General features: G+C 44.6%; 1 protein-coding gene and 2 long non-coding RNA genes across 5 annotated transcripts in view; 1 reads left to right on the top strand and 2 right to left on the bottom strand.

The window, feature by feature from the left end:
• The window catches only part of HECTD2 (HECT domain E3 ubiquitin protein ligase 2), a 59,426-nt gene extending 47,726 nt beyond the window's left edge, over positions 1-11,700 (top strand). The window contains exons 18-23 of the mRNA XM_014587510.2: positions 1,023-1,097; positions 2,144-2,231; positions 2,318-2,424; positions 4,184-4,299; positions 5,346-5,489; positions 9,506-11,700. Of these exons, the coding sequence (XP_014442996.1) occupies positions 1,023-1,097; positions 2,144-2,231; positions 2,318-2,424; positions 4,184-4,299; positions 5,346-5,489; positions 9,506-9,626 (651 nt within the window). The 3' untranslated portion in view covers positions 9,627-11,700. The remainder of the gene's footprint in view (positions 1-1,022; positions 1,098-2,143; positions 2,232-2,317; positions 2,425-4,183; positions 4,300-5,345; positions 5,490-9,505) is intronic.
• Positions 11,701-37,221: 25,521 nt separating this feature from the next.
• On the bottom strand, positions 37,222-44,235 carry LOC102490859 (uncharacterized). Of its 2 annotated transcripts, XR_334443.3 has the most exons (4): positions 44,001-44,235; positions 43,712-43,858; positions 39,138-39,242; positions 37,222-37,555 (listed from the first exon to the last, which is right to left on the bottom strand). It is a non-coding gene; the product is annotated as an uncharacterized LOC102490859 (long non-coding RNA). The 2 variants fall into 2 exon arrangements; XR_003549279.1 differs by lacking the exon at positions 39,138-39,242.
• Positions 44,236-44,868: 633 nt separating this feature from the next.
• Positions 44,869-51,992, bottom strand: LOC102491134 (uncharacterized). 2 transcript variants are annotated; one of them, XR_334444.3, is made up of 4 exons: positions 51,758-51,992; positions 51,333-51,479; positions 46,759-46,863; positions 44,869-45,176 (listed from the first exon to the last, which is right to left on the bottom strand). It is a non-coding gene; the product is annotated as an uncharacterized LOC102491134 (long non-coding RNA). The 2 variants fall into 2 exon arrangements; XR_003549280.1 differs by lacking the exon at positions 46,759-46,863.
• Positions 51,993-53,310: the final 1,318 nt, after the last annotated feature.

Consider the following 53,310-nt stretch of genomic DNA (forward strand, 5'->3'; position numbering starts at 1 on the left):
CCCTACACCTTTATAACTTATCTTTCTTCTAGATCTTGTTTTGTTTTGTTGTTTCTAGCCTTTTCCTTCCTTACAGAGAGAGACACATCATCCTCATTGCAACATTCCCAAGCTCTCAGAGCACAGTAGTTCAGACTTTGCAGTCAAGGGAGACAGCGATTTGCGTTCAGGCTCCACCACTTGCTAACTCTGTGAGATTAGATAAACTATTCAGCCTTTCTGACCTCTAGTTTTTGTAGGTGGACATGGATTGCTTTTATTAATAATCAAAATCAGTGGCAATCATCAAATCTATGGCAGCAGCCTAGATTTGAATGAAAATTTCTGATTTTAATGGAATGGAATATATAAGATTATTCTAACCTTGCTGCTGTTTATTTTTTCTGTAATAATTTAAAATAAATTAAAATGTTTAGTTTTTTCATCAGACCTGAAAATTTGGGGGGAATATTGGGTTGATTTTTCTATTTTTTAATTATCGCTGATAACGAGTTATAAAGTGAGAAAACATTTCTCCCAGTGTTCTCAGCAGTTTGTTGGGGGGCGGGGAGGTGGATACTGTAACTAAAATGTAGAAACTACTTAACACGTATGAACTGTGTGTTCTGTGTTTAACTGATGAAACTATTTGTGGTTTTTGTCAGAATATAAATTGAAAGTGAGAAGTACTACAAATTTATAAATTGCAGTATAGCCGATAGCAGTGAATTATGGTGAAAAGTACATTAAAGATACACTTAGCTCACTGCTTAAGAATAGACCTCAGAGTCATGTCTCTGTGGTTTGAACTGTAAGTTTTTCTCTTCCATTACCCCTGATGAATTTTTCCAAGCCTTTGGATTGTAGAAATCACTAACAAACATTTTGTGCCCTGGAAAATGTGCCCCAAATACTATCTTTATTTCAAAATCTGAATGAGTTTATCTACTCTTTGTCTCAATTGTAAGAGTATACTACATCCACTTCACTATTTTAGGTAATTTTTTTTAAAAAGAGACATATAAAGAAATTTCTTTTTACAGGAGTTGGCCCATGGATTAAGTGAACTCTTATCATATGAAGGCAATGTTGAAGAAGATTTCTATTCAACATTCCAGGTACTATGAAGGGCAAATAGCTGTCTGTCAACCATGTATTTTACATATGAAAAGGGCCATTTGTTCATAAACATCACTGTTTAAAAAAGTGAATGAGGCTGAGTGAACATGTGGGATCCCATGTCTTACACGGGATCTTAACCTGAGAAAGTAGAGATGGCGACACAGACGCATGTAGGTGAGAGCAATTAAAGAAACCAAGGGCAGGGGCTGCGAGGCAACCACCTGCGCCCACAGCTTGGTTTCTCAGCGCTTTCCAGTTTCTAAAACTAAGCCTCTCCTATAGCTTCCACACACGAAGTTAGGAGTAGAACTAATGGATAAGACCAAAACTTTCTCATTCCCATACCCTTTATAATCATTTCGCGATAGAAATCAGTGATCCACGTACCTCCAGAGGCCTGAGCCTTAGCTAGATGACTGCACACGTTGTATGAACCTCCTTAAAGTATTTAACAGGTGGGGTTAAAGCTCTGCTCATTTACCCCGTGTCTTAGAGTCTCTCTGTGTTGCTAACAGATACACCTGAGACTGGGTGATTTATAAAGTAAAGAGCTGTTTGTTTGCAAAACCAATTCTGATAGCTGGGGAGGGCAGAGGTATGACAGAACGGTGGAAGGCAGGACCTCTAACAGAGCAGAGGTGGTTGGTGTCCAGGCGGTTTCTTCTTGTGGTGGGCTCATTTCCTCTGCTATTAAACCCACCAGAACCCAGTCACAAGGGCCTCCCCAGTGACCTCATCACACCTAACCACCCCACCCTAGGACACCATGAAAGGATTACAGTTTCACTGCAGCTTTTACAACACAGTCGAGTTCCAACATATGTTGATGAATTTGGGGAGGAGGCTTCCAAACTGCAGTCTTCCATCATGCTTTCATGATTCTTCATTTTGAACATGCGTATCACAGGAGCCTAGCTTTTCTGTAGTTTATTCTAGTTTAAATGGGAGAGGGAAAAATCTTAGATTTTACAAATCTCTTCATTGAAGCCTGTTTTTATATCAGCCATCCCAATAAATATACTGTGATGACATCTCCTATCAGGTTTTTCAAGAAGAATTTGGAATAATTAAGTCCTATAATTTAAAGCCAGGTGGTGATAAAGTTCCAGTTAACAATCAAAATAGAAAAGGTAAGTTAGATGCCGTATTTGAACTAAAATGAATTAATATTTACCATTTACTTTTACTATTTAACAGATGTTAAATTGCTTTCCAGAATATGTACAACTTTATACTGACTTCCTTCTCAACAAGTCCATCTATAAGCAGTTTGCTGCATTTTATTATGGATTTCACAGTGTGTGCGCTTCAAATGCCCTAATGGTGAGTGAAACTTCAGATTAAGCCTTCATTTAGGTTTTGTAATGCTGTATTGACAAATAATTTATTAAATATTTTACTGAATAAATTTTAAAATAGAAAATGTTTTCTACTTTTTAAAAATAGAGCTAGGGACCAGCAGTTGGTGTAATGGACTCCCATGTAGTCAATCATGGTTTGAGTCCCAGACCTGGTGGCTTAAACTCATACTGGGCACAAGTGGGTACCCAAGATCCTGAGAAGAGAATAGAGGAGAGGGGATTGTGGTGTGGCCATCCCCCTGGGGGGTGATTTCTTGCTGTCTGTCTGTCCCTGTCTTTCTGGCAAGTGCACGCGCCCTATAGAAAAAATATCTCCAAAAATTTAAAAAATTGAAAATAGAGCTAGAGGGAATTGGACAGGGGTGCAGTGATAAAACACCACTCTGTGAGGATGCACCACAGGGGAAGGTGGACTCCCAGTGCACACATGCTCGTGTTCCAAAGCTTTCTGGGCTGAGAGTGGATCACAGCTAAGGACCCTGTTAGGGATCCCTCTCTGTCTATCTCTCTCTCTCTTTCTCTCTCTCTCTCATGGAGGAAATAAATTTTTTTCAAAATTTTTTGATAAAAAAATAGAGCTAGGGAACCAGCAGTTAGCGTAATGGCTATGTCACTGGACTCCCACATAGTCAACCGCGGTTCGTGTCCCGGACCTGGTGGCTTAAAACTCACGCCGGGCGCATGTGCGTGCATGCCCAAGATCCCGAGAGGAGAATGGAGGAGAAGGGATTGCGGCGTGACCATCCCCCCCGGGGGTGATTTCTCGCTTTCTGTCTCTATGTCTCTCTCTGTCTGTCTGGCGAGCACACGCACCCTATAGCGAAAACCTCTCAAAAAATATATATATAAAAAGAAAATAGAGCTAGAAATAAAAATAATTCTTCCATTTCAGCTGGAGCAGGCAAAAAGCAGCTCATTTTTTCTCCCCTTATGCTGTGTATTATATATGTTTCTTAAGGCTTTAAAAACTTTCCCCAAGTAGAGTGGGTGAAGAGATGCACTTAAGACTGTGGGACAAGAAACAGAACAGTTAACACAGCTCCAGGACAAAGGCCACCACTGCTCACTGAGTAGAGGAACCTAGTGAGAACGGCTGCCTGCTGTGTCAAGGGTCCTTCGGCAACTTCGAGTCGCCTTTTACCCGTTTCCTCTCCAGAGTCTTGGAGACTATTAGACTGGGCTTGGTTTGACTTGTCGTAGCCACGTGAATATGGTCACCTGCTATTCAGAATACCGTGTCAGAAGTGTCCTTCAGTACCCTTCCCCTCAGCACCAAGGGTACACTCCATTATGCCACTTGTGTGTCCCTCAGTGTTACTAGGAGGGGCTGGAGTAAGGTCTTCTATTTGAATTATTTTTCACACGAGGGAAGAGTGGACTTTACAGGTTCCTTGGGGGAAGATATGAGAAGTAATGATTTTTGTGATTTCAGTCAATGAAAATAATTACAAGTTCATTTTAAATAATTTTTGTTTAAGTTTATTTATATATGTCTCTGAAGAGAGAAAGAGGGGCACCCCCAGCAAGGTCTCCTTGCCATGTTCTGTCCCCCCCGGGCTCAGTCACTATGGATCACAGGCATGTGTGCACAGTTGATAGCCTGAACCTGGGGCTTCCCCATGTGGGTCCAGTGTCGCAGAGGGTTGCATTTTTGCTGTGCTACCATCTGGCCCTGGAATCATCAGTTTTAATTACCATCTTTGGTAAATAATTATTGGCAGCTGCTTCGTCCAGATGAGGTTGAAATTCTGGTGTGCGGCAGTCCTGAACTAGATATGCATGCCCTGCAGAGAAACACTCAGTACGATGGCTACGCAAAAACAGACCTGACTATAAGGTAACTTCCGGCTCTGATGATGGGGCTGTGGGAGAGCAAGCAGCAGAGGTGGTGCATTGACTCACGTAACTTAGTGACCTTCGAAGCAGTGAAGGTAGCCGAGCTGTTAGAGTCCCACGTTTTTATTTTATCTCCAGAGAGTAATGAAAGAATGTTAAACATGAAATTATGTAGTAATCTCCTTGGGAGAAAATTATATAAATAAGTTTCTTCAAAAGTATAGCGATCTTGGGACCAGCAGTTAGCGTAATGGCTATGTCGCTGGACTCCCATCGTGGTTCACGTCCTGGATCCAGTGGCTTAAAACTCACGCCAGGCGCGTGTGCGTGTGTGCCCAAGATCCCGAGAGGAGAATGGAAGAGAAGGTATTGCGGCGTGGCCATCCCCCCTGGGGGGTGATTTCTCACTTTCTGTCTCTCTGTCTCTTTCTGTCTGGTGAGTGCACGCGCCCTATAGCAAAAAAAAACTCTCAAAAAAAAAAAGTTTAGCGATCTTGAAAAAATAAGAGTCATAGAATTTCAGGGATGCTTGAAGTAACATTTTAATGACACTGTGTTAATAAGACATACATGCTTCTGTACTATCCATTCTTGAACTACTTATATAATTTTATAAAGTTAATTATTTATAGAGACGGACCTATAGCTAGTGGTTAAGGGAGCCAGATTCCACCTGACCAGCTGCTGTTTGAGTCATGGTCAAAAAGCATGCTGACTGCATGTGCCCATGGGACCCAAATCTAGATAGGCTGGAGAAATGGGGGAGAAGGGATTGCGGCGGCATGACCACGGCCCTGCAGAGGGTGCTTTCTCCCGCTCCTTCCCTTCTCTCCGATTCTCTCTGGTGAGCACACACACCCTGGCAATTAAAACAAATGTTATCTTATGGTAGCGTGTAATTCATGTATTGAAGTTCGATATTCCTTAATTTTACGTTAGGGGTATTATGTAAAGAAAATCTTTAAATCCTTAGAAAAATATAACTTCATTATCATCTGCAGGATTTTTTCCAGACAGTCTGTTTAAAACTCCTTTGGTATTCTCTAGATACTTTTGGGATGTCGTGCTTGGATTCCCTCTCGATCTTCAAAAGAAGTTGCTGCATTTCACGACAGGAAGTGACAGAGTACCTGTAGGAGGGATGGCTGATTTGAACTTTAAAATCTCAAAGAATGAAACTTCAACTAATTGGTAAATTTCTGGATTGTAATTTTATTTTATTCTATGTGTTTATTCCCAGTAATAATAATATGTTTGAATTCAGGGGATTCATTCCATCTAAAGTCAGGCTCATGGCAGTGTTAATGAGTTAATATCGACCACTTACTCTTTTCCCCAAATACCTTGTCATTTCTAAAGCTAATTTGAGAGGCACGAGCGTGCTTTGGTCCTGTCCATTCTTCCTGTCATTAGAGAGCCAGAACCGGTCCATTGCCTTCCCACTGCTGCTACCCTGGCACAGTCACCCTCCCCTCACCCGTGGCTTGTTTAAACAGCCTCCATGGTGGACCGCCCGCTTGAGTTCTTCCTTTTCTGATCTGATCCTGTTAAATCCATTTCCTCAACACCGCTTTGGGCATATTCCCTCGTGGCTCAGCTTTCTTGCCCTCCACAGTTTAAATTCTGTAGTCCGGACCCTGTCAGATAAAGCTGCCTACCATCTTCACCCACGGTTAGCCTGTCAGCTTGCATTTCTTCTCTTTCTTTAATCCTCAGTCACATTTGTTGTGAAAATGTTGTCCCCGTTACATGTGGCACGTGCTTGCTACCTTTCTTTTCTTTTCTTTTTCTTTCCTTTACATTCACTCACTATACAGCAATACAGTATACAAAATGGGATCTTCCATCCAGAATACACTGTATATTGGCTCAGTCAAGGATATTACCAGACATGTTATCATCAACAAATCATTTCCCATTTCTTGTTTTTTAAATTTTTTTATTTTTAGGTAATTAATTTACATTTGTTCACTGAAAATCATCACAGCATACAAAATGTGATTTCCCATCCAGAATATACTGCATAATGGCTTAATCATACATGTTATCATCAATAATTTTTCATTTCTAGTTATATACATACATATTTATATATACATACATACATATATACACTAAAAGGTAACATCTAGCTGATGCTATATAGCTTGATACTGTCATTAAAAAGATATTTTTAATACATTTTTTAATTTCAAGAAAAGCAGTTTTAGCTTTAATAAATCATAATCAAAGAAATGCTAAGAGAGTTTTTCTTAAAACTTAAAGCCAGGAAACAGGTTAGCATTCTGTTCAAATAGTAGGTACGTGAACCTATCGGTAGCTCAAGACAAGACAAAAATTCTTAAATCTGGAAAACAAAGCATAGATGAAAATCAGCAATGTTTTAGTCAAAAAGTCATAAGATTCTATTTCACTAGTTCAGCCTCATGTACTTAATCTACCTCCTGTTGTGTTCTTAAAGACCCAGTTAACATCAGCTTCCCTATAAAGCCAAAAGTCAGCCTGCCACCCTCAGCTCCTCAGATGCCTTACAGAAGCCATGCACTACTCACAACTTAGTCCTTCCGTCCTCCACGCGGAGGTGCGTTGTGCCTTGTACCTCCGTGTGACCACACACAGTGCTGCCAACAACTCTTTCTTGAATGAATATTTAAGTTAACATGAATATAACATTTAGAACATAAAACAAATAGTTATGTGTATGCATTATAAAACTAAGACATTGCTTTTTTGCTATAGGGCGCGTGTGCTCGCCAGGCAGACAGAGACAGAAAGACAGAAAGCGAAAAATCACCCCCCAGAGGGGATGGCCACGCCACAATCCCTTCTCCATTCTCCTCTCGGGATCTTGGGCACGCACGCACACGCGCCCATCGTGAGTTTAAGCCGCTGGGTCCAGGACCCGAATCACGGTCGATTACATGGGAGTCCAGCGACATAGCCATTACGCTAACTGCTGGTCCCAAAACTAAGACATTGCTTAACAAGATTTACAATTAAAGACCTAAAATGAAAAAAAAAAAAAATCAAGGAAATCCTTTTGAGATTACATATTTATTTGTGTAACAGAAATTATTTTCTTAGAACTTATTATATTAAAAATTCTGTCATTTTAAAAATGGAAATCAGAATAATCTATTTTATAGCAATAATGGTATTGCATCTAAACTCTTTCAATTGTTATTTCAAGGATTATTCTGTGAGGTCACATGGCTTAGTCATGAATATAGAACAACTCTGAGGTTCCCAGTGAGATTTTTCACATATATTAAATATAGCCAACCAGCAGAGGACACTGTCATTTCAAACTGACACAGTAAGGTGTGCCTCAAAAGACAAGGACAACATTCCAGCTGAAAAGGTTGTCTCCACTCCTCTCAGGCCCACCATCGAAGATCCACTCGATTGTTAAATAATAAGATTAAATGTGACCAGCAGATAACATAATGGTTACATCACTGGACTCCAACATAGTGGACTGTGATTCAAATCCCACACCCGGCAGCTTAAAACTCATACTGGGCACATGTACGTGCGTGCCTGAAATCCCGAGAGGAGAATGGAGTTCGAGAAGCGATAGCCGCATGGCCATCCCTATGAGTGGGGGAGGGGGTTCTGTCTCTCTGGCAAGCATATGCACCCTATAGCAAAATTCTCTTTTAAAAAAAAAAGGAAAAGAAAGTTAAATGTTTACGTTATAACAAAATCAGAGTCTTTTTAAAGATTATTTACTTATTTAATGAGAGAGAGGCCCCTTCAACAGGATCTCCCAGGCACACATGCATGCCTGCCCTGTGCACATTGACCTGGGAACTGAACCCAATCCTGCATATGGCTTCCAGCATTTCCGACGTTGCACTTTTGCTGCGCCACCACAGCCGGGCCGACAGTACTGGTTTTGAAGTCATAGTAATCTGAGTTTGAGTATCAGTGTGTATCTTTACTAATTTGCCTCGAACAGATTACTGAACCTGTATATACCCAGGTCTCTTTTCTCTCACCAGAAAAATGAGAATAATAACTTTTTAGGTTGTTTTTAGCCTTAAATGAAACAAGTATAAAACACTTAGTTATTAGCACAGTGCTTCTCACAGACCAGGCACTCAGTAAATGCTAACAGATAATGTTAAGTCTTTTAAGACAGGGGGCTCTTAAACCTTAGTTTCTAGTTGTTTTAGTCCACTGTTAAGTTGCTGACAAAAGTACATTAGCTGAAGCTGCTTCAGCTCACAGTTGGGAGGGCCAAGGTCCAGGAGCCACATTTGTTGGGGGTCTTTCAGGATCCTGACCACATCAGAAAGGGGAGAGCCAAGTCCCTGAGACTCTGGTCTTCCCTTTCCTTATAAGCCTGCCGGAACTCAGTCATGTGGACCCCAGCCTTACCACTTCATCACTCCAAATGGCCCCACCTTTTGACACCATGAAGGTGTCCAACACCTTTTACAACCTAATCTCAGCACATGCGCTGGGGGGCACACAGATCAGAGCACTGATGATACGAACTTCTTCTAAAACGTCCTCCTTTTCTCTAGTATGGTCCCCGTTTTCACTGATAGCTTTTCTTACAGGGATTCCGATGCAGTGAAGTTGATCAAGACTGAAGGGAAAGGTCAGAGATAGCTGGAGAAATTCTGAGTCAGGATCCAGGCATTGGGGGAGCTAATGAGAAGGATTCAGAGGGTGGGGGCTCCATATGGTGGGGAGCTCCCTAAAAGTGTGGGCATCTAATGTCCCGCAAATGCTCCATTTTCACTGTTACAACTGGAATGTAGTAATGTTATATTATCTCCTGCTCTACTAGGTACTCTGTATGGGACCTTTTCTAATCTTGTAATTAGATGCTTTACCTAATCTTGTTGATGGGGAAACAGATTTGGAGATATTAAGCAATTTGGACGAGGTCTCACAGCTAGTAATTGGAGGAAGCAGTATTTGAATTTAGATGTTTCTGTCTCTAAAATGCTTCTCAAAGTTTCATGAGAGTGGGGACATGGTCTTGTCTGGAAACAACTCTGGCATCTGGGAGCCTGATACGCAGTGAGTCCTTAGTAAATCTCTATCCATGGAAGCAGTGAATAAATGAGTATCCCTTAGTAGAGGGAGACTGATTCGAATGTGTGGATCCTGGTATTTTCTAAAGTTGCTTAGCAATCACTTTGTGTACATTTGAAGACTTAATAACTTTTTTTTTTTTTAATTTTCCCTAGGTTACCTGTGGCCCATACCTGTTTCAATCAACTTTGCCTTCCCCCTTACAAGAGCAAAAAGGACCTGAAACAGAAATTGATCATTGGAATTTCAAATGCAGAAGGTTTTGGACTCGAGTAACCTAGAAGACTTGAAATCTAATATTCTATATGTAGCATTCACTTCCCTCTTATTGTGCCTTTAACCTTTTCATGTTTCTGTCTCAAAACACTATCAGAAAGTTCACCAACTCTAAAATACCCAGTTTTGGTTTTTTGTTTTGTTTTGTTTTGTTTTTTAAATCAGATACTAAGAAGACTTAGTGAAGGCATGATTTTCTAAAAAACACAAATTGCTAGAATGAGGAAAAGTCCACATGACAAACACAGGTGTGGGTCTGTTCCCTCTTTTTACAGCACTTTATCATTCTCCATAAGAAGTTTGTCCCAGGCGGTCCACTGGGAAAGCAGAGTGCAGTGAAGGATGCACTGATAGCATCGTTGAACCCAGTGGCCGATGGTGTGCGCACGGTAGCAGAGCCACCCGCTACCCTCCCTTTAACAGAGAGCATGCAGCCATACTTTCATACCGAGGTAAACAACAGTATAATCGCAAATGCCGTTTACAGGGTTTTTTGATATACTGGCTCTGGTTCTATAAGATTCTTTTCAACTGTTGCTGAAAAGCCTGTAAATAACTATATAACAGCCTGAGAATAATTGGATTTTGATAGTGCCATTTATTGCTAAAGATTTATTTTTACAAAGTAAATTCAGGGTTTTAGATGTGTGTACAGCTTTTACAAATCAATAAAGATGATTGTACAAGAGTATTTTCAGACTAATTGGATTCAAGGTTCTATTCTTTTAAATATTATTGTTAGTCTGCATGCACATTGACAGTAAACTAGCTATTTGAGTACTCTGTAATATTCATGTAATGATTTTCTTCTTAAGGATCAAAGTATTAGAAAAGAAATCAGAACTAATCATTGATGAAGTAAGTCAATTAAAAGCACAAAAGAACTTCTTTTATATATATTTTTGATTGATGTAGAAGACATGTCTACATTTTTTTGATCGCCAATTGTACTGAAACACTAATTTTTGGAACAGGTAGGGTAAAGTATTTGACAAAAGTGGGTATAATCGTAACATTTGTGTCAAAATGATGTAACTTGGTGTAAAAATAAAGTTCAGCATTTTGGCCAAAATGTTTGTTTCTCACTGGATTCTGCATTTAATCATTTAAGCTGCCCCCCCCCTTTTTTGGTTTCTGTTAGCATAGCATGTAAAAAAGCAACTGCATTTTAAGTCAGACAGTAAATTTCTTTTTATTTACAATACATGAAGCAGTTTTATTAGCATGTTACAAATATTTCAACAGCTTTCCTTCAGAACACTCTGAAGTTGTATTTGCAATAATAATGAAACCAGCACTTAGTACCAGCATATGGTTCATATGCAAATAATACTTTCCCGATTTTTTCTGAGTTAGGCTATTTTCTTGTTGCTTATGCTTCCTGCACCCAACCAGCAGAATTCTCCACGGGTGGAGGAGCCAGTCCGCTGTTCCCCTACAACTCCCAAGCCGACCCACGTATCTTTGAGGAAGAGGAGTTGCTCCATTTATTCTTCTCTGAGACAGAAGTGACTGCTTATCCATTTGGGGATATTATTTAAAGGGTATTTCTTCTTCAAAATTGCGAGAAGCCTAAGCAAGGTGAAAGACATATTGGTTTGGTTTGGGTTGGTTCGGTTTGGTTTGGTTTGGCTTGGCTTGGTTTGGTTTGGTTTGGTTGGGCTTGGTTTGGTTTGGTTTTGCTCTGCTATTTTTAATACGTATGCAAATAAAACTGCTTCTCTCTTACGCTGCTTGAACTAGAAAGTAAGATGTTTAATGTAGGTTACTACTAACTAATAAGCACAAAAGAATCATGTATAAGAAACCAGATGTAAGTGTTTTAAATAATACGTACACAAAGTTTTTATTTGGTAGAGATGACTCATGGAAATTGTGCTGGCTTGGTCTGCATGTTTAGTGATGTGCTCGTATGTCGATAGCTATGTCACTTTTAAGCAAGAAGTACACAAGCAAGCCAGATTTTCAAATGACAAAGTCCATCAATAACTGGAAGATTTTTGTGTCTGTTGTTTTTAAATTAAAATTTATAACCGTTTGTCACTGACTTGCACTTTGCCTTTATTTATTTATGCTCTGTTTGTGGTTTACAGTGTAATAATACCTCATTTAAAAAATAAAAACCACTACTGTTACATTTGTTAATAAAACAGTTAGAAAATTCATGTAGTTAATTTTTTATATATAATCTGTTAATGACTTCTTGATTTTTGTATCTGCCACAGTAAATTAAAGCATTGCACAGTATTTATCAGTATTTATAAAATGTCCTGTCCTTTTTAATCTTTGTTTAATCATATTTTTTGTCTATGTGATCAAAAGTTTCTAAGAGGTCCTTTTTTTTGTACAGACCTGTATTGTATTAATTTCTGGATGATATTTTAAATATTAAAATTATACAGTCAGTCAGGCTTCAGTTCGTTTTTTTGAACACTAGGTGATTAATTCAAACCACAGGTTTGAAACGTCTTCTAAATCCAGACTATTCTTTGCATTACAGTCTCTTAAACTGGTACTTAGGAAAATTGCTAACATATAGCTTCAAAAGGTGTGTGGTGTTGACACTATGTGTAACCAACCTATTAGCACATTTTAAGTCTGAGACAGTGTGTAGCCAATACATGGATGACCACACAGATACTCCACCACGAAGAGTGTGTCACGCCAGTAGGGTACACCCGGGAACGAGCTAACATGGCATGTCGTGGGCCTAGATGATTGACGATTTCAGCTCTTAGGTATTCCTCCCTGAAACCATTCATTTGGCCTTGTTTCCCCCTTGCCCACATTTTCTGTGCTTAGGAAAGGGAGAAAGGAGGATATGCCACAGTAGGGGAGAATGGGATAGGTGATTGTGAGAGAAGGTACCCACCTGGCTGGCAGAAGGACCAGGGTGGGTTTGCACAGGGGAAGGTACAGGGCTGCTCCACCCAGGCAGCGACGGTCCTTTGGTCAGGTGTGGGCTTTGGAGCCAGACTGCCTGGATTTACCCTTGACTAGCCGTGTTTCCTTGGGCACGCCAACTTACCCATTCCTTCACTTTAAAATGGAAACAATTTGTAATGTGGAAATAAAAAACCTACCTACCTACCTCACAGGGTTGCGGGGAGGATTAAGGGAGTTACTGTGTAATGCACACACAGCCTGGCATGTGATAAACCACATAGGGCGATGCACCACAGAACGTGGTGCTAATGGGACACCAGCTTCTCGCCTGCGTCTGAAGCCTAGCACTGCTTTGGACTCCGGTTTCAACCACAGATTACAAAGTGTTTTTGAAACATTGAGTCTTTGTTAGGAGAATCTTAGTCTATAAACAATGCTTTAGGATTTATCCTTAGAGATTTCCTACTAGACTTTTATAGATTTTCAGCAAGATATAATCCTAAAATTCAAAAATAAATGAGCCGTGTACTTTTAATAAACTATTTCAAGTATGGAGAAGAATTTCATAGATTACTATACCGAAATACCATTTTCTCCACACTGAGATTAACCAATCTTGCCAGGTTAAAAAAAAAAAAAATCGCAGGTGAAATCGAAGTTCTTCACGTGTCGTGTGCCTGTCTCCAGTCCCTCTTCGTTCCCCCCTTAACCTGTAGTTTGCATGAATCCTTGCCACACTGTCTTTATGAAAGTATTACACAGGTATCTATCAATAGTTGCATACATAATATACATACCTCTTCCACAACTTTTTTCACCCAATATTGTCTCCTCTAAATTTTCTCTTAGTGATACATCTAGATAATAATTCATCCGTTTTTAATGCAGAAGAGAATCTTATTCAATAAATATGTGTAAGTAAGTTAACAGTTTGCTAATCTATCCCCTACACGCTAACCAGACTCGTGAGCACCGTGCCTTGTGGAGCCTGCAGGTACATGTCTCCTGCAGTGGGCCCCCGTGTAGAATTGCCGAATCCCAGGGTGCAGGCCACCTGCTCTCCAGAGCGCTGACCGCAGCATCAGTTTCTGCCCGCACTCTCCACGTCGTTTCTCCACACTCCTCCCAGCACCTGGTTTTAGCAGAGCTTTTTTTAATCTGACCAGTGTGCTCTCATTCGCATTTCCCTAATTGTTAGTGACATTGCACACCTTTTTGTATGTTTACAGGCCATTGAGTTTTCTGTAAATAGCCAGGTTAATATTCTTTGCCTAACTTTTTAGTTTTTTTTTCTTATTGGTTTTTAGGAGTTATTTCTTCTGGATATTGATCCTTTGTTAAAAGGAGCTCCATCCCTTTGATTTGAATCACAGATCTGCCAATGACTAGTACCTTTGGACAAATTACTTCACATTTCTTATGTGTATAACATGTACACACATACATGTGCATTTTCATATCTGTATGTAATGAACAGTTGCTTTGCTAATGATGTGGATACCTTTTGAGAAGTATGTCATTAACAATTTGGCACTGTGCTGACATCAAGAATGTACTTACAGGGACCAGCAGTTAGCGTAATGGCTATGTCGCTGGACTCCCATGTAGTCGACCGCAGTTCGCGTCCCAGACCCAGTGGCTTAAACTCACGCCGGGCGCATGTGCATGTGTGCCCAAGATCCCGAGAGGAAAATGGAGAAGGGATTGTGGCATGACCATCCCCCCTGGGGGGTGATTTCTTGCTTTCTCTCTTTCTCTCTCTCTCTGTCTTTCTGGCAAGCCAGTGGGCCCCCGTGTAGAATTGCCGAATCCCAGGGTGCAGGCCACCTGCTCTCCAGAGCGCTGACCGCAGCATCAGTTTCTGCCCGCACTCTCCACGTCGTTTCTCCACACTCCTCCCAGCACCTGGTTTTAGCAGAGCTTTTTTTAATCTGACCAGTGTGCTCTCATTCGCATTTCCCTAATTGTTAGTGACATTGCACACCTTTTTGTATGTTTACAGGCCATTGAGTTTTCTGTAAATAGCCAGGTTAATATTCTTTGCCTAACTTTTTAGTTTTTTTTTCTTATTGGTTTTTAGGAGTTATTTCTTCTGGATATTGATCCTTTGTTAAAAGGAGCTCCATCCCTTTGATTTGAATCACAGATCTGCCAATGACTAGTACCTTTGGACAAATTACTTCACATTTCTTATGTGTATAACATGTACACACATACATGTGCATTTTCATATCTGTATGTAATGAACAGTTGCTTTGCTAATGATGTGGATACCTTTTGAGAAGTATGTCATTAACAATTTGGCACTGTGCTGACATCAAGAATGTACTTACAGGGACCAGCAGTTAGCGTAATGGCTATGTCGCTGGACTCCCATGTAGTCGACCGCAGTTCGCGTCCCAGACCCAGTGGCTTAAACTCACGCCGGGCGCATGTGCATGTGTGCCCAAGATCCCGAGAGGAAAATGGAGAAGGGATTGTGGCATGACCATCCCCCCTGGGGGGTGATTTCTTGCTTTCTCTCTTTCTCTCTCTCTCTGTCTTTCTGGCAAGCGCACGCACCCTATAGCGATAAACCTCTCCAAGAAAAAAAAAAAGTACTTATACAAAGCTGGATGGTGTAGCTACTACACACCTAAGCTGTGTGGTGTAGCCTGTATGTTTCTTATGGGACACCGCCATACATGTGGTCTGTGCTGGCCAGGACTTCACTGTGTGGCATATGACCATATACATAAGTTTGATAAGTACGTATCAGATCTATACACGTTTTACAAATAAAATACATAAACGTATACATACACACAGCTTACATTATGCCAACCCATAAGTCTTCCATAAGAATTTGGTATTATTACTATGCTATTATTACTGCTCATGTGTTGCAAATATGATCTGGTATCTAGCCTGATTTTTTAACTTTATCTTATATACATTTTAAAAATGTTTAATGTCATTCATTAAATCAAACATTGTTATTTCATATAGATCAGCGGTCCCTAACTTTCCAGCACCAGGAAGTGGCCTCACAGAAGACACTCCCTCAGCAGGTAGAGGGGCGAGGAGTATTGTCCTGGTGTGATCCACGTGCACCACATCCGTGTGCACCCTGTTTACACCACTGTCACGCTGCAGTGTACAATGAAACAGTCACTCAGTAGGGTTCACACTCCCATGAGAATCCACAATCACCGCTGAGCTGACAGGAAGCAGAGCCCAGGCTGCAATGCCAGCTATGGGGAGCAGCTGCAAACACAGAGGTGACCTCGCCCGCTCGCCCGCCACCCACCCTGTGAGTGCAGCCCAGCCACCAGCACTGGTCTGCAGCCTGAGGTTGAGACCCCTGATGATGTGATAGAAAAATAGACAACCGTATAGTTACAGTCGCTTTGCACATCTTTTCCTCTCTGGCTGGCCCTCCACCTGCCTCTGAGGTCAATTTTCTTCCTCCCAAGGTATAGCTAGAAGCTCTTTCAATGAGGATTTTTTGGTCATCAGTTCTTTTTATCAGATATTTGAAAATGACACTGTCATCTTTAGTCATGAAAGATTCATTAAGCATGTCAAGGTTGGTGATTATTTTCTTTTAGCATTTTGAATACATCAGTACATTGTCTTTGATCTCACCTTTGACATAAAGTTAGCTGTCAACCTGTTTTCCCCCTCTGGCTACTTCTAAGGTATCTCTTTTCTGGAGAAACAGTAGAACATCGAAACCAAAGTGTCTGTTTTTCATCCCATTTGGGATTCATTACGATTATTAAATCAGTGTATTTGTATCTTTTATTCTTCGGCCATTTCCCCCCTAAAAATTACTTTTCCCTGTTCTCTCTAATCTGTTAAAAAATTTTTTGACCATCTCATTCAACCATTTCATCTCTCTGCCTACTCTGTTATTTAACCAACCGAGCCCAAATAGGCCTTTCAATCGTGCTTCACTTAGTCACCAGAGACAGGTGGCTCCCAGGAGGATGTGTCACTGGGCAAGGCGGCTTAGGCTCCACAGCTGAAGGTGACCCTGATGGGGCTGCCAGCCAGACTGTCCGCTGACGGTGCTTCCTGCAGCTGGGCCGCACGCCCTGTCTGGAAGGTGGCCTGGAGGCCTTCCAGCATGGCCACCATACACGGCCACGCCCAGCTGTTCAGGAGTCTGGCAAGTGTGGCCCAGCTGTGTGCCAAAGGAGGGGAGCAGCAGGGTATGGTGACAGCTAGCAGTCAGGCAAGATCTCAGGTCAACATCTCCAAACTGGCTTTTCAAAGGAGCCCTGTATGTGGAAGTCCAGTGTGATCTAGAGATAGTTGCCCTCCAATGAGCCACACAGGTTCACGCCACCTGCTGGAACCCTGAGGGGAGCGGGGCTGCTGAGCCCCAGGGCCTGACCCACCAATAATGTCTGAAAGTGCTTAGATGGGAGAAGCCTGGTCAAGGTGGCTCCTGCCTCCAGTTTTCCATTGCAGAACGGACGCTTCTTCGAGATCAACAGCCCCAAGCAGAGCCCCACCCATCGGTGCTTACAGTGACTTAAGTCAGAGAGATGAAACAGCCATTGCATCGTCCATCAGGGTTGACCTCCGAGGTACCGAGAGCCTATGGCCATTTTTCTGGTCCAAGAGAGAAATCTGGAGTCCTAGAAGTGAACCTCTACTTTGTATCGAGTGACCTCCTTTTCTCTTTGAGGTTCCAGTGGGCAAAGAGAAGTCGGGACATTCTCTGCACGTCATAGCCGAGGATGCAGCTGCCAAGCCCTACGCCTTTGACCCCTCACGGGAGAGCATTGGGAAATTCAAACCAAACAAGCCCTGAGCACCTGGAGAGGCTGCCTGGGTTATCTGTGGTCATCTGGAATCACAGGGGACCAGAATTGGGGTACCAACCCCCAAGACCCTCTGGGGATCCTGAGCAGAGAAGCCAGCAGGCTACCAGCCAAGGGGACCAAGGGACTGGCAGTTTGCAAAGGAGGATCTCCCTCTGCCGGCAAATCTGTGCCGAGCCTTTCTTCTCTTGACTCTCTTCAGGGATGCCCAGAACCAAACGTGGAAGAGAACAGATGCCCACCGAGGGTGCTGATGGGCTCTGTGGCAAGTTCCCTTGAAGGATCCAAAGAACCATCACAGATTCGGAGAGAAATCCCACCTCTGCCCTGCGCAGGCCCTAGACGCAGCTGAGATATTGGACAAATGACCTCTCGGAGCCTCTATGATTCAGAACCAACTTTAAATGGGATGAGAGTATCGAGTCTACCTGCCTCTCTGACTGCCTTGGAAAACCTTGAGTCCATGACCTCCAGAGTCCCTGCACATTCTCCTGGAGGTCGACTGGCTTTCCCTGTCACTTTCCTTTTTAATTTTGAAAACCTTGAATCATTTCTGGGTTATCAAGCTGATTCCTACTCACCCACAGGATCCTATTATTAACCTGAGTACTAGGTTAGCTCCTGGTCATCTGGAACCACAGATATGTCATAGTTTGTGTCTGGTCCAGCTTTTGCCAAGGAAGAGTACAGTGACTTCTCAGCATGCAAGCCCAGTGGAGGAAAGTGTATTAGCTTCCTACGGCTGCTATAACAAGTTACCATGAACTTAGAGGCTTAAACAACACAGACTTACTATCCTCGAGTTCTGGGGATCAGAAGTACAAAATGGGTCTACTGGGCTAACATCATCCTGGAGGAGAAAACACGAAGAATCTGCCCAAAATGTTTTCAGGGGACAGGCCCAAAAACACATACCTGCGTTCAGAAGGCCTGCATTCCTTCTGGAGGCTCTAGAGAATCTGTTTCCTTTCCTTTTACAGCTTCTGGAGGCTTCCCACACATTGGCTTGGCTCCTTCCTCTGTCTTTAAAGCCAGCAGTGTAGCATCTGCCCCCCTGCCTCGTCCTTCCACTTTGAGGGCCTCCATGATGGCATCGAGCCCACCCAGATAACCCAGGATAATTTCCCCATTTAAAAAGCCTTAATCCAGGGGCCAGCAAGTGGCACAGTGGTTACATCGCTGGACCCCCACATGGCTGACCGTGGTTCAAGTCCCAAACCCAGTGGCTTGAGATTCACTCTGGGTGCATGTGTGTGCATGCCCAAGATCCTGAGAGGAGAATGGAGAGAAGGGGTTGTTGTACGGCCTTCCTCCATATGGGGATGATTTCTCACTTTCTGTTTGTCTGTCTCTCCAGGGAGTGCATGCACCGTATAGCAAAAATCTCAAAAAAAATTTTTTTAAAAAGCCTTATTTCAATCACATCTGCAAAGTCCCATTTGCAACATAAGGTGACATATTCTCAGGTTCCAGAGACCAGGATATGGCATATTTGGGAGCCACTCATCTACCCAGCACTAGATATTTTCCATTGTCCATACAGTCCAACTGAAGACAAGATGGACGGAGTAATGGTCAGAACGGCATGCTGTGTCTATTCAGTTATGTCGCTAGACCCCCACGTAGTCGACCACAGTTTGAATCCTGGACGTGGAGGCTTCAGACTCACACCAGGCATGTGTGCATGTGTGTCCAACGTCCCGCCTTTTTCTTTTAGCTCACCACTTTGCTGATCAGCTTTCACCCACTGAGTGTCTAGGCAAGTCTAAATGAAAAGTTGCTAAATCTGAATATTATTTGGGTCCTCATATTCCTCAACTGCCACTGAAATAGGGGAGAATATATATATATATATAAATATGTACGTATGTGTGTATATATATACATATATATATATACACACAATAAATAAGAAATGGAAAATTATTGTAATGGAAGTGAAAGTAACAAGCTTTATCTACATTGTGACTTCCTCCCTTTTCTAGATCCCTCAATGTCTTTGGAAGACCTGTTCCCATTAGAAGGAATGACGCAGTCGGACGCGCACTAACATGGAAGTGTGCCTGAAGTACATGGTGATACGTAAAAAGCAACCTTTAGCGCAGAGTTTTCATGTGATCCCACTTGCACAAAATAACAGTTCATGTGTTGGTTTCTACAGAGCCAATCCCCACAAGAATGTAAACCAAACCATCAACCGTACTGCCCTGGGGGCTGGGGTGGCAGGGACAAGCAGCAGTAGGTTTTTGCCTCCCTCATCACGATTCTGTGATGCTACATCATAATCTTCTCTAGTAACCAGGAGGAAAGTTACACTAGTGGTTGTTTGTGGCTAAAGGTTAAGGAGCTCTTTTGTAACACAGCTTTTTCTGGAAAATATTTTCAACGAAAATTTCAGGGTTCTTTCAGTCAATGTGAGCCTTAGGCCTCACCCTCAAGTGCATCGTGTTACCTGTTTCCAATTCCTCCTCAGGAATCTGTAGACATGCTGCCCGCCATTGCAATCACAGAGAATGTAGGTCAGATAATTAGTAACCAGTGTTTATTTGCTCTGGAAAACACTCAGTGCACTTGGAGAAAATAGGCCAGTTCCCATTCCTAAGGGAAGAATCCCAGAGCTTTGGAGAGGAGAGGGGCCCTGGTGGCCTCTGAAAGCAAGGCCCGCCTCATTATGCCTGACGGCCCAGAGGTAGGTCACCGGCTGGCATGCAGCAGAGCTGGGGTTCAAGCCAGGTCTGTGAGATCCCCGAAGCCATGCACTGGCCACTTGACTTCCCCATGGTCAGCTACAAAACATGGTCCTTCCTGGGCATCCAACCGGGCTTCTGGAAGTTTCCAGGGCCCAGATGTACATAATGGCCCACTCATGGCCTACTGCACCTTGGGCTGGGACACTGACCACAGGGAGTGTTTGGAAACATTTGCTACCCAAACAGGTGGCTCTGAGATGTACATGTCGAGGGAGCAAAAGCTTGAGGGGGCTGGGCTGTTCTGACAAAGCCAAGCACTGGGAGGACACTGCGGTTTTGACAATTTCTTAGGTAGCCCTTGGCTCCTTAAATGTGAAGCTCTACAGGTGGACCTTTTTTATTTTTTGCTAAAGGGTGCACGTGCTTACCAGAGACGAGAGAGAGGGAAAGTAAGAAAGCTCCCCCTCCACTCCCACCTGCAGGCGGGTAGCTACACCACAATCCCTTCTCCTCCATCCTCTTCACAGGACTTTTTGGGATACACTCTGGTGTGTTTCTTAAGCCTCCAGGTCCGGGACTTGAACCAGGCAGTTGACCATGTGGGATCCAGCTGCCTTAAGCATCACACCAAGACTGGCCCAGAGTGGGCCATGCTTTTCACTGGACTGATATGTGATATGTGAATATGATATGTGATATGTGAATGTGATATGACTTAGGGACCCCAGAATGGTTCTGGCCAATGCGAACAGCAATGTAGGCCGGTGAGGACAGCTTCCAGAAACTACGGGGGGTGGTGTTTACCTCTAGGCTGGGCCAGACCTCAGACACTTTCAGGAGAGAATAGTCACGCCTTTGGGGACTTTGTAAGTAAAATCACAAACGAATAAGATAATCTTACAGTGAATAAGGTGACGAAAGTTCTGGGTGCCTCTCAGGAGAATAACTACTTTTAGAGCAACAGACTTTTTTTTTTTTTCAGAGAGAGATTTTTGCTATAGGGCACATACACTCGCCAGAGAGACAGAAAGTGAAAAATCACCTTTCACCCCCAGGGGGGTATGGCCATGCCGCAATCCCTTCTCTTTCATTCCCCTTGGGATTTGGGGCACACATGTACACGTGTCTGGCGTGAGTTTTAAGCTCCTGGGTCCAGGACTCAAACCACAGTCGACTACGCTGGAGTCCAGCGACGTAAGCATTACGCTATCTGCTGGTCCCAGTAGCATCAGATTTTTAATTTTATCATCCAGGGTGTACTAGAAAGCACAAAAAGGCAGGCAGTCGCCTGGGTCCCTGACCTCCTTGGCAGTCTTACCTCTCTCCTCCTCCCCCAGGAGTGGAATGATGCATCGCAGCACCCTCTTCTCTTCCCAGGGCTTCAAGAGCCCACCATCTAGGGCAGGGGACACAGGGAAGAGCTCAGCTAGGCCAGGCCCTGGGTAGGAGCAGAGAGACGTATGAGAAGAGAGGAGGGAGGTGAGAGTAACTGCTCACCAGGCTCACCTAGGTCCCCCACCTGATGGAACTGCCCTCCAATGAGGCATCTGCACGAGGGCTGTGTGCCCACCTTTGCATTCGTTTTTCTAGTCTGAGCTTTTGACAGCACCGCTGAAAACTTGCGGTAGAGAACTAGGAGCACATTCCTTGGGATCTTGTGCACCTGCGTACAGCTGCAGAGGGGAAGGGGTGAGCTCAGGCCTCACCTCGGTAGCGTGGTTTCCACAAGCAGGAGGAGAGAGTCTTGCCAAGAGACTCCAATCAGCTAAGCACAGAAAGCAGGTAGGAGAGGAGCTGCTGTGTTTAAAAAAGGGAAGAAGGACTCTAGGCTCTGACCACCTGACCTCTGCCTTGAACCTAAGAGCTTCTAAAGTCCCAAGAAGTTCACAAAGTCACCTACCCAACTGAGCCCCCTCTGCGTAACAGCTGCAGCTGCAGGAGGAGGGGACGACCTACCTCAGGGCACACCTTGCAAGGGCCATGCTGGGCTCCACTCTGGCTCCCCGGGCACTTGGCTTTTCCCAAACCACTCTCCCTCTTTTCAAGAGTTCTTGGAGCCAGGTCAGCTTTCAGCAAGACCTGCAGTTGCATCATTACTGGCTCTAGACCGTTTGTGAGAGGGGTTGACATCCCTGGCTCCTCAGCACAGGATGACCCAGGGCCAGGTCATGTGGGTAGGATGGAAGCTGCTCTTCCCATCTCTGGGGGCCCCTTCTGCCCCTGCTTGTTGTGCCTCATGCCCTAACCAAGCCTCTCCACAGCACTGAGAACCACATGGACAGAGGGATAGCATTGCAGGGAAGCATGGTTTTCTGGCGTCTCCGAAGGGGTAGTCCGGAGAACTTGCAGGAGTGGTGGGTCACCAAAGCACTTATGACCATGAGTACCGGCTGACAGCAACTGTGAGGGCCTCTCACATCACCACTCCTTGCTCCAACTTCTCTGAGTTCCCCTAAGTCTTTGTCCAGGCAGTTAAAGCCCAAAGCATTAGCATGTCTATTAATACATCTGAGCTATTTGTCCCAACTCATTGCCTTCTGCCAATAAGATTCCCAGGACCTTAGTCTCAGCCCCCAAATGCTGCCAGAGGACTCTGCCACCAAGTTTCTCAACAGTCCAGCTCCGAACCACGTGCAACCCAGCGTGCTTTCTCTGCTGCCTGGGCAGGGGGACTCAGAAAGTCCAGGGCTGAATAAGACCCTGGCCCTGCCCTAAGCAAGCTCTCCCCCAGATGATGTTGAAGGCCCAGTAGTTACCAGGTGAGACATCACTTCCTCAGGCCGATGGTTTGAATATGTCCCCTGAAGTTCGTGTGTTAGAACGGCTTGTGCAGTGGAGCTAGTATGAAGAAACTTCATCTGGCTGCAGTGTCGAGAGGTGGGACTTTGGGGGAGAATAGGGTCAGGGTGGGGCCCCATGAGTGGCTCCTCGTGGGTTTATAAGGAGACAGAAATGGGGACACAAGCATGCCCTCACCACATGATGCCCTGTGCCTCTTAGGAACTCCTCCAACAGGAATTCACCAGATACAGAGCCCTTTAACCTTGGACCACAAAGCTGTGACCTAAATAACCTAATAACCTAAATAACGTGTGTGTCTGTGTGTTTCTGTGTGTGTGTGTGTGTGTGTGTGTGTGTGTGTGTGTGTGTGAAGTCTATTTTTTATTTATTTACTTATTTTAAGCAAAAAGAGAGAGAAGCAGAGAGAGAGAGCACCTTCAACAGGGTCGGGTCTCAATGCCATCATGCACTCCAAGCTCCCGGCCACCCCAGGGTCATGAGCATGTGTGCTCCCCAAAACCTCTATTCTTCCAAGTTCTTCAGGCTCAGATGTGTCTGTCATTAGCTACACGGTGGACTAAAGCACCCAGCTACTCTGAAATCCACCCAGGGCAGTGTGCTTGCTGTTTCCTGCATCGTTAGTCCCCTCGGATCACTGGCTCTAAGCAGCGCTGACATGGAAGACCTGGAGCAGTCATGGGGCCACCGACTCTGCCGCGCTGGGACGGTCCTCACCGTTAGCCTCACAAGGTTGTTGTGAGGATCGAGTGTGACAGCGTGAGGCAAGGATGCTGCGTAAGCTGGGCAGATTGTTATTGTGTTATGGTAACAGCTCAAGGGCAAGGTCACAGTCCACCTCGTCTTCAGACCAACCCCACTGGATGGACTATTGATGATAGCATTGATTACTCGAAGTTGAACTTGTAAACCTTCCGACCGAAAGAAAGTTTCAGACAAACAGGTTGGAATTCGAGGGATAAAAGTGGGGTCAACCAGGTGGGTGAGGAAATCAGTTGAGCAAACAAAAATATCCAGGAAGCCTTTGCAACATTGGGTGGGGCCATCTCCCCGTGAAAGGACTCATCAGGAGATGGTGGTTGTGACTGCCTTGCCCATGGTCCACATGTCAACCATGTGGGGTTTGGTCAGTTAGTGACACCTGCCAGTTCGCCCTGGCTGCATGAACTCCCAAGCTGTGACAGTTGCCAGCATTTATTGCATGCTCAAGTAAAGCCAGCCCCTACACAGATCATCTTACAAGCTCATCCCTCTCCTCAGCTCGCTGGGTTGTCCTATGACCACTCCCATTTTATAGATGCGGACAGTAAAGTTCAGAAAGGCCCCAAGTCCTGCTAGCACTCACACCTGGTCTTCTGACTCATAGCCCATGTCCTGACCCCACTGCCGCCTTTGGCCTCAGAGAGTACACTGTGGCCTCTCCCATGGAAACAAAAATAATGCCAGCTGAGCATCCACAAGGAGTACTGAACACCTGTCTCCCCACGTCCTCACTAGCCCTTCAGGACTAGTATTTGAACCGCAATTGGCCAAGTGGGATCAAGCACCCTACCCACAGTGCTTAACCACTCTAGCAGGGTGGGCCCAGCCGAGCATATTTAAATGGTGGGTTCGGGAACCAGCAGTTAGCGTAATGGCTATGTCGCTGGACTCCCATGTAGTCGACCGCGGTTTGCGTCACGGACCCGGTGGCTTAGAACTCACGCCGGGCGCGTGTGCGTGCATGCCCAAGATCCCGAGAGGAGAATGGAGGAGAAGGGATTGTGGCATGACCATCCCGTCTGGGGGGTGATTTCTCGCTTTCTGTCTCTATGTCTCTCTCTGTCTGGCGAGCGCACGTGCCCTACAGCGAAAACCTCTCAAAAAAAAAAAAAAAAAAAAAAGGTGGGTTTAGGCTGGTTTCAGCATTCTTTTTTATATCAGTAGGCGATTCTCTCCTGTGTGCCTTTGCAATCTGTATGTAAGCTTTCGATAGGGGACTCGTTTGATTCAAATAACGGTTCAGCTATTTGCAGCAGCAATGGAACCACGTGCAGAGGTGGCCCCACCTCCAGTGAGCTCGTCCTCCATGCGGACACCTAGATGCTCGTACCGCACAACTGGACACGTTCGAGGGGGAGGAGCAGTCGGGGAGAAAAAGGCAGAGAAACTCCTGACAGCCCAGAGACAACGTCCTGGTGACTGAAGTCACGGAGACAGTAACGCAAACGGTTTGAAGCGGAAATGGCTTTCCAACCAGCTGTGAATTTGAAAATCCCATATGTGGTACAACATTAAGTTGCTATTTTGGAAATTCTTTCAGCCTTTTCAGAGGCATCTCAGGAGCCCTTCCTTCCTCTTGGAAGGCAGCCAGTTCCCTGCAGAAATGACTTCGTCAGCAGGAGCGGAAGCATTTCTCATAGCAACTGTATGACTCTGGAACCGTGGCTAAGCAACACCCGACCGTGAGGAAAGCCATCTCAGTGCGATTCTGCAGGTACCAGCTGGGCAGCTATGGCTGCACCTTCCCCTCAGCGCCCTTGAAATGGCAGAAGCCCTGGCGCCCACATGGAACTACAACACAGCTTTCTCCATTTCCTTAAAAGGGTGAGGATTCCACTTCTGAGTGACGGGATTTTTCCATGATCAGCAGTGTCCCTGGCGCCAGTGGGCAGGGCAGTTGGAGCATTCTCTTGGATGCTCAAGTCAATTTATTGAGTGTTTGTGCCAGACCCCACATCGGGAGTTGGAGATGGAGTAATGAATAAGACAGTGACAGTCCCCCCTTCCTGGAGCTCACACTCTAGCAGACAAAGTGGAAAGAGTCGTCAGTGCTAGAGAGGGAGAAGAAAGTTCACTGCTCAGAGTGAAGGGTCTGTAAGTGCTCCCTAAAAAGTCACTCATAGGAGGAGCCAGAGGAGAACAGAACTGGGAGGAGGAGAGGCAGGACCCCAGCTGGGCCACTAGAGAGAGCTGGGAGGATTTGAGGAAAACCAACCTGCATGGCAAGAGCAACAGCAAGGGCAGTGTGGGACGAGGGTGAGAAGAGAGCAGGGTGGGCCTGGCAGAGCTTTGGGGGCACTGATACGAGTTGGGGTGCTATCTGACCAACAATGGGATGGAGCTGATGTGTTTTAAACAGGGAGGTCATGTGATCACACCATTGTCTGGAAAGAACAGTCTCGTGTGGGACCAGCAGGGCTGTGGTGCTTAAGATGGCTGGATCTCTTATGGTTTGGTGTACAGTTCGAGTCTCTGACCTGGCAGTTTGAAAAACATGCAGGCACGTGTGTGTGTGTGTGTGTGTGCGTCCAGAATCCTGACAGGAGAATGAAAGAGAAGGGAATGCGTGACCAGCTGATGGCGTAATGGTTAAGTCACTGGACTCCCACGCAGTTGACCACAGTTCAAGTTCCAGATCTGACAGCTTAAAACTCACACCAGGTGTTGTGTGTGTGTGTGTGTGTATATATATATATATATATATGCCCCAAATCTCAAGAGAATAAAGAAGGGATTGTGGTGTGGCCATCCCCCTTGGGGAGTGAATTCTCACTTTCTTTCTCTTTCTCTCTCTCTCTCCACTGAGTGCCCACCTACAGCAATAATTTTTTAAAAGTATGGCTCAGAGGAGGCCAAGAATGCTGTCCCGGAGGCCACCTGAAAGGCCTCTGTGCAGTCCAGGTGAGCCACGGTGCTAGCCTGGCTAGTTCAGCAGCAGAGGCCGTGAGGAGGCAAGACTGGGAACCTGGGGAAACGGGGACTCTGGCTTGTGTTTAACCATTACTCTGCTGGTCTTTTCACTGCAGAAGGAGGGCTAGATGGTGTAGAGGTGGGGGTTAGACCAAGGGGACGAAGGTTTGGCCTGATGCTGGCAGGAGAAGCTGAAGCTCCCGTAGGCAATCCCAGAGGAGGGAACTGAGGGAGCACAGGGACAGGGAGGCATTGCTGCCTGGGAGTGAGGAGGGGGCCCAGCAAAGTGGTAAGAGGCCAGGGTATGTGGGGGGGAGCAAAGACCAGTGAGAAGTCTGAGGGGGGACATTTAAGGAATGTGCCTGCCTATGGTCTGGTGGTTAAGGAAGCTGGATCTTACATGGACAACTGCAGTTCAAATCCTGGCCCTGGTGGTTTGCAAAACACGCTGGGCATGTGTGTGTGCATTTCTAAACCCTGACAGGATGAAGAAATGTAGAAGAAGGGACTGTAAGGCCAGCAGGTGGTACGGTGGTTGAAGTGCTGGATCCCACATGGCTGACTCTGCTTTGCAACCCAGACCCTGCGGCCTGAAAAACGCCAGGTACACGTGCGTGCATGCCCCAAATCCATACAGTGCATATCCCTTATGGCAAAAAATCTTTAAAAAAAGAAGTTGTGTTGTGGCATGACTATGCCCCATTGAGGGGAACTAAAAAAAAAAAAAAAAGAACTAGGACCCGTTTTTTTTTGTGTGCTGTGTGTTACTACAGTTTAATGAGTTTGTTTTGCTTTTTGAGAGATTTTGTTATGGAGGAATAGAGAGACATAAAGCAAGAAATTACCCCCCAGAGGAGATGGTCATGTCGTAATCTCTTCTCCATTCTCCTCTCCACACACGCCCACATGACCAGTGTGAGTTTTCAGCACCCAGGTCCAGGACTCAAACTGCTGACTACATGGGAGTCCAGCAATGTAACCATTTCACCATCTGCTGGTCCCAGTTTAGTGAGTTTTGTAGCTAAAGTGGTGTTTTGAGGAAATAAAGGGAAATAGAGCCTGACCCATCTTGAGTAGGCCCCTGAAAGTGAAAAGTAAACAGTCTTCAGACGCTAATGTTAGGAGTTTACAAAAGTAAGGAATTGGAACAAGTGACTACGAGAACCACCCAGAAAAAGGTGGAGGACATCGAGGCTCTCCTCACTGCATGGCAAGTGGGACCGAGGCGTTCGTAGCCAGTTGCCACAGGCCAGGATGGTTTCAGAAAGCAGGACAATACAGCTGTGAGGAGGCCGAGTCCAGGTCCCATTCCCTTTCATTCCTACTATGCCAAGAGTTCCCTGAATATCGAGATCATCTGTATGTGAGCCAGCCTGTAGCACAGTGGTTAAGCACTGGGCATTGGAAGCCAGATCCCACATGGCCTACAGTTCAACTCCCAGCCCTGATGGCATGAGAAATAAGCTAGGCGTGTGTGTATGCATGCCCAAAATGCTGATGGGAAGCAGCAATGGAATAAAAAGGATTGCAGCTTGAAGTGGCCATACCCCACTGGGGCCTCACTTTCTCGCTCTAGTGTATGCACTCCATAGCAAAACATAAATAAACAACAATATCCTTTTCAACACTCAGTGACAGAAATACCTGTGAAGTGTCAGTTGCTGTGCTGAGAGCTGGGGAGATGAGGGAATAAGACATACTCCCTCAAGACAGTGGAATGTGCTGATTGCAAGAAGACATCCTCCAGGGAGCCACGAAAGCAGGATTTCTGTTGGAGCAGGAGCAGTCTCATTTCTCCTCTTGTTCTTGGGAAGGAACACCCCAAACATCAAAGGGAAAAAACAAAAATGCAAAGTCTACTTCTGTTGCATCAGACGACTGATCTCAGGTGATGAAAGTAGTGATGAAAAAAAGGGAAAGATTCAAAGGGGCATGCAGAGAAACGATGCTATAAAAAAATTTTTAAAAAAGAAATTGATTTGATTTAGAGTGGCAGAGGAGTGACTAAATTGTCCATGGCATAGACAAGTATCTTTGCAGGAAACAGCTGGTGTGGGGACACAGGAGCAAGAATGAATCTTAGGAACAGGGAGTGAGTAGGTGGGGAAATGAGCCACAGGTAAGTGTCTCCACTGACTTGATAGTTGGGAAGGCTAAGTGATGCACTCACAAAATCTTGAATCATAAGAGCTAAATTTATTTATTGAAAGGGTACACAGTAACCCAGGATGAACTGACCCACGAAAGCCGACATTGAGGTGTACAGTAACAAATTGACTGGACTTCAGAGATAAAGCGAAAGTTCTTTGGGCAATCGGGGGGGGGGGGGGTTCGAATCACTCACGAGACTATATCTGGGACCAGCAGGTGGCACAATGGTTACGTTGTTGGACTCCAACGTAGTCGACTGTGGTTCAAGTCCCGAATCCAGTGGCTTAAAACTCACGTCAGGCAAAAATGTGCATGCATGTCCAAAATCCCAAGAGGAGAATGGAAGAGAAGAGATTGTGGCATGGCCATCCCCCCTGTGGGGTGCTTTCTCACTTTCTGACTTTTTGTCTCTCTGGTGAACACATGCACCCTACAGCAAAAATCTCTCTTAAAGAAAGAAAAAAGAATATATCAGGCCAACCAGGTGGCATGGCGGTTAAGGTGGCCAAATATGACATGGCCAACTCCATGGTCCAAGTTCCAGAACCAATGGTTTGAAAAGCACAATGGGCACATGTGCGTGCATGCCCAAAGAGAACAGAGGAGAAAGGATTGCAACATGGTCATCCCGTTTGGGGGTCCTTTCTCTCTTTCTCTCTCCATCTCTCAGTCTCTCTCCAGTGAGCACACATGCCCTGAACACTATTTCTTGACAGGATGAGGCTGAGGCTACATGGTAGTCCTGGCCACACTAAAAAAGCCAGGTGTGATGGTGCATGCTGTGAGGCAGGAGGATGGAGACAGAGTGAGGCCCTATCTGAAACACACACTCATTATATCAAGCCTCTGTTGTCTATAGAGTAACTTTAATCCAAAAAAAAAAAAAAAAAAAGAAAACTTTAAACAAAAAAAAAAAAAAAAAAAACAATGGAACAACAGAATGGAGAGGAGAGGGGAGAGTCAGAGAAAGGAGAGGAACAAGGAGAGGAAGAGAGCGGGATGGAGAGAAAGGGAGGGAGGGAAGAAGGGCTAAAATTCTATTTCCTTATTTTCGACCAAATTAATTTCCACTACCGAGTTAACAGACAGATGGCTTTAAGCACATTAAAAGTTAGGAAATACTGCTCTCATGAGCCCTCTTGAGGAATCTACTAGATGACCACTTATGTGAGACACATAGTGAGTGAAAAAATTATATGAAAGGACTGTTAGTGGGGCCAGCAGGTGGCATAGTAGTTAAGGTGCTGAACTCTTACTTGGTTGACCATGGTTTGAGTCTCTGACCTGATGGCTTTAAAATCATGCTAGGCACATGTGCATGCATGCCCAAAATCCCAGGAGGAGAATGAAAGAGAAGGAAAGATTCAAAGGGGCATGCAGAGAAACGATGCTATAAAAAAAATTTTAAAAAAGAAATTGATTTGATTTAGAGTGGCAGAGGAGTGACTAAATTGTCCATGGCATAGACAAGTATCTTTGCAGGAAACAGCTGGTGTGGGGACACAGGAGCAAGAATGAATCTTAGGAACAGGGAGTGAGTAGGTGGGGAAATGAGCCACAGGTAAGTGTCTCCACTGACTTGATAGTTGGGAAGGCTAAGTGATGCACTCACAAAATCTTGAATCATAAGAGCTAAATTTATTTATTGAAAGGGTACACAGTAACCCAGGATGAACTGACCCACGAAAGCCGACATTGAGGTGTACAGTAACAAATTGACTGGACTTCAGAGATAAAGCGAAAGTTCTTTGGGCAATCGGGGGGGGGGGGGACTATATCTGGGACCAGCAGGTGGCACAATGGTTACGTTGTTGGACTCCAACGTAGTCGACTGTGGTTCAAGTCCCGAATCCAGTGGCTTAAAACTCACGTCAGGCAAAAATGTGCATGCATGTCCAAAATCCCAAGAGGAGAATGGAAGAGAAGAGATTGTGGCATGGCCATCCCCCCTGTGGGGTGCTTTCTCACTTTCTGACTTTTTGTCTCTCTGGTGAACACATGCACCCTACAGCAAAAATCTCTCTTAAAGAAAGAAAAAAGAATATATCAGGCCAACCAGGTGGCATGGCGGTTAAGGTGGCCAAATATGACATGGCCAACTCCATGGTCCAAGTTCCAGAACCAATGGTTTGAAAAGCACAATGGGCACATGTGCGTGCATGCCCAAAGAGAACAGAGGAGAAAGGATTGCAACATGGTCATCCCGTTTGGGGGTCCTTTCTCTCTTTCTCTCTCCATCTCTCAGTCTCTCTCCAGTGAGCACACATGCCCTGAACACTATTTCTTGACAGGATGAGGCTGAGGCTACATGGTAGTCCTGGCCACACTAAAAAAGCCAGGTGTGATGGTGCATGCTGTGAGGCAGGAGGATGGAGACAGAGTGAGGCCCTATCTGAAACACACACTCATTATATCAAGCCTCTGTTGTCTATAGAGTAACTTTAATCCAAAAAAAAAAAAAAAAAACAATGGAACAACAGAATGGAGAGGAGAGGGGAGAGTCAGAGAAAGGAGAGGAACAAGGAGAGGAAGAGAGCGGGATGGAGAGAAAGGGAGGGAGGGAAGAAGGGCTAAAATTCTATTTCCTTATTTTCGACCAAATTAATTTCCACTACCGAGTTAACAGACAGATGGCTTTAAGCACATTAAAAGTTAGGAAATACTGCTCTCATGAGCCCTCTTGAGGAATCTACTAGATGACCACTTATGTGAGACACATAGTGAGTGAAAAAATTATATGAAAGGACTGTTAGTGGGGCCAGCAGGTGGCATAGTAGTTAAGGTGCTGAACTCTTACTTGGTTGACCATGGTTTGAGTCTCTGACCTGATGGCTTTAAAATCATGCTAGGCACATGTGCATGCATGCCCAAAATCCCAGGAGGAGAATGAAAGAGAAAGGATTGTGGTGTGGCCATTCCTCTATGGAGGTGATTTCTCACTTTCCCCCTCACTGTCTCTCTCTCTGGTGAATTCACACACCCCATGGCAAAAATCTTTAAAAAACAAAGGACAGGCAGTGAACACGTATGTTGTATGATAAAAATTAAACATTATGAAGATTTTCTGCTTAGACTTCTCCCTCCAGATTCATTTCTAATGGAAAAGACACAGGTCAGGTCCATCCTGAGGCCAGGTCCATCCTGAGATGGATACCAAACTTGAGCTGTGAAATACTGCTTTCCTTGACTAAAAATGAAGATTTTGTCCTGCTGAGACTTCTCCCTCCAGATTCATTTCTAGTGGCCTCTATGCACTAAGTGTCTAGGCAGGTCCAAGGAAACAGGATCCAAACATCTGAATACAATTAAGGTCAGAATACTCCTCTATTCCCACTGAATCTCATACACAAAGAGTGAAATCAAAATGGAAGAGAGATTGCAGATCACCTCCTCCTGCATGCCTCTGAATGCCCAAATTGAACTTCAAGAATTAGGGAGAAATGCACCACCATCAGATAACTAGAAATTACCACGGGATCACAAGAAATATGTGAAAGCAAGAAAAATACCTCTCCTCCAAGGGAAAAGAATAACTCCTCTTCATCCTCAGACAGTACGATCAAACTTATGAAAATGTCAGATAAAGAATTTAGAATATTCATAGTGACAAAGCTAACAGAGATGGAAGAGAAGAGAGAAAATGAACTGCAGAAGAGGCAGGAGAAAGAAGCTGACGAGTTCCAGGAGGTGAGAAAATTCTTGCAAGATCTAAAAGATTAAATATACACTATAAAAAAAGAATCAAATTGAACTGTTGGAGATGAAGGCTATAATACAGGAAGTCAAAATCTCCTTTGTATTAAAAGCAGACTAGGGAACCAGCAGTTAGCGTAATGGCTATGTCGCTGGACTCCCACGTAGTCGACCGCGGTTCGTGTCCCGGACCCGGTGGCTTAAAACTCACGCCGGGCACGTGTGCATGCGTGCCCAAGATCCCGAGAGGAGAATGGAGGAGAAGGGATTGCGGCGTGACCATCCCCCCTGGGGGGTGATTTCTCGCTTTCTGTCTCTATGTCCGTTTCTGTCTCTCTGTCTTTCTGGGGAGCACATGCGCCCTATAGTGAAAAACCTCTAAAAAAAAAAAAAAAGCAGACTAGATCATACAGTATATTGAATCTCAGATGTAGAAGACAGAATAGCTGTACTAGTAAAATCCACCACAAAGACTGAAAAATGAGAATAATATACCAGAAATACTATATACCATCAAACATCCAAACATGAAAATAATACACCAGAAATACTATATACCATCAAACATCCAAACATCCCTATAATTGATGTCCCAGAAGGTGAAGAAACTAATAAGGGCATTGATAATCTAGTCCATGAAATCCTGGAAGAAAACTTTCCAAACCTAGAGAGGCATTCAAAGATCCAGTCCCAAGAAATGCAAAAGATCCCAAATAGGATCAACCCAAGAAGATCTTCTCCAAGACACATTGTAGCCAGAATGACCAAAAACAGAGATAAAAACAAGATATTCAGACTAGAAAGAGAGAAACGGCATGTTACCTACAAAGGATATCCCATCAGGCTAACAGCAGACCTCTCATCAGAAACAATGCAAGCAAGAAAAGAATGGGAAAATATATTCAAAGTATTGAGCGAAAAACAATTTCAACCAAGAATGCTATATCCAGCAAGATTATCCTTAAGATGAGAAGACAAGAACATTGTCAAATAAACAAAATCTGAAAGAATTTGCCAACACCAGACCAGCTCTCCAAGAAGTTCTGAAAGGAGTGCTTATCCCAGGAAAACTAAAGTTAGACACGCAGAAACAAGAGATCTAAAGACAACTAAGAAAATGGCCAGCTTAATGGTAGGGACAAGTCCAGAGTTGAATGTTATCTTCCAGAGTTTAAAAAGAAAGATCAGACCACAACAGAAGATAAAGTACATGAGCTTGAACTGGTGAAATCGAATTTTATGACTTTTGACTAAAACATTACTGATCTTCCATGCTTTGTTTTCCAGTGTTAAGGAGTTTTGTCTTCTCTTGAGTTGTGGACAGGTCCATGTACCTACTAATCAAACAGAATCCTAACCTGTTTCCTGGCTTTAGGTCTTAAGCAAAGTTCTCTTAATATTTTTTTATTTTGATTTATTAAAGCTAAAACAGCCTTTCTTTAAATTAAAAAAAAGTATTTTAAAAAATACCTATTTAGTGACCACAGTAAGCTATACAGCCTCAGCTATGTGCTATTTTATAGTATATTCATTCTACCCACAGAGTTTCATGCCTAAAGTCAACTTTTGTTCACAGATATGTATATACCAGCTGAACTTGCTATTGAAAGTAGTTAGATTATTTAAGAAATTTTGTGAATCAATAAAATGTGGGGGGGAAGGAATGGAAAACAAATAAACAAATAAGAAACATTAAGATGACAGAAAAGACAGCAAATAGCATATATTCTAACAAAGTAGAAATTGTATCAGTAACCTGAGGAGAAAAGGAGACAGAGCATGGTGGCTTAATGCATGTGGTGTCAAGGATAGCCTTAAAGGCTGAGAACTCAAATTTTAAAATGTATAAAGTACATTTAATAGTACAAAAATTAAAAACTAAGAGAGATAATATTATCAACTAACATTAGGGGATGAAAGAGAGAGAGAAGCATATATTTAAGGAATACATTTATTTCATTATTGCTCCCATTAAAAAATTAATAAGTAATTCTAGAAATAAATAGAAGATGAAGAATATTAAACTAAGTTATAGGAATAAAGGTAAATCATACTTTAAAATACAACCATCATTAGTTTGGATTTCAACATACGTTCCACTGAGATAATTTTTTTAAAAATCCCCACTTTGGGTTTAAATGATGGACACAGGCAACGATGAGCGATAGTTGAATGCCTTCAAGGCACAGTAAATGCAGTAATCAGGTTGGCACTACCTGAACCCACAGATCTCTCACCTAAACTAAAAATATCTTGACATTGTGTACCTTCTTATGCCACTCAGCACTACCTTTGAAATATTTTTGCCAAATTGTATATATATGTATATATATGTATATACATATATATACATATATATACACATATATATACAATTGTGTGTATATATATAGGTAGGTAGATGAATAGATAGGTGGATAGATATAAATCTGAATATAAAGGACCAATTTGCAGGAAATGCAAGAGTTAGAGGGATAAATTAAACAACTCCATGGGAAAGCAATCAACCAAATCCAGACAGTAGGGAATTTTATAAGACAAATGACTCATGGAAAAAGAGATAAATGAAATAAATGTTATAGATAAAAAGCAAGGGACCAGCAGTTAGTGTAATGGCTATGTTGCTGGACTCCCACGTAGTTGGTGGCTTAAAACTCATGCCAGGCGCGTGTGCGTGCATTCCCAAGATCCCAAGAGGAGAATGGAGAAGGGATTGCGGCATGGCCATCCCTCCTGGGGGGTGATTTCTCCCTTTATGTCTCTCTGTCTCGCGAGTGCACGCACCCTATAGCAAAAACCTCTCAAAAAAAAAAAAAAAAGGCAAATTGAGAGCCAGTAGGTGACATGGAGTTTAAGGTGTTGGATTCCACATGGCTGACTGTACAGTTCGAGCTTCAGACTCTGCAGCTTTAAAATCACACTGAGCGTATGTGAGCACATTCCCCAAATCCCAAGAGAATACCGGAGAATGGACTGTGGCATGGCCAAACCCCAGGAGGTGATTTCTCACTTTCCCTCACTCTCTCTCAGTCTCTTTGGCAAGTGCAGGTACCCTATAACAAAACTAAATTTTATAAAAGTAAATTGAGTAAAATAATCAAGTAAACCCATTTGTGGACTTTGGATTCTGATTTGAAAACCACCAATAAAAAGTAATTGGACTTTCCTCTCCCTAAGAACATGCCTTGCATAAAAGATCTCATTCAATCCATGGGACCAGCAGATGGTGTAATGGTTACATTGCTGGACCCCCACGTAGTCAACCATGGTTCAAGTCCCAGACCCAGCGACTTGAACTCACGCTGAGCACATGTGCATGTGTGCTCAAAATCCCAAGAAGAGAAAGGAGGAGAAGGGATTGTAGCAGACTATCCCCTCCCCCAGGTGTGTGTGTGTGTGTGTGTGTGTGTGTGTGTGTGTGTGTGTGATTTCTCACTTTCTTGCTCTTTGTCCCTCTCTGTCTCTCCAGCGAACACACACCCCCTTCAGCAAAAATCCCTTTCTTAAAAATAAAAATAATAATAATTTTAGAAAGATCTCATCCAACCCTCTCCAGAAAAGGAGATGCAAGATGCTCTGGTACAGAGCCCCAATCCCTACTTCATGGATGCGAAATGCTCAGGATGCTATTAAATCACCAGGGTCCTTTGCCATGTACAAAAGGTCGTTTTGTATGTTGATTTTTTTCACTGTCCTCTGCCAGTCTAAGGGAAGCCAGATCCCACATGGCCAACCATTTAAATTCTGAACCCAGTAGCTTGAAAACCCACTGGGCAAATGTGCTTGTGTGCCCCAAATCCTGACAGGATGAAAAGGGTTGTGACATTGCTATGCCCCTTAGGGGGTGCTTTCTCCTTCTCTCTCTGTCTCTCTGTCTATCTCTGGCAGGTGCCTCTGGCAATTAAAAAGGAAAAAGACACACACATACACACACACATACACACACACACACACACGCACAAGCCTCAGACCCAGATGCTCTCCTGGGAGTATTCTACCAAGCTTAATTTAATTTAATGCAGTGAATAATTACAATGCTATTTTAAGTGTTCCAGAGTACTGAGAATGTATTTAATTCTCACAAGAATCTTCTGAGTCAGGAATTATCTTCACTTTACATATGAGGCCACTGAGTCACAGAGACATGAAGAATATAGCCCAATGTCAACCAGCTGGAGGTGGAGACAGATTTAAAACCAGGCAATGCAATCCCAGAGCAAAGGCCTCTCTGCTACGACTGTCACAGGGTGCTATTCCAAGGGTCTTTTTTTTTTCTTTTTAAGAATTATTTATTTAATTTTATTTATCTTTTTTTTTTTTTGCTACAGGGCATTTGTGCTCACCAGAGAGAGAAAGAGAGCGCACATGAGAAAGAGAAAGTGAGAGAGCAAACTATCAGGTCCAGGACTCCTAGTCAGCCATGTGGAGGTTCAGCACCTTAACCACTATGCCACCCATTGGCCTCCTGAAGATCTATTTTAACCACTATGCAATTCAACCTTTTGTAAGTGAATAAATGGATGGATACATTTCTTCATTTAGTCTTCCTAGTTTCGCTCTCAGCAGATGGGCTCCAAGAATCCTGCTTTGTTCTCAAGAAGTCTGAATGCAGAAGTCTCCATGCCAAGACTGCACAAATTCAACTTCAGCAAACCCTTTGCTAACTCTGCTTTACTGGTGGGAAACAAATCAATTGTCAACATTGCATGATAGGAGATGAAGTGATGTTGGCCTGATTCCTTGTGGTGACTCGGGCTTCCTCCAACTGGGAAGGATAGCACTCAGTTCCCTGTCAGAAACTCTAGCCTGAGATAAAGAAAAAAGCCATGAACACAGGGGATGCAAAAGAAGCCAGAAGCCCACCTGTCCCAGATTCCTTATCTTCTTGAATGCTTCTGTGTCAGCTCCTGCCATTGGCTTCCCTTCCCTGGCTTAACCGAGTTGAAATGTGACTCTATAAGCTACTGGTAACGGCACACAGGTAACTCTTGGCAGTACTTTTTACATAAACACAGATTCCTAAGGGAGGTTGGGACCAAGACTAATGGGGTCCAGGTGAGTATGTTGGGAGGAGCGAGGAGTCACCAAAGGCCCAAGGGTAGAGTTATTTGTTAAGAGGTGTCTGCCTCTGCTGCCATTTTGAAGAAAGGGATAGCCTGGGAAGACAGGACCAGGCAGCATGTGGATGGCAGTGACCTGCAGAGGAGGTCCTCGGAGACAGGAGCTATGAAAAGAAAGAAGAGAGGCAGAGGTTGTGATAGGTGCATTGGTGTTCATTCTAGGTGACCAGCATACTCTCCTATGCTCCTCCCTTTGGACACTGGGGCAATTCCTCCCCATTTCACATGGTCCTTGGTAAAGCTGTCGATCAGTGTCTAACCCCTCCTCTCAATGAAAGAACATGTACTCTAGTTTAATCAATTAGACTCTTGCATGATATTTATACATAGATATTGAGAGATAGCAGTCAGCTCCTTTTTAAATAAGTTTTAAATTTAGGAGCCAGCAGATGGCATAGTGGGTATGTTGCTGGACTCCCACATGGCTTACTATGGTTCGAGTTCTTGACCCAGTGGCTTCAGAATCATACTGGGTACATGTGTGTACATGCCCAAAATCCAGAGAGGAGAATGGAGGAGAATGGATTGCTGTGTGGCCATCCCCCCCCGGGGACGGGGAATGATTTCTCGCTTTCTGTCTCTCTGTTTCTCTGGCAAGTATGTGAATCCGATAGCAGGAATTTCTCCAAACAAATGTTTTCTTTAATCTAAATTCAGAAAAAAAATTCAAACTTATGGAAAAGTAGCAAGACTTGTACAATGAACTTAGTATAACTTTAGCCTACAGGAACATTTTGCTTTTTTTATTATCATTCTCCTTCTCTCTCCCCCTATCTCTCTGCTAATCTAGGGTCCAGGATGGTACATTGCATTTAGCTTTCATATCTTAGTCTCATCTGATTTTCTTTGTCTTTCATGATAGTGACATTTTTTAAAAATATAGGTCAGTTATTTTGCAGAATGTTCCTTGATTTAGGTTACTAATCACCACTACTCATGATTGGATTTGTTTTATGCACATTGGGCAGGATTCCAGCAGCTTTCGCAACAAACATGAAAAGAGAGCCTGTCAAGGAAGGAAGCCACATAAAAACAAGATGAACAGAGAGAAAGAGGAAGAGCATTAACCCTGACGCTCCCCTCCATCCAATTATGACTGGACTTTCCAATTAGACAAGTCAATATAGTCCTCTTTTTGACTTGAATTAATCTGCATTGGGTTTGGGACTACTCTGACTCACTCACACCTTAGCTAATAGTCTTGGACCACAAATTATCCTTCCAAGAGCCCCAAATCAGTCGGTTCAAATCAAGTCTGACTGGAAGGTCACACCTCAGGCATCTCATGTAAAATTGACTGTCTTCCTTAGTAATGAGTCAGAGGCCACATGGCAGCTACTACTTTCACTTCATTGTCACCTGAGAGCCTGGCCTCTGGAAAAATCTGCGGTGATCTCTCCAAGCCCCAGTGACATAGAGGAATCTGGCTTACACACAGCCCAGGAATACGGTCGTTTTCTCCTCTCTGCCCTTGTCTGTTCTCTAGAACCTCTCCTGAGGGCCTCCCTCTCCTCTCCTTTGTCCATCACCTGTGGTCACCAGTTATTCTATCTCCATTTACTTCTTACCTTTATTATGCCTCATCTCTGTCATTATATTGGGTCATTGGAAGAGTCATGATGTATGGTGCATTGACTTGAAGTTATCACCAAGGACCTAGTTTCTTGTCCCCTTCCCATTAGTTACCTTTCATGTATTGGGGTTTCGTTCTCGTACAATAGGACTGCTGTTATGAGAATACTCTCCCTTTGCAATTTATTGGCCAGAACTGAATCATGTGGCCACTCATAGCTGCACAAGAGATTGAGAAAACAGGTATCAGACAAGAAAAAATGGGTTGTATATTAGGGAGAGTTAAAATTGCAAGCCAAGACTGCTATCCTTAGAAAGGCCTGCTTATAAGGTTGACCTTTGGTAACTATCTAGGAAGTTGGATTTCAGGAATCTCACCATTCCCAGAACTGATCAGTGACCTGCAAGTCAAAAAGAGAAGTCTTAGAAGAAATCAAACCTACCAGTACCTCTAGCCTCTAGAACTATAAGAAAATACATGCCAGCTCTTTAAGACACTGAGTGCATGGTATTGCACCGTGCTGACATTGTGTGTATAAACAATATGGATTATGCTGGACACCTACTTTCCTCCCGAGAGTCTGGGACATTGGTATGCACAGTGTGACCAGCTCCTGGTAGAAACCCTGGGCACTGAGTCCCTAATGAACGTCACTGACGGGTAACATTTCACAACTGACTGGAGGAATTAAGCATGTCCTGTGTAACTCCACCCAGAGGGAACTTTTATTTTTAATTTTTTTAAAGAGAGCTTGCCCTCTTTTTTTTTTTTTTTTTAAGAATTACTCTATTTAACTTTACTTATTTATTTTTTTTAATTTGACCAGAGAGGGACAGAGAGAGAGAGAGAGAGAGAAAGCCGATAGGTCTGGGACTCAAACCACAGTTGGCCATGTGGGAGTCTAGCACTCTTAACCACCATGCCACCTGCCAGTCCTCCCCAACCCTAGAGGGAACTTTTAGAGGCTTATGCCTGGTTTCCTCTGGGTTTTGCTCCATGCACTTTCCCCTTTGCTGACTTTGCTTTGAATGTATCTTTTCACTGTAATAAAATTAGTCATGAGGATGACATGCTGAGGCCTATGAATCTCCATAGCAAATCACCAGACCTGGAAGTGTTCTTGAGCACCCTGACACAGAGAGCCATCATGGTCAATTATGATTCACCCCCTGAAGGCTGGTCACATTGGTTCTATCAGTGGAAAACAGGAGTTGCATGGCTATGAGAATGTTGATTGTGTCTGCCAGACATTGACACTTCATTGACAAAAATACCAGAAAACTGAGGACACCTAGAGATATAAATAATAGGGATTTTTGTCATTTGCAACTAGAGATTTGAGATTCCTGACTCACTGTGACAAAGATACTTACCACAGTTGGAACAGAAATCCACATTGTAAGGAACCTTAGTGATAATCTCTATCAAATCTCCCCTTCTTGACTTCTATGGAAGGAGAGACCACATACCATGGAGAGGAAGCATGGGAAAAAATTATAAATGCCAGTGACAGGAAAACCAGTACCTTGCCCCACCGTCACCTTTGCACTCTGAATAAAGGTGACACTCCCGTGCGTCTAAGTGTGAGAGGCAATGGTTTGCCTTGAGAAGACAGAGCTCCTCGTCCCTGAAATGGGTTGGCAGTTTAGTAGTTGATTCCCACATCAGAGAAGGAGCAGGAGCTACAACCCCCAATTCACTCCTGTTCCAATGGTTTCTGACTCTGAACAACCACTTGGCTCTCTCCATGTGGGAAGCAAGAAATGCAAATGGTTCCATGCAACTGAGTACCCCATATGTTTGCCATAGAGTGGGCAAAACACAGCATGGCCATCATGTGAGCATAGTCCCAAAGCTGGGTATTTAAGCTCAAGAAGAGAAAGGTCCTGGCCTGCTCAGCACTTTGCCTGCCCCAACTCTCTTCCCTATAATTTGCCCATTTCGATCAGTCAGTCATCAGTCTGGGTTCCTGGGCTGGCAGAGAGAGAAGGAAATAAAAGGCACAGTCTATGCCCACAGACAGTCTGAGAACAGCTGAACCAACAATAATGAGAAGTGGAACTGGGGTGCTCTGAACTGTACATGCAGTGGGATTGAGGAATGCAGCGGTCAGTGGAACTGAAGTGACCAGAGAGGCTTCCTGGAGATGGTGCTTGAATTAAGTCTTGAGAGATGAGTTGGCTTTTGACTATCACAGGAGGGTGGAACCAAACTACACAGGCAAAGCCAAAAATCAGTGTTTGGGGACCCCTAGGGAGTCTGACTGAGGGCTTCTGTGAGGGAGGAGAAGGAAACCTGCCAGGTAAGTAGGATGTGGCCAGAGAGAGAGGATGTTCAAAACAGATGGAGACCAGAACAAGAGTCTAAGTTCGTGGAGGCCTCACCATCTGTCAGCAACTGACCTGGGCTCATGGACAGGGGTGTGGGCACCATCCAGGAGAGTGCACAGGGGAGCTGGGGACAAGGGGGATTATCAGGTCCCTTCCTCCACCCTCTGAAACTGAGGCCTAGGTTTAAAAGGAGCTGGGGGTGGGGGAGTCAGCGAAAACAAGATGGGAGGTTTGGAGAAGCAAAAATGTCAGAACTTGATTAAGCACAGATTATAGACACAGAGGCCGGGAGGCCTGGCTTCAGGGCCTTCTGCCTGGGAGACCAGAATGTCCCCAGGCTGAGGTCACACCCAGGTGCTCCTCTTCCCCATGAAGCCTCACACTGATGCTATGTGGGGTGGTTAGGAAGGGCTTGGCAAGGTCCCTCCTGGCTTTTTGGAAATTTCTATGAGAGGGTGTCTCTTTCTCCTCTTCTTTCTTCCCTCCCACCCATTCCTCTTCCTCCCTCATATTTTCCTCCTCAGCCCCTTCTAATCAATAATCCATAGTATGGATTATGGGAGGAAACAGTCATAGGTCCCAGTCACTGTGTCCCTAGTTCTTGGAGGACAGACACACCCTCTCACTGGGCCCAGGCAACTTCAGGAAGATTCCAGAACACCTCTGTTGCTCCCACCAGCCTGACTCCAGCTGCCTCATCCCCAGACACCTATCTAATGGGAAGGCTCCAGGGCCCACAGGGAAGACCTTTTTGCTCCCCAAATCACCAAGCTGCTGCCAACCAATTTGGGAGGAGAGGGAACACAGTAGCATTTACAGCAGGAAGGACACCAGCTCAGTAAAGCATCTATTGGGTCGTCTGGAAAGTCATGACGCAGTTTCGCGTTAAAAAACACATCATGAGTAATATCAGGTCGTCGGGAAAGTCGTGACATATTGCTTCTGCTTTTCCATGCAAAAATGCATCATGACTTCCCCGACGACCCACTAGCTTCTATTACAGAAGGAGCGTGTGCTCAGGCCTGTGGCCAGGTGCATCCACCACCACCCTTTGTCAGCTCTGTGGTGTCTCCTCTAGGGGACGGGGCTTTCTTTTCTTGCATATGTGTGTGCGCACATGTTTACATGAGCATGTCCACATGCATACATACACACACAGTACCTCGTCCAACATTAGGAAAAAGTCATTCTACCCCCTCAGTTGGTAAGAACAGGCCCTTGCAGCTGTGGAGGGGAATTTTAAAGCCCAGGTCAGCAGGGAAACCAGCCTTAGCTACTGCCATGAGCCTTAATTAAGTCAATTAATAATTCCTGGTGCCTGGGAAATCCTGGCTTTTGCAAATAAGAGAGAGGGGGGGAAAAAACTGATTCTGCCTGTAGAAGGCATCTGACCTGAAGAGGCAGGGATTTCGAGCCCTCCCCCTATGCAGTCAGCTCCCAGAAGAACCATTTCCTCCCTCACACAGCACTGTGCACACCAGAGCTGCACTGCAAACACCATGCAAAGGGATGTGGATTTCCCCAAAGGGCACTCTAAACTGCCAGTGGTCCTGGTGGCAAAGGAGCGGTCTCTCCTCCAGCCTCTCCTGCTTGTAATGTATCAAAGGCCATTTGGTTAAGCTAGGAGCCCTGGTGGTTTACATCAAAACTTTCAGGTAGTACCACAGCCTTGAGCTTTCTTTCCAGAGTGCGAGGATTGGACAATGTGACCAGTGTCTGGGGCTCGCACAGTAAGTATTGCTCTCTCTGAAGACACTTTCTCTAAGACATACTCAGGAACAACACGCTCAAATACTCAGACATGTGTGTACATGTCTACACACAGCAACAGGGTCTTAATCACACAAAATTATAGACTTTCTTTTCTCCTTTATTCATGTTTTTTCATAAGTTATGATGGTCTCAGACTCTTTCTAATAGGCCAGATATTAGAAAGATAGGATTTTAAAGTAATAACCTCAATGCCTTGATGTAAATCAGTGTTAGCAGTTGGGAGTATATCCTTTTGTATCTTTCTCTGCCCTGAAGCAAATATTTGTAAACATTCATGAAGAATTTTTAGGTCCGAAAAATAGAGTTACTGCTAAATTTACTTCTTAGCCTCTTACATCTTTAATTTAACACTGAGGATATTGGGTAGTTCTTAACTCATACATATGGATCTAACTCTTTCTAATGACTGCGCACACACACATAGTTCACATCTACTTATGCTAACATCCCGTCCCCCACACACACCCTTGAGGGTCTTCATACTGGCACAACTCCCATCATGGCCCCAGCCTGTCAGATATGAGGTTGTTGCTGTGTGGCTCTCCTCACAACCACCTGACCAACCCCATTGGCTTGAAACTCACAGATTGTTAAAGACATCCCATCTGGCCTCGGCTGTGCTGAGCAGGACGTTCTTGTCATTTCTCCAGATCACCGTTGGACTTCCAGGGGTAAAATCTGCATCCTGGGACTATGGACCAAGTTCAGGGCCAGCCAACTACATCCAGAGTCTTCTGGGAAAAAAAAAAAAAAAAAAAAAGGAGACAAGAAATCATCCTAGCGAGTAGAAAGGGGTGTCCTGGAGCAGTGGCAGACCCCCAAGTCTAAGGATCAGAAACCTGGGTTCCAGCTCCAACCCTGACATTAACTCACTGTGTGGCCTCAGGTAAGCCTTCACCCTCTCTGGGCCTCATTTCCTCCTCCATAAATGAAAGAGGTAACACTGATCCTCTTAAGGCCCTTTCAGCACAAATGGATTCAGTCAGTGAGTCATGTATCTTCCTGCTGCTGGCTGCTCCCTCTAATGTTCATCCTTCCCTAGAGTCTGTTCCCAGAGCCCTCAGGGCTGAGGCCCACTGGAAGGGAGCTGCAAGTCCAGCGCAGAGGCTGAGCATGAGCAGAGAGGCAGGCAGGAAGGCTGCCCTGGAGGCCAGACCAAATGAGCATTTCCAAGGCTGGCAAAGCCTCCCCTCCTCCTTCCAAAGCTGACAGTGCTCTTGCTGTGCTAACTGTGCTGCACAACCACCCCTGAGGACACCAAGCACTTCCTCCTCTTCTTGTCCTTCTTCTCCTTTCTTTTTTTAAGACAGAGCCTCACTATGTCATGCTCTTCCTGCCTCAGTCTACCACATCACTGAGATGACAGGTGCACTCCACCGTGCCCAGGGTTTAGGTTGGACTGGGTTTCCCATGCTAAGAACTGTGTCTCTAGACATATTTTAAATGAATTAATTATAACAAAATACCTTCTTCCCAGGTATTTTTTAGTCCCCCCCAAAATTAAAGGAGAGAGTAGAAATGTCATCTCCAGATTCTAACTGTTTGTATCTCAGTCTCCTAAAAACCCATCACTCTTAGCTCTGACAAGCTCCCATACACCTCCACCTGCCAGGTTGGGCTGCCATATTAGGCTGGGAAGAAAGAAGAGGGAAGAAGAGAAGAGAGAACAAGAAAAGGTGCCCTGGCCTTCCTCAGAAGGAACAACAGAAGAAACATGCTTCTTGGTCGGCCCCTGCCATTGGCTTCCCTTCCCTGGCTTAACCGAGTTGAAATGTGACTCTATAAGCTACTGGTAACGGCACACAGGTAACTCTTGGCAGTACTTTTTACATAAACACAGATTCCTAAGGGAGGTTGGGACCAAGACTAATGGGGTCCAGGTGAGTATGTTGGGAGGAGCGAGGAGTCACCAAAGGCCCAAGGGTAGAGTTATTTGTTAAGAGGTGTCTGCCTCTGCTGCCATTTTGAAGAAAGGGATAGCCTGGGAAGACAGGACCAGGCAGCATGTGGATGGCAGTGACCTGCAGAGGAGGTCCTCGGAGACAGGAGCTATGAAAAGAAAGAAGAGAGGCAGAGGTTGTGATAGGTGCATTGGTGTTCATTCTAGGTGACCAGCATACTCTCCTATGCTCCTCCCTTTGGACACTGGGGCAATTCCTCCCCATTTCACATGGTCCTTGGTAAAGCTGTCGATCAGTGTCTAACCCCTCCTCTCAATGAAAGAACATGTACTCTAGTTTAATCAATTAGACTCTTGCATGATATTTATACATAGATATTGAGAGATAGCAGTCAGCTCCTTTTTAAATAAGTTTTAAATTTAGGAGCCAGCAGATGGCATAGTGGGTATGTTGCTGGACTCCCACATGGCTTACTATGGTTCGAGTTCTTGACCCAGTGGCTTCAGAATCATACTGGGTACATGTGTGTACATGCCCAAAATCCAGAGAGGAGAATGGAGGAGAATGGATTGCTGTGTGGCCATCCCCCCCCGGGGACGGGGAATGATTTCTCGCTTTCTGTCTCTCTGTTTCTCTGGCAAGTATGTGAATCCGATAGCAGGAATTTCTCCAAACAAATGTTTTCTTTAATCTAAATTCAGAAAAAAAATTCAAACTTATGGAAAAGTAGCAAGACTTGTACAATGAACTTAGTATAACTTTAGCCTACAGGAACATTTTGCTTTTTTTATTATCATTCTCCTTCTCTCTCCCCCTATCTCTCTGCTAATCTAGGGTCCAGGATGGTACATTGCATTTAGCTTTCATATCTTAGTCTCATCTGATTTTCTTTGTCTTTCATGATAGTGACATTTTTTAAAAATATAGGTCAGTTATTTTGCAGAATGTTCCTTGATTTAGGTTACTAATCACCACTACTCATGATTGGATTTGTTTTATGCACATTGGGCAGGATTCCAGCAGCTTTCGCAACAAACATGAAAAGAGAGCCTGTCAAGGAAGGAAGCCACATAAAAACAAGATGAACAGAGAGAAAGAGGAAGAGCATTAACCCTGACGCTCCCCTCCATCCAATTATGACTGGACTTTCCAATTAGACAAGTCAATATAGTCCTCTTTTTGACTTGAATTAATCTGCATTGGGTTTGGGACTACTCTGACTCACTCACACCTTAGCTAATAGTCTTGGACCACAAATTATCCTTCCAAGAGCCCCAAATCAGTCGGTTCAAATCAAGTCTGACTGGAAGGTCACACCTCAGGCATCTCATGTAAAATTGACTGTCTTCCTTAGTAATGAGTCAGAGGCCACATGGCAGCTACTACTTTCACTTCATTGTCACCTGAGAGCCTGGCCTCTGGAAAAATCTGCGGTGATCTCTCCAAGCCCCAGTGACATAGAGGAATCTGGCTTACACACAGCCCAGGAATACGGTCGTTTTCTCCTCTCTGCCCTTGTCTGTTCTCTAGAACCTCTCCTGAGGGCCTCCCTCTCCTCTCCTTTGTCCATCACCTGTGGTCACCAGTTATTCTATCTCCATTTACTTCTTACCTTTATTATGCCTCATCTCTGTCATTATATTGGGTCATTGGAAGAGTCATGATGTATGGTGCATTGACTTGAAGTTATCACCAAGGACCTAGTTTCTTGTCCCCTTCCCATTAGTTACCTTTCATGTATTGGGGTTTCGTTCTCGTACAATAGGACTGCTGTTATGAGAATACTCTCCCTTTGCAATTTATTGGCCAGAACTGAATCATGTGGCCACTCATAGCTGCACAAGAGATTGAGAAAACAGGTATCAGACAAGAAAAAATGGGTTGTATATTAGGGAGAGTTAAAATTGCAAGCCAAGACTGCTATCCTTAGAAAGGCCTGCTTATAAGGTTGACCTTTGGTAACTATCTAGGAAGTTGGATTTCAGGAATCTCACCATTCCCAGAACTGATCAGTGACCTGCAAGTCAAAAAGAGAAGTCTTAGAAGAAATCAAACCTACCAGTACCTCTAGCCTCTAGAACTATAAGAAAATACATGCCAGCTCTTTAAGACACTGAGTGCATGGTATTGCACCGTGCTGACATTGTGTGTATAAACAATATGGATTATGCTGGACACCTACTTTCCTCCCGAGAGTCTGGGACATTGGTATGCACAGTGTGACCAGCTCCTGGTAGAAACCCTGGGCACTGAGTCCCTAATGAACGTCACTGACGGGTAACATTTCACAACTGACTGGAGGAATTAAGCATGTCCTGTGTAACTCCACCCAGAGGGAACTTTTATTTTTAATTTTTTTAAAGAGAGCTTGCCCTCTTTTTTTTTTTTTTTTTAAGAATTACTCTATTTAACTTTACTTATTTATTTTTTTTAATTTGACCAGAGAGGGACAGAGAGAGAGAGAGAGAGAGAAAGCCGATAGGTCTGGGACTCAAACCACAGTTGGCCATGTGGGAGTCTAGCACTCTTAACCACCATGCCACCTGCCAGTCCTCCCCAACCCTAGAGGGAACTTTTAGAGGCTTATGCCTGGTTTCCTCTGGGTTTTGCTCCATGCACTTTCCCCTTTGCTGACTTTGCTTTGAATGTATCTTTTCACTGTAATAAAATTAGTCATGAGGATGACATGCTGAGGCCTATGAATCTCCATAGCAAATCACCAGACCTGGAAGTGTTCTTGAGCACCCTGACACAGAGAGCCATCATGGTCAATTATGATTCACCCCCTGAAGGCTGGTCACATTGGTTCTATCAGTGGAAAACAGGAGTTGCATGGCTATGAGAATGTTGATTGTGTCTGCCAGACATTGACACTTCATTGACAAAAATACCAGAAAACTGAGGACACCTAGAGATATAAATAATAGGGATTTTTGTCATTTGCAACTAGAGATTTGAGATTCCTGACTCACTGTGACAAAGATACTTACCACAGTTGGAACAGAAATCCACATTGTAAGGAACCTTAGTGATAATCTCTATCAAATCTCCCCTTCTTGACTTCTATGGAAGGAGAGACCACATACCATGGAGAGGAAGCATGGGAAAAAATTATAAATGCCAGTGACAGGAAAACCAGTACCTTGCCCCACCGTCACCTTTGCACTCTGAATAAAGGTGACACTCCCGTGCGTCTAAGTGTGAGAGGCAATGGTTTGCCTTGAGAAGACAGAGCTCCTCGTCCCTGAAATGGGTTGGCAGTTTAGTAGTTGATTCCCACATCAGAGAAGGAGCAGGAGCTACAACCCCCAATTCACTCCTGTTCCAATGGTTTCTGACTCTGAACAACCACTTGGCTCTCTCCATGTGGGAAGCAAGAAATGCAAATGGTTCCATGCAACTGAGTACCCCATATGTTTGCCATAGAGTGGGCAAAACACAGCATGGCCATCATGTGAGCATAGTCCCAAAGCTGGGTATTTAAGCTCAAGAAGAGAAAGGTCCTGGCCTGCTCAGCACTTTGCCTGCCCCAACTCTCTTCCCTATAATTTGCCCATTTCGATCAGTCAGTCATCAGTCTGGGTTCCTGGGCTGGCAGAGAGAGAAGGAAATAAAAGGCACAGTCTATGCCCACAGACAGTCTGAGAACAGCTGAACCAACAATAATGAGAAGTGGAACTGGGGTGCTCTGAACTGTACATGCAGTGGGATTGAGGAATGCAGCGGTCAGTGGAACTGAAGTGACCAGAGAGGCTTCCTGGAGATGGTGCTTGAATTAAGTCTTGAGAGATGAGTTGGCTTTTGACTATCACAGGAGGGTGGAACCAAACTACACAGGCAAAGCCAAAAATCAGTGTTTGGGGACCCCTAGGGAGTCTGACTGAGGGCTTCTGTGAGGGAGGAGAAGGAAACCTGCCAGGTAAGTAGGATGTGGCCAGAGAGAGAGGATGTTCAAAACAGATGGAGACCAGAACAAGAGTCTAAGTTCGTGGAGGCCTCACCATCTGTCAGCAACTGACCTGGGCTCATGGACAGGGGTGTGGGCACCATCCAGGAGAGTGCACAGGGGAGCTGGGGACAAGGGGGATTATCAGGTCCCTTCCTCCACCCTCTGAAACTGAGGCCTAGGTTTAAAAGGAGCTGGGGGTGGGGGAGTCAGCGAAAACAAGATGGGAGGTTTGGAGAAGCAAAAATGTCAGAACTTGATTAAGCACAGATTATAGACACAGAGGCCGGGAGGCCTGGCTTCAGGGCCTTCTGCCTGGGAGACCAGAATGTCCCCAGGCTGAGGTCACACCCAGGTGCTCCTCTTCCCCATGAAGCCTCACACTGATGCTATGTGGGGTGGTTAGGAAGGGCTTGGCAAGGTCCCTCCTGGCTTTTTGGAAATTTCTATGAGAGGGTGTCTCTTTCTCCTCTTCTTTCTTCCCTCCCACCCATTCCTCTTCCTCCCTCATATTTTCCTCCTCAGCCCCTTCTAATCAATAATCCATAGTATGGATTATGGGAGGAAACAGTCATAGGTCCCAGTCACTGTGTCCCTAGTTCTTGGAGGACAGACACACCCTCTCACTGGGCCCAGGCAACTTCAGGAAGATTCCAGAACACCTCTGTTGCTCCCACCAGCCTGACTCCAGCTGCCTCATCCCCAGACACCTATCTAATGGGAAGGCTCCAGGGCCCACAGGGAAGACCTTTTTGCTCCCCAAATCACCAAGCTGCTGCCAACCAATTTGGGAGGAGAGGGAACACAGTAGCATTTACAGCAGGAAGGACACCAGCTCAGTAAAGCATCTATTGGGTCGTCTGGAAAGTCATGACGCAGTTTCGCGTTAAAAAACACATCATGAGTAATATCAGGTCGTCGGGAAAGTCGTGACATATTGCTTCTGCTTTTCCATGCAAAAATGCATCATGACTTCCCCGACGACCCACTAGCTTCTATTACAGAAGGAGCGTGTGCTCAGGCCTGTGGCCAGGTGCATCCACCACCACCCTTTGTCAGCTCTGTGGTGTCTCCTCTAGGGGACGGGGCTTTCTTTTCTTGCATATGTGTGTGCGCACATGTTTACATGAGCATGTCCACATGCATACATACACACACAGTACCTCGTCCAACATTAGGAAAAAGTCATTCTACCCCCTCAGTTGGTAAGAACAGGCCCTTGCAGCTGTGGAGGGGAATTTTAAAGCCCAGGTCAGCAGGGAAACCAGCCTTAGCTACTGCCATGAGCCTTAATTAAGTCAATTAATAATTCCTGGTGCCTGGGAAATCCTGGCTTTTGCAAATAAGAGAGAGGGGGGGAAAAAACTGATTCTGCCTGTAGAAGGCATCTGACCTGAAGAGGCAGGGATTTCGAGCCCTCCCCCTATGCAGTCAGCTCCCAGAAGAACCATTTCCTCCCTCACACAGCACTGTGCACACCAGAGCTGCACTGCAAACACCATGCAAAGGGATGTGGATTTCCCCAAAGGGCACTCTAAACTGCCAGTGGTCCTGGTGGCAAAGGAGCGGTCTCTCCTCCAGCCTCTCCTGCTTGTAATGTATCAAAGGCCATTTGGTTAAGCTAGGAGCCCTGGTGGTTTACATCAAAACTTTCAGGTAGTACCACAGCCTTGAGCTTTCTTTCCAGAGTGCGAGGATTGGACAATGTGACCAGTGTCTGGGGCTCGCACAGTAAGTATTGCTCTCTCTGAAGACACTTTCTCTAAGACATACTCAGGAACAACACGCTCAAATACTCAGACATGTGTGTACATGTCTACACACAGCAACAGGGTCTTAATCACACAAAATTATAGACTTTCTTTTCTCCTTTATTCATGTTTTTTCATAAGTTATGATGGTCTCAGACTCTTTCTAATAGGCCAGATATTAGAAAGATAGGATTTTAAAGTAATAACCTCAATGCCTTGATGTAAATCAGTGTTAGCAGTTGGGAGTATATCCTTTTGTATCTTTCTCTGCCCTGAAGCAAATATTTGTAAACATTCATGAAGAATTTTTAGGTCCGAAAAATAGAGTTACTGCTAAATTTACTTCTTAGCCTCTTACATCTTTAATTTAACACTGAGGATATTGGGTAGTTCTTAACTCATACATATGGATCTAACTCTTTCTAATGACTGCGCACACACACATAGTTCACATCTACTTATGCTAACATCCCGTCCCCCACACACACCCTTGAGGGTCTTCATACTGGCACAACTCCCATCATGGCCCCAGCCTGTCAGATATGAGGTTGTTGCTGTGTGGCTCTCCTCACAACCACCTGACCAACCCCATTGGCTTGAAACTCACAGATTGTTAAAGACATCCCATCTGGCCTCGGCTGTGCTGAGCAGGACGTTCTTGTCATTTCTCCAGATCACCGTTGGACTTCCAGGGGTAAAATCTGCATCCTGGGACTATGGACCAAGTTCAGGGCCAGCCAACTACATCCAGAGTCTTCTGTGGAAAAAAAAAACTGGAGGAGAATGGAGGAGCAGGGACTGCAACATGGCCATCCCCCCCTGGAAGGGATTTCTCACTTTCCTTCCCTCTCCCTCTCCTGTCCTGTCTCTCTCTGGTGAGTGCATATGTCCCATGGCAAAAAAAAAAAAAAAAAAAAAAGGAGACAAGAAATCATCCTAGCGAGTAGAAAGGGGTGTCCTGGAGCAGTGGCAGACCCCCAAGTCTAAGGATCAGAAACCTGGGTTCCAGCTCCAACCCTGACATTAACTCACTGTGTGGCCTCAGGTAAGCCTTCACCCTCTCTGGGCCTCATTTCCTCCTCCATAAATGAAAGAGGTAACACTGATCCTCTTAAGGCCCTTTCAGCACAAATGGATTCAGTCAGTGAGTCATGTATCTTCCTGCTGCTGGCTGCTCCCTCTAATGTTCATCCTTCCCTAGAGTCTGTTCCCAGAGCCCTCAGGGCTGAGGCCCACTGGAAGGGAGCTGCAAGTCCAGCGCAGAGGCTGAGCATGAGCAGAGAGGCAGGCAGGAAGGCTGCCCTGGAGGCCAGACCAAATGAGCATTTCCAAGGCTGGCAAAGCCTCCCCTCCTCCTTCCAAAGCTGACAGTGCTCTTGCTGTGCTAACTGTGCTGCACAACCACCCCTGAGGACACCAAGCACTTCCTCCTCTTCTTGTCCTTCTTCTCCTTTCTTTTTTTAAGACAGAGCCTCACTATGTCATGCTCTTCCTGCCTCAGTCTACCACATCACTGAGATGACAGGTGCACTCCACCGTGCCCAGGGTTTAGGTTGGACTGGGTTTCCCATGCTAAGAACTGTGTCTCTAGACATATTTTAAATGAATTAATTATAACAAAATACCTTCTTCCCAGGTATTTTTTAGTCCCCCCCAAAATTAAAGGAGAGAGTAGAAATGTCATCTCCAGATTCTAACTGTTTGTATCTCAGTCTCCTAAAAACCCATCACTCTTAGCTCTGACAAGCTCCCATACACCTCCACCTGCCAGGTTGGGCTGCCATATTAGGCTGGGAAGAAAGAAGAGGGAAGAAGAGAAGAGAGAACAAGAAAAGGTGCCCTGGCCTTCCTCAGAAGGAACAACAGAAGAAACACTATCCACAAAGACTAGGGCTCTGGGTCCTCTCAAACCCACCACACTAGCACCACAAATGCTGGCCCCAGTGAGAAATCTCCAAGCACCTCTTGAGTATTCGTGTCCTAGATACATTTAATCCCAGCCTTGCCCATGGACTCAGCCTTGACTGTTTACTTGGGCTACTCTCCCAGCAGAGTCTATGGCCACCCTCAAATCAGGTCACTGGCACAGCCTCTGATATTGACTAATTCAAAGATTACAGTTGAGCAAGCAAGCACATGTTAATTTTTAATTTCACTTTGATTGATCAGCTTTCCTCTGTGTCCTATAACTGATAATTAACCTGTTCAGAAGAAACACACAGTCCTTGCCCTGCAATGAAAGTCCATGTATTTGGTCTTCCTTACTCTTGCTGGGCTTTTCAAAGTAGCTCCCATATTGGTCTGGCCTCTGTCAAATGTTAAAGAGCTGAGGCACTTCTGAGTTGGCAAGTCTTGACCCAACGTGAGACTCAAGCTAAACAGCATGATTCTCTCAAGAATTAAGGAAGGGGGTGGTATGGTGGTGCAGAAGGAAAATGCAATATTTAGTGAGCATGACGCCCACAGGAGGGTTCATGTCTGAAGACCTCTCTGAGTACACTGGGCATGTATGTGCCCATGATCTGGGGCTGGCCGAAGCTAGGGGTGGATCACAGCATCAGGACTCTGTTGGGGGTATACACTCT

The sequence above is a fragment of the Tupaia chinensis genome, unplaced genomic scaffold (genome assembly GCF_000334495.1).
Source record: "Tupaia chinensis unplaced genomic scaffold, TupChi_1.0 Scaffold000217_1, whole genome shotgun sequence".
NCBI lineage: Eukaryota > Metazoa > Chordata > Mammalia > Scandentia > Tupaiidae > Tupaia > Tupaia belangeri.